Here is a 69726-nt window from a genome sequence, read left to right as displayed (position 1 = left end):
GAGTGAGTGTGTTTGTGTGTGTGTATGTCCTGGTCTCTGTGTTTGTGTGACCTGCAGATGTTCAGTATATTTTTCTTTTAATTCTCCTCTCCATGGACAGCAAGAGACACAAAAAATATGAGAGGAACAGAGAATGAGAAAGTCATAATTGGTGAGACTGAGAGGCAGGGGTGGAACAAGTGGAAAAAGGCAGTGAGACTGATCTGGGGACATCAGGACACAGCTGTGGATAATCCTGTTGCTTGTGAATTATTTTATCTGTCTGAACTGTACACGTCTTTCCCTGTCTTCTTCTATGTCTCTTAATACCTGAGTGCTTTTTTATGCCCCCGGTTACCCCTGGCTCTCCTCTTCCTTCTGTCTCCTTCTTCCCTATCAATGTTCTCCTCTAGTCTCTGAGCTCAAGGAGCAGAGTTAGGTCCCATGTGTTTGACATTCACCAAGTTGCCGTCTATCTCCACCATCACTGTGATGCTGTACCTTCTTTGTCCCCTATGTGGTTGAGGCCATAATTACCCATTATGTGAGTGAATATGTCCACATCTGGCTGATATTTTCACTTTTGTTTAAAATTAGGGAGTCAGCATCTTGCTTGCAAAGCTCAACAACAACATCATCAGCAGCAACCACCATAGATACTGACCTAGAGGATGGGGCAGCTGAGCCACTCGACATCCTTGAAGGTGGGGTGAATGCAGTGATTTACCTAAGTCTCAAAGCCAAGGCTTCGAGGCTCAGCCTCTCCACATACTCCTTTGATCCAAGGGAAACAAGCAAGAAAGCACATCCAGTTTGCTTCTGATCTTGGAGAGGTTCCACTATGAACTTTCCTGAGTCAGTACCTTGCTCCTGCTGACACTGAGCCTTAGTCCTCGTTATAGGATGCATTGATGGGGAGGCATAGGGGACTTTTCACAGAGCAATGCACAGAATCATCACTTTTGGAGGAAGGTATTATTGTCCTTCCCATTTATAGAGGGAGGTATCAAAGTAAAGAGAAGTTGAGAGTCCACACAAAATTCACACAGTGTGTTAGAACTATATTGTCCCAAATGATAGTCCCTTTCTATATATAACCATTAAATACTTGAAACATGGTGTGGCCAACCAAATTTCTAATTATTTAAATTTTATTTTATTTATTTTTAAAATTTTTTTATTGGTGCACTCTATTCATACATCATAATGGGATAAAAAAAATAACTTTTTGCGCCGGTCCCTGCGTCCCGAGCGGCTGGCCCGCGCCACCACCGCCCACGGCCCCACTCGCTTCCAACGGGGGGCTCTGCTGGGGTTAGTTTGGGTCCGAATCAGCTCCTCCATCGACCCAGAAGAAAGGAGAGCCCGAGCCGCTGGTTGGCGGGAGGGCCGGGGCCTGGGGCAGGGAGGAAGGTGCCTGTGAGTGTTGGGGTGCCGCGGTCACCGCGCGGGCCACCGAGTAGGTGGCCAGACAAGCACAAACCTCTCAGGAGTCCTACCCTGACAAGGCAAGAGAACACACTGAAGATGGAAAGCATTCAGATGGAGGCCTGTATAACAAGGGACCCTCCTACTCGAGTTATTCTGGCTACATAATGATGCCAAATATGAACAATGACCCATACATGTCAAATGGATCCCTTTCTCCACCCATCCCAAGAACATCCAACAAAGTGTCCGTGGTGCAGCCATCCCATGCGGTCCACCCACTCACGCCCCTCATCACCTACAGCGATGAGCACTTTTCTCCAGGATCACACCCATCACACATCCCCTCAGATGTCAACTCCAAACAAGGCATGTCCAGATATCCTCCAGCTCCTGATATTCCTACCTTTTACCCACTATCTCCAGGTGGTGTTGGACAGATTACTTCACCTCTTGGCTGGTTTTCCCATCATATGATTCCTGGTCCTCCTGGTTCCCATACAACTGGCATCCCTCATCCAGCTATTGTAATGCCTCAGGTCAAACAGGAGCATCCCCACACAGACAGTGAGCTAATGCACGTGAAGCCTCAGCATGAACAGAGAAAGGAGCAGGAGCCCAAAAGACTTCACATTAAGAAGCCTCTGAATGCTTTTATGTTATACATGAAAGAAATGAGAGCAAATGTCATAGCCGAGTGTACTCTGAAGGAAAGTGTGGCTATCAACCAGATCCTAGGCAGAAGGTGGCACGCCCTCTCCCAGGAAGAGCAGGCTAAATATTATGAATTAGCACGGAAAGAGAGACAGCTACATATGGAGTTTTACCCAGGCTGGTCTGCAAGAGACAATTACGGTAAGAAGAAGAAGAGGAAGAGAGAGAAGCTGCAGGAATCTACATCAGGTACAGGTCCAAGAATGACAGCTGTCTACATCTGAAACATGGTGGAAAACGAAGCTCCTTCCCCACTTGCAAAGCCAAGGCAGTGACCCCAGGGCCTCTTCTGGAGATGGAAGCTTGTTGAAAACCTAGCCTGTCTCCCCAGCTTGCCCAGGCGAGCCCACAGGAGTGCTGACACCAACTCTATGCTGAGGTCACCGCTAGAGACGCTGCTTCACAGAGACACTCACTGCTAGCCACCTTCTGTCTAATGCAATAGCCAACTTCCAAAAGAAAGCATAAAAAAGTTTTTTTTTTATAAAGGAAATGTAAAAGCACATGCAAATGCTTGTGAACCCATCAGCTGAGCAGCTTTTCTCTCTGCGTCTCTTGCCTCCACACCTGTAACCTTCTGGCAAGGACAGTAACTTGGCTGTGTTTGCCTGCCACGTGCAACTGGAGCCAGCAGCCAGCGCGTCCGTCAATGTCCCAGTGGAGGAATTTGTGAAAGTTCTGAACCTCTTTGTTTCTGTCTTCGTTTTTCTTTTTCTTCCTTTCTCCCCAAGCTTTTATTTAACAGTGCAAAAGGATCAATCTCATGTTTGCTTCTTTTTTTAAACTTGAATTTTTTTAAATTTACACTTTGTAGTTTTAATTTTCGTGTATATTTTGCTAGCTATGAGCTTTTAAATAAAAATTCAAAGGTCTGGAAAAGTTTGAAATGGAAAGAAGCCTTTTTCTGAGAAAGCCTGTCCAGTTAGCAGCTTCTCTGTGAATTGCCCATGACAGTGACCTCTCTGTCCTTGTAAGGTGTTTGATAGAGTTAAATAAACTTAATAGCCAAAAAAAATAAATAACTTTTGTAGACATACATGTACACATCGCCCAATTAGCCCCTACCTGATCCCCACCCTGTTCCCTCCCTCTCCCTCCTTCCCATGCTTGGCTTAGTGGTTGACATCTAGTATTATAGCAATTTATCCAAAATTAACAATGATAATCTGTTACCGACTAGCTCAGTTCTGTGGGGGGCAAGTCCACTAGCGGTCGGGGGGCCTCAGAAAGATGGGTCAAAAGGCAGGCGGCGTTCTGCAGATCCTTATCTGCAGCGGTTTCTTTCCCTCTATGAATTCCTCAAGTTTTTTAGTTACGACGTTTTGGAAAAGAAACCTGAAGTGGACAAAGGCTTCTTGAGCCAATGACACTTTATTATGAAAAACCCAAGAAATTTATACACTTCACCAGTAAAGTTAAGAGAAAGGGGGGCGGGTGTCTCTCAGCTGGCTGTTGGCCTTTGAAGAATTAACTTCTGTTTCTCTCCAAGGACTTGCAGATAAGCAGCTCCAGGTGGCAGCCTCCCAGGATAGTCGAGGCTTGGGAGCTTCTCAGGGGAATCTTCTTTTAACCCTTCCTGGAACTTTCCATCTTTTGGGCTCAGTTCATATAACAAGTGTGGGGAGATTTGGTAATTCAGGTATCTTCTAAATCTGAAAGCTTAAGTATACTCACAACACAGTTTGGCAGACAAAATACCACAAACAGCACCACAAGGTTTTTAGTTCTAATTGTCAGATGTATTTTCTTAACTGCTGAGCACTCTTTTTTAAACAACAAGCCTATTAAAAGTCTACTTATCTTTAATAATTTACTTCCCTGTCACAAACTCTCTGCAACCTGCTTTTAACCTTCTAATTTCTTTCTTTTCCAGTTGGGACTTTCTTATGATAAGCTCTTTTTCATGCAAAAATGCTTTTCTTACTCTTACGGTATTTCCTTTTCTTCATACATATATATATATTTAGAATGTCTGTCCTTTATTTTGTCATATTCATTTCTAACTATGCGGCCATTTTTTCTGTCTCCTGGAGTGCTCACACTGAGGTAAAAGTTAACAGTCTTTTTCTTTGGGTCTATTGTATTTGGGCAGCTAAGTTGTTTCTTTAAGGTCACACACAAGGTTTTTCTCTGTCTCTTGGCAGGATTTGCCAGAGTTAACGATGAAGGTTGGAGGCCATTTGTGGTTGCTGCAGCTGGGGTGCTTATCACAGTACCCGAATTCTGGCCAGTTTCTCATTATTGTTGAGCAGAGCCAAGGACGCTTGGACAGATTATTAGAGTGTTCATCTTCACTGACTCAGTTTTATAAATCACATCACTGGAGCAATTCATATAGAAAGTTAAAAGGAATAAGAGTGAAGGGTATCTATAAGTTGGGGGGCTTTGGCCAGAGACGATACCTGCCTCTCGGGGCTTTCTTGCCGATTACTATGTGGAGTGGGGGTTCTCAACACATAGATGCCGAGGCAGCAGGATGTCTTGGCATTTCTCCCATTTTTGATTTTAAAAGAAAGGCATAGGTTTCACGTTGAATGGTAGAGATAGAATGACAGATTAGGCGAAAGACAATTGGAAATATGAGAAGTATGAAGAATAAAATTGCTCCAATGACTGCAAAGCCAATTATATTATTTGTCCAATTGAAAGGATTAAGTTCTTTTAAGCCTGTTAATAAAGAATCAGTCAAAGTTTTAATATTTTCAACATCCAAATGCGCTTTGCTCATAATAGTGATGTCAGACTGTAAAAGCTGCAAATTATGTGTAATATCTGTATCCTTCCAAATACCTAACAGATGATTTCTAGTATTATTCCAATCAAGTGAAGAATTGTATGGCATAGGGGTAACACAAATATACTTAAAACTGGCATGGCAGCGTGTGGACAATAAGATTTTTATATTCTGTATTTCCTGTCCCAGCCCCAGAACAGCTTGTTTTAAGGCATCTACTTTTGTTTACAATTTTATGTCAATAATCTTTTGCTGTGCTAATGCTAGAGAGACATTCTTACTTAAGTCATTTATATAAGTAGCAGTTTGTACTTCCTGGACTAAGGCCGCAGTAAAAAGTGCAATTCTTTAAGTATTTGTAAAACTGGATTTTCAAACCAAGGATCATCCTTTAAATCTACTGGTAACATTACATATTGTGGTCTTTTAAGAATCATAATCACAGAGTATTGCTTATTTAAGTCTGATGTTAAACAATTTGTAAATATACAATTTTTGCATGAAATATGATAAGATCTTCCAAATTTATTTATAGCTAAATTTTCAGGTTTACCAGCTAAAATTCCCATAGGATATTGTATGCATGTTTTAACTCCAATTGGAGCAGAATTAGTTTCTTTAGGCTTATTTAAAAGAATCATATTTGAGGCCGCAAAGAGACGAAACAATTCAGGTTGAATGCCTATTTCATTGTAAAAGGGAGAGTGAATTATAAACACCGGTGCCACCCAGCCTGGAGTGAACCATCTTTGCAGTGGCTCCCCTAGAGTTTGTGGCTGATAATTATTGAATTTTTTAGAATTATTCCTTAAGTACTGAGTATAATCATAAGATGAACTTGACACTGAGAAATCTAGAATTTGGTATTGTGACTCACTGGGTATGAATACGGCGGCCTTATCAAAGATACATTGAAGCCATTTTGGTCTGGTATTAAAAGTATTCCAGAACTGATCTGGGTCTTTGTACGTCTGCGCACAGTTGGGCAAGTGCGATTTCCTTTTCAAATATGTATCATTAAAATTATGATATCCTAGCGTCATCATTTCCAGTTCCCAAATTAGACGCTTTGTCCGTTTTTTATCAGCATAATCAGGAGCATCAGTCAAAAATGTTCTATAAGGGAAGGCACCCTGCAGGCGACCTTCCTGACATGGTGACACAAATTGGAGTAGTATCAGACATTCCTTCATAATTTATTGTTTCTGATACCAGTGGAATGGAATTATCCTCTGTGCCTCCTAAGATATAACTATTATTAGTTGTAACCTTTATAATATCACTGTCTCCCCATCCCACAGGATGTAGGATAGGAGGGTCAGGTACATAGGTCCAATAACTGACTCCCTCTGCATTAGGTACCTGTAAAGAAATAATTGCTAGCATTGCTAAAAACATATTTTCCACTGTAACAACCTTCCCTGCCGAAATTACGGCTTTTTTTGCTCTCTTAGTGAGAGTCTGAAGTTGATTTCAGGTGGGGGTACTTGCCTCCCTTGTAGCTCTTGCCTGTGTAGAGGAAGTGTTTAAGCGCTTAAACGCCAGCATCATCCCCTTCATCCTCATTTTTTGTCTCTTCCTTTTTTGTGTTTTTCGCCTGGAAAGGCTTGATGAGTCGGTCTGGGATTCAGATGGGTGATTCTGCATTCTGTGGAAAAAACACACGCACATCCTTCTCCCCGAGGTTATTAGGCCTTTTTCAGGCCCCATTGAGGTCTTTTAAAGTATTTGTGGCTGTTTAGCCAAAGACATTTTTTCCCAATGTCTCTGCATGGGAGTGTGATTTTGGTCATTGCTGTTTAAATGATTTAATACAAATAAAGCATGATGTAGAGCCTGATGAGGTGAAAAATAATGATTTTTCTTTTGCCTTAACAATTGATTCTTTAGGATTTGATGAGTTGTTTTTATAATTGCTTGCCCTTGAGGATTATAAGGTATTTCTGTCACATGCTCAATTTCCCAGTTGTCACAAAATTTTTTGAAACCAGTTGATGTATATGCTGGAGCATTATCAGTTTTAATTTTCTTAGGAGTTCCCAAATAGGAAAAGCAGGCAATCAAATGTTGTATGATATCTTTAACAGCTTCTCCACTCCTAGCTGTAGCATAGAGAGCATGTGAATAAGTGTCCATAGTTATATGTACATATGCCAATATTCCAAAATCAGGTACATGGGTTACGTCCATCTGCCAAACCATTCGAGGCTTTAAGCCCCTTGGGTTGACTCCCATTTTTTGTATCTTATGAGTAAGTGGACATTGTTCACAGACTTTAACAATTTGTCTAGCCTGTTCTCTGGTAATACGAAACATTCTTTTTAGAGCTAAAGCATTTTGATGATGCAATGCATGGCTTCGTTGTGCCTGCTCTATGACATTATTTATTGAGATTTCCCTGGTAAGCAAATTAGCCATAGCGTTTCCATGAGCTAATGGCCCAGGTAAATTAGAATGTCCAGCAATATGTGATATAAAGATTTTATTTTTACGCCCTTGAATGATTTTTTGTAATTGTTCCAATAAGGTAATAATTTTTGAATGTCCAGACAATAGAGCTGTTTCTATAGCAGGAAATATTGAAACCACATATTTTGAATCTGTATACAAATTAATCTTTTGTTTCCAATGTGTTAAAGCCAATATCACAGCATAAATTTCTGCTTGCTGAGCAGAAAACTTTGCACTATAATGAATTATGGGTGGGTGGTCTGGTGTATAGACCACAGACCTTTCATTTGAAGATCCATCAGTAAATATAGTAACAGCCTCATTTAAAGGTTTCACAGATACAGTGTTTGGAAAAATAAATTGTATTTCTTTGGCAAATTTTATTAAAGGGTGTTTTGGTAAATTGAATTTAATTTCTGAAGGCCATACTTAGTCAAATGCTGAAGCAAATGCTTAAGAATTTTTTTTTACTATTTCTTTTTTTTTGAATGAGCCAGCAAAATGTCATCCATATAATGAATTATACAAGCATTTGAGAATTTTGTTCTAGTTTTTAGGATTGCCTTATATATAAACTTTTGGTACAAGGTTGGAGAATTTTTCATTCCTTGTGGCAGGACTTTACACTGAAATTATTTCATGGGCTAAACATTATTTAAAAGAGGGAAGAATAAAAACAAATCTTTGATCAACTTTGAAGAAATACAATTTTTTAATTTAATTATAGTAATATTTTTAAATTTTGGAGTATAATGCCTTAATGAGTCTAAGAAGTTTAGTAACATTTTTTGGATTAATTAACATTTTTTATTATTTATTTATTTAGTGTTTAAGGAATTTTTATTAAAGCAAGAATTTTATAATCCAAATTATGTTATTAATTTTATTACTTGGAACAAAACTGATATTTTGAGCAATTTTCAGTAAAGTTACAAAATTAAAGAAAGAAATGCTTTAAATTTTTGTATTTTGCTTTAAAATATTTTTTCCAGGGTCTATAAGACATTAATTTGTTTTTATATTTCACTATTTTTATGGGTTTTTGTTATTTTTGGTATTAGGTCAGGTATGGGGAAAGATTAGCAATTAAGTGATATATATATATTTTTTTATTGGAAACATATATCATGAGAGGAATTACTTTTGTTGCTGCTACACCCAGAGTTTAACCCTACAGTATTTTTTGGAATAAGGCCCACATTTGCAAGATTTATTTTATGAAGATTATTAATAACTGATAATTGTTGAGAATGAGGAGCTGGTAAATCTATAGCAGCACTCCTTTGCCTGGACACAGTGAGTGTTGGTATGTTTGACAAAGTTGCAGGAGAGGACTATATTTCTTTAAACTCCTGTTTTAGAAAATTATTTTTCATCTTAGTTATGGCTGAGAGAACACTTGTCTATTAATTTTTTTTTTGTTGTTGTTGTTTTTTTTTTGTTTTGCTCTTTTTATTCATTTTTTATTTATAATAGAATCTTGCAGTTTTTAATTAAAAGAACTATATACTTCGGTGGGTCTTTGTAAAATTTTTGTAGATGGCTTTCCTGTTTTTATTTCAGTTATTTTGCCAATTCATAACAGCAGCTTTTCAAATCCAATACGGCTGCCACAGTTGTACATTTCTGACCTGAGTTTTTATGTTTAATTAAACTCCAATTTTAGTAAAATAATTTATTTTGTCTTTTTATTGAGGCAAGTTTGCCATTGCAAATATTGTTGTCCTGTAAGGATCTGTTGCTGTACAGAAATCACAAAGGATCCAGTTCTCTGCTCAAGAGTGTAAGAATTTAGTGCAGTAATTAGAAATAAGCCCATAAAGCATGCATGTCAAAGTTAGACCCTCCCCAATGAGTTTGCTGCAGCAGATTAGGGTTAAAAGCGACAGGAAAGATGAAAGCTAGTCCCAAGATTTAGAAAAGACCAAAGTTTTGGCAGGACTGGATCCACTCTTTGTTTAAAAGATTGTATGGTTATTTTTTATATTTTTTATTTTTGTCACAGGGGTAAAAATTGGAAGTGAGTGCTGGCGCCAGGGCACTCATCCCAATTTCATTTCCTGGGCTTTCTGATGTAAATATAGCTTTCTGATTTTTAGCATGATCCAGATTTTTCTCTGACAATTTGTATACATGAAGCAATTTTTAGTTTCAGTTTCCTATATCAAAAATTGTGCCGTCAATTTGTTGAATGGTAATTTTAATTAAAGACTAAATGACCCACTACTAGGGGGAGGTGTTTCCCCTTTTGCCAACAGGCTTTCATAATAGATATGTATATTCCATATTTCTTTTTCTAGAGTTCCTTCCTCTGGAAGGCAAGGAATGTATGTTATTGATAGTTTATAGCAATTTCGCAGTTCTTTTGATGACATCTTTATCTTATATTGCTTTAAAAGATGATACACTAATTTTGTAAAAGGATTTTTATTTATTTGATTTCCCATACTGTTTTCTGTTTGTATGGCCTCTTTCATAGCTCCCAGAAAGCCTGGGTCAGGCAGAGATTTGTTAGGCAAGGGAGGAGCTGAGGCAACTACAGGATAAATCTTTTCAATGGATTTATTTTCATGATCTCCGTTAGCCTCTTTTTCATTTGTCTCCCATGCCAGTTTGTGTAAGTCACAATCATCAGAATTTGTAAGTTTTCTCTGTTTATTTTCTGAAGATTTATCTGAGCTACATACTTGCTCATTCTGAGAGAGCTTTGTTAACGGCTCAGATTCATTTATGCCATTCTCTGAAGGTGTCTCTTCTGTAAGACACTCCAATTCTGATTTTTCACTCAGGATGTCTCTAATTTGAGACCACAAACTAAAAGCTTGTACAGGCACTCCATTAGGGCCCTTTTGTTCATAATGTTTTCTTATATCTCTTCCCACCTCTTTCCAGTCCCGTAAAGAAAGGCTGCCTTCCTCAGGGAACCAAGAGCTCACAGTTAAAATAAAATCATAAAATTCCGTGAGATTTTTCTTTGAAACTTTGAGTCCTCGAGACTCAAGCATATGACTAAGCACTGACACAAAGAATTCCTTATTTCTAGATTGTGAATGCCCCATAATTTTTCAACTTAGTAGTAATTGCTCGTACTTAACCGATGTCCTTTATCGGCGAGTCTGCAGCACTCTGACGAGAGCCTATCCTTTTGCCTGAAATTTTTTAAAGAAATAAAGAGGAGAGATAGCTTACCTTTCTGGGTCCGACCTGTTTAGATTCCACCTTGGGTGCCAGCTGTTACCGACTAGCTCAGTTCTGTGGGGGGCAAGTCCACTAGCGGTCGGGGGGCCTCAGAAAGATGGGTCAAAAGGCAGGCGGCGTTCTGCAGATCCTTATCTGCAGCGGTTTCTTTCCCTCTATGAATTCCTCAAGTTTTTTAGTTACGACGTTTTGGAAAAGAAACCTGAAGTGGACAAAGGCTTCTTGAGCCAATGACACTTTATTATGAAAAACCCAAGAAATTTATACACTTCACCAGTAAAGTTAAGAGAAAGGGGGGCGGGTGTCTCTCAGCTGGCTGTTGGCCTTTGAAGAATTAACTTCTGTTTCTCTCCAAGGACTTGCAGATAAGCAGCTCCAGGTGGCAGCCTCCCAGGATAGTCGAGGCTTGGGAGCTTCTCAGGGGAATCTTCTTTTAACCCTTCCTGGAACTTTCCATCTTTTGGGCTCAGTTCATATAACAAGTGTGGGGAGATTTGGTAATTCAGGTATCTTCTAAATCTGAAAGCTTAAGTATACTCACAACACAGTTTGGCAGACAAAATACCACAAACAGCACCACAAGGTTTTTAGTTCTAATTGTCAGATGTATTTTCTTAACTGCTGAGCACTCTTTTTTAAACAACAAGCCTATTAAAAGTCTACTTATCTTTAATAATTTACTTCCCTGTCACAAACTCTCTGCAACCTGCTTTTAACCTTCTAATTTCTTTCTTTTCCAGTTGGGACTTTCTTATGATAAGCTCTTTTTCATGCAAAAATGCTTTTCTTACTCTTACGGTATTTCCTTTTCTTCATACATATATATATATTTAGAATGTCTGTCCTTTATTTTGTCATATTCATTTCTAACTATGCGGCCATTTTTTCTGTCTCCTGGAGTGCTCACACTGAGGTAAAAGTTAACAGTCTTTTTCTTTGGGTCTATTGTATTTGGGCAGCTAAGTTGTTTCTTTAAGGTCACACACAAGGTTTTTCTCTGTCTCTTGGCAGGATTTGCCAGAGTTAACGATGAAGGTTGGAGGCCATTTGTGGTTGCTGCAGCTGGGGTGCTTATCACAGTACCCGAATTCTGGCCAGTTTCTCATTATTGTTGAGCAGAGCCAAGGACGCTTGGACAGATTATTAGAGTGTTCATCTTCACTGACTCAGTTTTATAAATCACATCACTGGAGCAATTCATATAGAAAGTTAAAAGGAATAAGAGTGAAGGGTATCTATAAGTTGGGGGGCTTTGGCCAGAGACGATACCTGCCTCTCGGGGCTTTCTTGCCGATTACTATGTGGAGTGGGGGTTCTCAACACATAGATGCCGAGGCAGCAGGATGTCTTGGCAATAATCTCACATAACAGTTTCATTTGTCTGATACCAAGCTTTTGATGACTTAAAGATAACATTTCAATATTTCTTTTTGCTTTCTTTCTTACCAGAGAATATTTTTTCTTTTTTTTAGGTGAAACTATCATACATTTATTTATTTATTTTTCAGAAAAAATCTGTCCTAATATGGAATATGGACTCTAAATACCCAAAACGATCTCGAAAAAGAACAAAGCTACAAGATGTATATTTTATGATTTCAAACCATATAAAGCTACAATAATTGAAACAGTGTAGTACTGTTATAAAGGAAGATATATAAACCATTGGAGTTAAATTAAAGCCTAGAGATACATTCTTCCATATATTGTCAAGTTATTTTTGACAAGGTTTCCACGAACATTTGGTAGAGGAAATAATAATCTTTTAACTAAATATTGTTGAAAAATAATAATTACATGAAAAAAAATTGGACCCTTACCTAACACCATATACAAACATTAACTCAAAATAGATAAAAGACCTAAATATAAATCTTAAGACTATAAACTTTTAGAAGAAAATCTGGGTCATAAAACCTCACTACATTGAAATTGGCAGTGATTTATTGGATATGATTTAAATGGCACAGGAAACATAAGGGTAAACAAACTCCCTAAAAAAATAGCAAAAAGATATTGTATATCCAAAGACAATGTAAACAGAGTTCAAAGTTACTGATAGAATGGGATAAAATATTTCCAAATGCTATATCTGAAGGTATATTAATATTCCAACTAGAAATCCTAAAAATTAGCAACAATAAAAGCAAACAATACATTTTAGAAATAGGCAAAAGACTAACATAAATAATGAATCTCCAAAGATAACCAGTCTTAGTTGTCTGTTGGATGGAAAATCTTGTTTCTCTGGTTCTGGTGTGTGTTACCTATTTCTTCTTTGTAGTTAATCTCTTTGAGTATTTTCTCTAGCACTGGTTTTGAAGACATAAATTCCTTCAGTTTCTGTTTGTCATGGAAGCTTCTTATTTCCTCATCTAATTTGATAGAAAGTTTTGCTGGGTAGGAAATTTTTGGCTGGAAGTTGTTTTCTTTCAGAGTTTGGAATATGTTACTCCAAGCCCTTCTGGCTCTCATGACTTGGTTTGGGAAGTCTGGAGTGATTCTAATTGGTTTGCTTCTGAATGTCACTTGGCCCTTTGTTTTTGTTGCCTTTAAGATTCTCTGCTTGGCTTCCACATTGGTCATTTTGACAATTATGTGGCGTGGGGATCCTCTTCTCTGATCCTGTCTAAAGGGAGTTCTATAAGTTTCCTGGACCTGTGTATCAAACTCTTGCTCCATGTTTAGAAAATTTTCTGCTATTACTTCCTTGAAGAGATTATTGATCCCTTTGGTTTCACCTTCCTTTCCCTCCTTTATTCCAATTATTCTTAGGTTAGCTCTCTTAAAATGGGCCCATATTTCTTCAATGTCAGATTCCTGCTGTCGATTTTTTTTTCTAAATTAGAAACTATGTGTTCATTTTTTGAATGATCATCTTCTAGGAGCGAGATTCTATTCTCCATGTGGTCTAATCGGTTGTTTGTACTTTGAATTGAGGCCTTTACTTCATTAATTGTATCCTTTATCTCTCTTTGGCTCTCTCTGAATTCTTTTCAAAACACCTCTATTATTTCTACAGTTATTTTCCTGATTTGATCTTCTAGAAATCTCTGAATTTCTGTTTTATCAGGTTTTGAAGTTGTGGGGTTGTGGGCATTCATTGCTCCATTGTTATTCCTCTTCCCCAAGATTTCGGGAGTTTGTGCCTTCTCTGGGTTCTTCCCTTGGGTCACTACGACTTCACTTAAGGTGCTCTGGATCTCGAGTCTGTGGTATCTCAGTCACCACTACTCCTTTACTGTGTTGTATTGCAAAGTCTCAGACCCAGGGAGTCAATAGAGTCTGCTTTAGGCCATGGTGGGTGCCAGGTTGGTCGTTCTCCTGTGGGGATTTGTGACTATGGTGTCATATTTCTGCCACTGCCACTTCTCCACTGGGTCAAGTCCCTGGGAGTGCAGTACTGGGATTTCTCCCCTAGGGGGCACAATTTGATTCACGGTTGTTAAGTGCGCTGATGGAGCTGTAGTGGACTTGGTGAATTTGCTGCTGCTGCCGCCAGTGGCAATATGGTACCACTGCCATGCCCTCGGCCGTGAGGCTGGCATATTTCTTCTCTGGTTTTGAGCTCCACTCTGAGTCCCTGCAGGGTGTGTTGAGCCCAGCCCCTGGGAGCTTTAGACACTCCCTGCGCCAAAAAATCTGCCGTATTCCACCCGGTTGATCCGCAGCGGCTCACCTCGGCTCGCTGTCTCCTGTTCCTCTCTGGAGCCTGGTGGGCTGTTGAGTGTGTTGGTCTGGTGCTGTCTGGTGAATTCGCCGCTGCCGCCGGCAATAATGTGCTTCTGCCACGTCCTCGGGCGTGAGGCCGGCATATCTCCTCTGTGGCTTTGAGCTCCGTTCTGAGTAACCCTCCTCTCTGCAGCCTGGTGCTGCAAGGGAAGATGGTGCCCGCACCGTTCTGTGCCATGGCTCCGGCTGCAGCACTGCGGTCTGGTTTCTTTCTGGTGTCTCATTTTTCAGCCCTCTTTTTCTCTGTCCCTTGTATTTATATTTTTTGTTTCTCTGCTGAAGGTGTTTTCTGGCTATGAAAGGCATTGATTTTGTGGTAATAGAGATTAGTTGTTAGCGGGGCTCGTAAGCCCTGCTTTTCTCAGTTGCCATCTTCCTGGAAGTCAGCATTGGAAATCTTTTAGGTATGTTTTGAAAATTAAAAAAAGTTTCCGTAATTAGCTAATGATACAGTGATTATTCAGAAGGTACTATTTAATCTCCAGGTGTTTTCATAGTTTCTCTTGCTCTTTATTTCTAATTCTGCTTTATGATCTGGTTATAATGCAAGGAGTTAGCTGTATTTAAATTTGTTAATAATTGATTTATGGAATAAAATATTATCTATTTTGGAGAAAGTTCCATGAGCTGCTGAAAAGAATGTGTATTCTACTGTTGTTGGATGGAATATTTTGCAGTTGTCTAACAAGTACATTTGATCAGTAGTGTAAGTTTAACTATAATGTTTTTTTTCAGATTATTTTTGGTCTGGATGACTTATCTAACTGTGAGAGTTGGGTATTGAAGTCATCCAGCATTATTGTTGGGGCCTCTGTCTCTTTAATTTGAGTAGTGTTCATTTTCTGAAATTGAGTGTACCAATGTTTGTTATACCTTATTGAATCATTCTACCAGTCTGTAGTAACTTTCTTTGTTCTCACTAATTTTGGTTTGAAGTCTGCTTTGTGAGATCTGAATATATTACCTCTACTTGATTTCTGACTCTATTTGCATGGAATATCATTTTCATCCTTTCTATTTCAATATGTGCATTCCTTTTTTGGTGTGTGTATGGGAGGATTGAACCAGGGGACATTTTACCTCTGGAGCTTCACTCCAATCCTATATTTTATATTTTGAGACAAAATATCACTAGTTGCTGCAGTCCATGTTAAATTGCTGAGGCTGTTTCCAACCTGCAATCTTTCTATTTCAGCCTCTCAAGTACTGGGATTACAGTCATGTGACACTATGCCCAACATGTATATGTCTTTGCTGGTGAGCTGTGTTAATTGGAGGAGGTATCAAACTGTTGAGATTTTAAAAAATTTTTTAATTTTTTGGTGGTACTGGGGTTCCTGGAAACCCTTCTCTTAAGCCAGTGAGGCTGGCTTCGAACCAGTGTGATCTTCCTGTCTCCACCTCCCAAGCGCGGGGATTACAAGCGTGCACCACCACACCCAGTGAGTTTTGTTTTTAAAATCCAACCTTAAGTCTTAATTTTAAATGGGAGAATAAATATCATTTACATTTAGGGTTTTATTAAAAGTATTGGCTGTCCAATTCCTGCCATTTTATTGATTTTCAAATTATGATTATCTCCTAATTGTCACTTGATTATTAACTCTTCTAGTGAGATTTAGTTTTCAGCTCTTGAAGTACATAATTCAAAACACTCCTGGCCTTTTGAATTTCTGCTGAAATATTTTCAGTTCTGATAGGTATAAATGTGAATCACTTAATGAATCCTTGTAGTGGCCCTGCTGATCATCCCTGTATCATCCAGTCTTAGTGTTTGTTCTGTTGAAGTGAGCACTCTATTTTAATATTTCTAGTGGGTTTCTAGCAGTCAACATGCAGGACAGTTCTAATTTTTATCTACCTTGTAAGTCTCTGTCTTTTATTTGATATAGTTAACACTATTCACATTTAATGTATTATTGACATATTTGGATTAGTATCTATTGTACTTGTAGGTATTTTCTATTGATTGCATTTTGAATGGTCTCCATTTTTCTGCCTTCTTCAGTATTTTTTCCCTTTTCTTACTCTTGAGGACTATATTAAAAAAGTGGTGATAGTGGGAATTCTTATCTTTTCCTGCTTTTAAAGGGAATTCCCACAGATGGTTGATTTCAAAGGGGTTGGAATTAATATCGAGTCAAGATCACCCTCCACACTTTCCATAGATTTGGATTCTAGGTCTCTACCTGCCTCTCTTGGTAGCATATGCATCTGAGACCAAACTCAATGTAGAAGTCTCAGTTCTACACAGCTAGGGCTGGGCTAGTCTGACTTCTCCCTTTTCCTTACAATTGGGATGTCTGTGGTATTCCTGGCAATCCTACTCATTGGGTTTAGAGTTAAGGGTAAGATTCTCCCCACACTTTCCACTGAGCTGAGCCTGAGTCTGTCTGAGCTTCTGATATGATCAACAGCAAATCCCACTCCCACCTTCTCTGGGTTCTTCTCCAGTTTACCACAACTTCACTTACTGTGCTCTGGTTCTCTGGGGGTGTGTGGCAATCTTTGCCGCCACCACTCCTTCCCTGAGTTGTATTGCAAAATCTCACCCCCAGAGAGTTTGTTGCAGCTGTGCTAGACTCTGAGAGCGCCGGGCTGGGTGCTTTCCTTCAGGGAAATGCGACTAGGGTGTAGTAATTTCTGCCACCCCTACTCCTGCAGTGCATTGAACCACTAGATCTCTGACCTAGAGAGTTTATCAAAGCTGGTTGAGTCCCTGAGGGTGCAATACTGGGATTTTTCCTGTAGGGTCTGCAATTTCACTTATGATTGTAGTGGTTCTGGGCTGTAGCTTTTGCTGGAGCTTACCTGGGTATGGTGAACTCACTGCTGCTGATGGCAATATGGTGTCACTGCCACTGCCACGCCTTCAGCCATGAGGCTGGTGTATCTTCTCTCTGGAGACCTTGATGGGCTTCGCTGTTGAAAATTTTAGCTCGTCTTTGCACTGAAAGAACTGCTGGATTACATCTGAATGGACTGCAACTGGTTCCTTTAGCTCCTTTGCTTTTCTTTTCTGGAGTCTGGTTCTGTGAGGCAAGATGGTGTCAGTGCGGTGGCCACTGCGGTGGCGGGGTGATTTCTTTTTCACTTCTCTGGTTGTTCTAGACTTCTTTATTTTCTGTCTCTTGTACTGGTAGCTTTTATTCCTCTATTGATAGTATTTTCTGACTTTGTAAGGCATTATTTTTGATGCTGGAGATTGAGTGTCAGCAGTACTTGTAGAAGCTGCTTTACTCAGTCACCATCTTCCCCTCCCCCATCAGGGTTTTTAATTCTCTTCCTTTTCATAACATCTCGAGAGTTGAGAAGATGCATGGCCTGGGGTGCCTGGCGTCTGAGCAAACTGCTCCTCGTAGCCGGGTACTGGAGGGGATGGAGTGCTCACATAAATATCTTTAATACAGTTGAACTATGTGATAAATTTAATACTGATGCTCCACTGGCGGCACTTCTTAGTTTTCTTGAGTGTTAAATTTTTTTCTCCTAAGGCTGGGCGTGGTGGCGCATGCTTGTAATCCCCGCCACTTGGGAGGCGGAGACAGGAGGATCGCGCTGGTTCAGAGCCAGCCTCGCTGGCTTAGGAGACCCTGTTTCCAGAAAAAAACAACAACAAATATAGCCGGGCGTGGTGGCGCACGCTTGTAATCCCCGCGCTTGGGAGGCGGAGACAGGAGGATCGAGCAGGTTCGAAGCCAGCCGTGCGCTGGCTTAGGAGACCCTGTTTCCAAAATGAAAATGTAAATAGGTCTGGGAGTGTAGTCCCGAGGTAGAAGGGCTTCCAGGAACTCCAGTACCACAAAAAAAAAAAAAAAAAAAAAAAAAAATATATATATATATATATATATATATATATATATATATATATATATATATATATATATATTATTAGGTCTGGGAGTATAGCCTGGAGATAGAAGGGCTTCCAGGAACCCCAGTACCACAAAAATTTTTTTTCTCCTAAAATCCAGGCATAGTTGTGTATGCTTGTAATCCCAGTACTTGGGAGGCTGAGACAGGAGGATCATGCAGGTTTGAAGCCTACCTTGGCTACTTAATGAGGCTCTCAGCAACTTACTGTGACCCTGTTTCCAAAACAAAATATAAAATAGGCTGGGAATGTTGCCCAGAGGTAGAAGGCCCCTGGGTTCCATCCCCAGTACCACACACACACAAAAATTATCCTTATTCTGTAGTATCTGTTTTAATTATAATGTGTCTTGGAGAGGTTCTTTTTTGATCTCGTCCATTTGAAGTTGTGAATTCTTCCTGTACCTGGATGTTCACTTAATTTCCAATGTTTGGAAACAATTCTGCTATTATTTCACTAGAAATATTATCAGTTCCGCTAGGCTGTATCTCATTTTTCTCTTTGATTCCAATGGTTCTTCAATTTTGTCACATAATGTCCCAGTGTTTGTATATTCAGATAATGGTTTGTTACTTTTTTCCTTTATTGCTGACTGAGGGTTCAACTTTACATACCTTGTCTGTAAGGTCTGAAATTCTGTCTTCTATGTGGTGTAATTTATTGGTAAGATTTTCAACTGATTTTTTTTGTGTGTGGTACTGGGGTTCCTGGAAACCCTTCTACCTCTGGGCTATACTCCCAGACCTATTTTATACTTTTTATTTGGAAACAGGGTCTCTTAAGCTAGCACGACTGACTTAGAACCTGTGCAATCCTCCTGTCTCTGCCCAAGCGCGGGGATTACAAGCGTGCGCCACCATGCCCAGTTTCTTTCAACTGATTTTGAAGTTTGATTTATTGTCTTTCTTTACCAGGATTTCTGTCTAGTTCTTTTTTGTAATCTCTATTTCGTTATTGATATGCTTTTTACATCCTGTCTTTCTCTCTTAATTCATTCGCTAGGTATCCTTCAATTCATTGATCATTTTAACAATTAAAAATTTGAATTTTTGTCTGGGATTTTTATTATTTATTATTTATTTTTATGTAGATTATATTGAAAATTGCATACATTCAGACTATGCTTGGTGCCCTCTTCCACCTCCCACTTCCCCTCCCCCTCCCAACAATGAGTGTCCAGGTTAACCATGCTACCTTCATACCTTTATACATATCCAGATATAGCTTTTTCATTAATCAACCTCAACCTTCTTCATTATTAATAATGGTTATGGCATATGTTGATACATGATTTGCTTTTCAATAATGTATGTTTCTTGGAGTACTCTCTTCTTTCAAAGAGGTTGTAGGAAAAAAATAACATGGTATTGGCACAAAAACAGGCAAACAGACCAGTGGAACAGAATAGAAGATACAAAAACAAACCCACACACCTATAGTCAATTAGTCTTTGATAAAGGGGCCAAACTCATATGCTAGAGAAAACAAAGCCTTTTCAACAAATGGTGCTGAGAGAACGGGCTATCCATTTGTAGAAAGATGGAACTAAATCCTTACCTCTCACTGTGCACAAAAATCAACTCAAAATGAATCAAAGACTTAGAAATTAGACCACAGACCAAGAAGTTATTAGAGGAGGGCATAAGGCAACACTCCAACATATAGGCACAGGCAATAACTTTCTCAACAAGACCTCCAAACCACAGGAAATTAAAGCAAGAATTAACAAGTAGGATGGCATCAAACTAAAAAGTTTCTTCTTATCAAAGGAAACCATCAAGTACCTAAAAAGAAAGCCTACAGAAAGGTAGAAGATTGTTACCAGCCACCACTCTGTTAGAGGGCTAATATCCAGGATATACAAAGAGCTCAAAAGACTCTATACTAACAAAACAAATAACCCAATCAAAAAATGTGCAATTGAATTGAATAGACACTTCACAAAAGAAGAGATACAAATGGCCAATAGATACATTAAAAGATGTTCAACATCATTAGCCATTAGGGAAATTACACTGAGATTCCCTCTAACCCCAATCAGAGTGGCAAGCATAAAGAAATCAAATAACAACAAATGCTGGTGAGGATGTGGGGAAAGATGAACTCTTTTACACTGTTGGTGGGAGTGCAGAGTAGTTCAGCCAATATGGAGATCACTGTGGAGATTCCTTAGAAAACTGGGAATGGATCCATCATATGATCCAACTATACCACTTCTGGGTATCTTTCCAAAGGGGTTGAAATCAGAGAACTACAGTAACACATGCATACCCATGTTCATATAGCCAAATATGGAAACAACCTAGGTGTCCATCAACAGATGAATGGATTGTAAAATTATGGGAAATACACACAATGGAATTCTACTCAGCTAAAAAGAAGAACAAAATCATGTCATTTACAATAAGATGGAAAGACCTGGAGAACATTATGTTAAATGAGATCAGCCAAGCACTGAAAGAGAAGGGACTTATGTTTTCTCTAATATGCCCAAACTAGGGAGTATTAGGAATACCAATGGGACCCCAGGTAATGGAGGGGAAACCTCAGCAAAGCTGAAATGGAAGGGTAGGAGCCTCAGCTACTTAGCAATGCCCTTTGCAACTCAGTGAGATCCTGTTACATCCACGCCCACCCCCCCCCCACACACACCCACACACACACCCCAAATCGGGGCTGGGAGTGTATCCCTGAGTTAGAATGCCCCCTGGCTTCCATACCCAGTATTGGAAAGAAAGAAAGAAAGAAAGAAAGAAGGAAAGAAAGAAAGAAAGAAAGAAAGAAGGAAAGAAAGAAAGAAAGAAAGAAAGAAAGAAAAAAAGAAAGAAAAAATCTGACAAGCCACAAAATGTGGATAGCACTGTGAATCAGTTAATATCATCCAGTTAATGCAATTGCTATCATATATGTTTTTGTTTCTTTTTGCAGTACTTTCCCCCAGGTTTTCAATTTTAGAATCTTCCAACTGTGAGAAAGTTTGTGTGGCACCATTATTGTGTTGTTTGTATGTTCTACCTCTGACCCAAGCTGGTCAAACTTGTTAGGGGAGTCCAATTGCTGAGCTCTGCCCTCCTTCCAAGGACACATCTGGCAGGGGTGTGCTGTCTATTTCATTTGAATTTACTCTCAGAATAGCTTTGTTATTTTGTCAGGGATGGTAGCATACATCTGGCAGGGCTGCTGGCCAGCTCTTTCATCTGTAGACTGCTCTAGGTTGCATCATACCTCTTGTTCCAAAAGTCTTAGTCCATGTGCTAGTAGAAGGTATGTGGAATGGCTTAGCCTATTATCTATCCCTTCTGGTCTTGGGGAGGTGACATGAGGGCCACTGCCTACTTCCTGATCCTGATGTGTCCCAGTTTCTCCCAGTAACCCATACTCTTTACCCCCAAGGTCAGATCATGAATTTAAAATAAAATTGCACTTTGTTCTCTCCAATCTGAAGACTGAATTTTAAGCCCCGAGTTTATCCCTAGTCTGTGTTATTGTTTCACTTTTAGTCCCAGATTGACCTATGGCATGGACACTAACTGATTCAATGGAAAGTACGACTAACAGGGCAGTTTACCCTTGGGTATTCAAGAAGCAAGTATACCAAAAATAGTGAAAAAATGAGGAAAAATAAAGAGTAAAATATGAAAAAACAGTTGAAAACTTTTTCTACTCTGCCACTCAAGACATTCTAACAAAGAGTCTCTTCCAGCATTCACTGCTACCCCACTTTAACCACTGTTAGGGTTTGGATTTGGATAACCCCAACAGCCTCATATATTGGCAATAAGCAAGGTTCAGAGGTGAGGCATGGCTGGAGGAGGTGGTCACTGTTACGGTGAAATATGTTATGGTGTGGGAATGTTATGGTTTTGGGGAAACTGTCCCTGAGAACCCCTGTTAGGGTTCCGGACCATTTTCCCTCAAAACACACAAAACCCAAAAAAACCGAAAAACAGAAAAACCACAGGTTCTTGTCCTGAGCTAAGGATAAGTATACATAGCTCAGACACTTGCTGAAGATTTAAAGAAGTTTATTAAAAAGATAGAAACACAGAAGATAGTTACAGCCCCATGCTAGAATGGCATGGGGGTGATTCAAATGAATGCCCCACACAAGATACAGCACGGTGGACCGGCCTTTTTATACCCATGACCTCCATCTTGTTTACGTAATTCTGACATAGTAAATGTCCCTGTAAGGTTACTCCCCCAGCAAGGTATGGCAAGGTGTCTCCTTTCAGGAAGGTCGACCCTCCTCCCATCCTAGCTAGCTTATCTAATCATGTAGATTTGTCTTTAGATGGAGAAAGGCCTAGTTCCCCTCTCTTATTGACTGACTAATTATGTTTAGCTAAGTCAATCTAAGTTCAATAGCTCTTTGCTTCCTGACCAAAGCCAAGCCTTTCTCTCTCCAGGTCTGCCATTTTAACACAATTATTTCTGAAATATATCTATTAATAATCAGAGCTTTCTCAAATCTTCCTAGGCCATTCCCAATACTGGTACAGTCACTGGGGCCGTGGCCTTGAGGACAGAGTCTGTCCCTGGCTGCTCTCTGTGCTATCTATCTATCTATCTATCATCTATCTATCATTCATCTATCTATCTATCTATCATCTATCTATCTATCATCTATCTATCATCTATCATTCATCATCTATCATCATCATCTATCATCTATCATTCATCATCTATCTATCATCATCATCTATCATCTATCATTCATCATCTATCTATCTAGCAACCATCTATCTATCATCTATCTATCATCATCTATCTCTGTCTTCTATCTCTATCATCTATCATATCTATCATCTCTCTACCTACCTACATACCTACCTACCTATTCATCACCTATCTGTGTCTCTCTGTCTTTCTTCCTCCCTCCTCCTCACTGCCATGAGTTGAGCTTCGCTTTCTTCACCATACCCTGTCTCCAAGTTTCTGTCCTGGAACTGGCCAAGCATACACATACCTCTGAAACTGTGGGTTCAAATAAGCCTTTTATCCTAAGTTGTTCTCGTCAGATATTTTGGTTACAGCAATGGAAAACTAACAAAAAGAATCACATCTTCTGGGGAGTGCTGGAGCTTTTCTTTCTTTCTCTCTTTCTTCCTATCTTTTTTAGTTTGGTTTGAAATTTTATTTATTTTCCTTTTTTAGTTTATATCCAAATTAATTTTATTTTAATTTTTCCTATTTATTTTATTGGTGCAATGAAGTTATACATCTTAATGGGGTACAAGATGGTAGAGGCATACACGCACATGTGCACATCACTCATTTAGCCTTTCCCCAACCACCCTATTCCCTCTCCCTCCTTTTCATGTTTGGCATAGTGATTGACTTTTATGTGTTTGTGATTGTACGCTTCCATCTGAGTGTATTTCTGCTCATATATCATGAATTTGTTAGCCAGCATATGCTTTTCTTAAACTTGGTTGCAGAATATCTTTCAGATTTTTGGAGCAGAGCTTCCCTGTCTCCACTGAGGCACAGCATGTTCAACACTGCCAATGTCGATGGCTTTATTCTCTTCATATTCTAGAAACTATATTTTTGGCTTTCACCTTGTTGCTAGCTCATTGAGTTGCCAACTGGCAATTCTGCACCTCTTTCTACCTAAGTTATCCACTGCAGAAGTGTTGTTTTAAGCAATTAATCTATTTTTATTAAAAATTTTGTATTGGTGCACTGTAGTCATACATATTTTTTTTTGGTGGTACTGGGGTTCCTGGAAGCCCTTCTACCTCTGGGCTACACTCTCAGACCTATTTTATATTTTTAAAACAGGGTCTCTTATGCCAGCGTGGCTGGCTTCGAACTTGCGCCATCCTCCTGTCTCCGCCTCCCAAGCGCGGGGAATTACAAGCGTGCGCCATCACGCCCAGCTGTAGTCATACATCTTAATGGATTATAAGATATCAGAGGCATACATGCACAGATCACTCATTTATTCCTTACCTAATTCCCACCCCATTCCCTTCCCCCACCCTCCTCATGTTTGGCTTAGTATTTGACTGTGATATGTTTATGAATGTATGTCATGTACATCAGGGAATTTTCCTCTTCTTGCCTACTATTCCCCTCAGTTAGGTCACCTTATTTGCTTGTCTATGGTTTCTCCTTTCTCATCTATATATATTCCTCCTATGACTCCTTTTCTCCCCAGTTTCCACATATTAGGGAGAGAATACGATTTTTTACTTTTTGTGACTGAAGAATCTCACTTAGCATAATGTTCTCCAGTTCCATCCATTTATCTGCAAATGACATAATTTTGTTCTTCGTTATGACTGAGTAAATTCCATTGTGTACATATCCCATAGTTTTGTAATCCATTCACCTGTTATTGGTGCATAATTCATTCTCACTTATCTGCTTTGATATCATGGGTTTTTCTGATGTACCATTTTTACTTTCTCAGAGTATCCTGTAAGCAACATATAGTTAGGTATTTCTTGTATCCTTTCAATCACTCTTCATTTTAATTAGAGTCTTTATTTAAATTTAAAGTAATAGTCAAGCCAGGCGTGGTGGCGCATGCTTGTAATCCCAGCATTGGGGAGGCTGAGACTGGAGGATTGCGGTTCTCAGACAGCCTCAGCTACTTAGTGAGGCCCTCTGCAACTCAGTGAGGCCCTGTTTCAAAATAAAGAATAAAAAACGGACAGGGGGTGTGGCTCAGAGGTCAAATGCCTCTGTGTTCCATCCCCAGACCTGCAAAAAAAAAAAAAAGTAATAGTCATATGATGTGAGACTTTAATCAATAAATAAAAGTTTAAAAACCACAAAAATCTACTTATTTAACAAATAAAAGTAATAAAAAATCAATTATATCTAACTACCTATTTGGCATCCGGTTTTCTCATTTTATTATAGCTCTTTTCCTTTTCTATCACACTGTTACAGTCTTCCTTGTGGTATAATGACTTTCTCTAGTAGTGTGTTCTAATTCTTTGATTTTTTTGCTAATTACAGATTATTGGTTTGTGAATAAAAAATAATTTTTTGTTGGTTCTGTGTTTTAAACCTAGGTCATCACACAGGTTAGGCAAGCTCTCTGCCATTTTGCTACATCTTCATTCTGAGAAGCATTTTTTGTCTATAATAAACTTTTTTTAAATGAGATCAACTTAACATGATTATAAAGATAGGAAAATTAAGAGAGAAACTATGCTAATAAAATCTATTAGACTTGCACTCCGTTTTTCCTCGCAGTTTGATTTTCAGTGTCCCCTTTTATATATATCTATACTGTGTCTCTCAACATATCAGTGTAGTAATTATTTTAAAATTAGTTTTTTTCGTTTAATCTTCATGCTAAAGGTTTGAATGATATACATACACATCATGTTTACAACATTAGAAAATTCTGACCTCTGCTGGCTGTCCTGTGGTGATTGCTGGAGACCCTGCAGTGTGGGATGAATTGCTGACTCTAGGTCCTACCTGAGTGTCCCTAGGGACTGACTGCTAATCCAGATTTCTGTTGTGTCCAACTGTTGCCTCAGCCCCACCTCCACAGAGATGGATTGCCAGCTCACAGAGCCTGTGAGTTGGTTTGTTGCCATGCAGGGCCTGGCAGCTGTACAGGCTTCTGCTGGGACAGTTTGTAAACTTATGACATTGCTGAGCTCTGTTGTAACTGCAGGAAGGGTCTGTAGTTTCTTGGTCCAGCTGAGTTCTGTTGCAGCCACCACAGTAATTCACTGGGCAGTTTGTTTGGGATGTCTGGAAGCTCACTGTCTTGAGGTATCCAAGCATGGAGAGAAGAATGCAATTGCCTTTGGTGTTGGGTGTCTGTAATCACTGGCTTGGTAAGATTTAGCTTCTTTGCTGGACCTGGTCTCTGAGAACCACTGACAGCTCCTGTAGGAGGGGGGTCACTAAGATAGTTTCCACCTCTACTCTGGGATCACTAGATGAGAAGGATGGGCCTTTTTCTAGTCCTCTGCTCTCTGTGCTGTATCCAAATGACCACATTTCTAACATCTTTCTTCTGTTGAATTTTAGTGATTTTCTTTTCTTTCTTTCCTCTTTTTTTTTTGGTGGTACTGAGGGTGGAACCCAGAGGCTTTCTACCTCTGGGCTATACTTCCAGACCTTTTTTTTTTTCCAATAATAAATCTCTTTTATTTAATCCCTTCAAAAGTCTTACATACACCATTAAGCAGTCACGTTCACAGACTTAATATTTTTTTGAGTTCAGCAGCAGTCTTTGGAATAAGAGGAGACAAAGGACTGCAGAATTTCTGCTGCAATCACCAGAATAAGATGGATTCTTGCTCCATTCGATGGTCCAGGTCTTCACCAAGGTGTCTTAAACACTGAATTAAAACCATAAACAGAAAACTGTCACTTCCCTCTGTATTACATATGCATAGAAGAATGCACTAGGACACACGAATCCACTTGTATTAAAAAGCACTACTTTTTCTGAGCAAAAAAAAAGAAAGCAGTGATTTTCGAACTTCGTACACATACACCCATTTTTATATATTTTATAAAAATGTATTTTTATTTTATTTCTGTATTTGCCTATCTCTTTAATTATATAGTTGTATTGGTGCGCTGGAGTATCAGATCGTAATGTAATTCACAGTCATAGTGACGTACATGCATAGAGCACTTGGTGAAGGAACACTAATTTAAAAAATCACCTTCTTAGGATGCCAACGCAGTTTTCTAGTAGCAGTGTTTGAAAAAAACCTCGTTCTCTGTATTCCCATCAGCAATAAGTATTGATGTTATTTAAAGTTTCATTCATTTGGTTAAAGTGATAATGCATTTTAATTATAATTTTTTTATTAATTTATTTTTTAAATTGGTGCATTGTAGTCATATATCAATCACATTGGAGTACAAGACTTGAGAGGATATACAAGCACACATCATCCAATTAGCCCTCCTCCAGCCCCCATCCCATTCCCTCCCCCTCCCTCCATCCCATGCTTCTTTGGTGATTTACTTTGATACATTTGTTTATGTACCTCCTGCGTTTTAAAGAGGCTCCGTCCTCCAGTATTACATACCCTCTGATTGGTCACATTAGTTGCTTCACTATAGGGCCCTTTCTATAGCTCAACCTCTTCCTGTTGCCCTTTTCCTCCTAGTTATTGCTGATTAAGAGAAGCGTCTGATTTATATTTTCTGCGATATTTCTCTGTGCATGCTGCGTTGCAAGTACCGATCCCACTCTTGATGGTCCCAGTAGTGGCCTGGCTACTCAGTGGACTGATCCAGACCTCGCTGGCTCAAGCAGCGGTCTTGCCTCATGGGAGGCCCCAGTTCTGGTCTCGCTGGCCCCTGCACCGGTCTAACCCCTAAGCTGGCTTTGGTCCCGGCCTTGGAGGCCGCAGGAGTGAACTTGCCTCATGCCAGGCTCCAATGCTGGCATTGGCCCCTACACCGGCCTAACCCCTTGGCAGGATTCCAATCCCGGCCTCGTTGGCCCCAGCAGGCTCCAATGCTGGCATTGGCCCCAGCACCGGCCTAACCCCTCGGCAGGTTCCGTTCCCGGGTTAGGAGGCCCCAGCACTGGCCATGTCTCACGGCAGCCTCCGATGCTGGCCTCGCCTCACAGCAGGCTCCGATGCCGGCCTCGCTGGCCCCAGCACTGGTCTAGCCCTTCGGCAGGTTGTTATCCTGGCCTCGGAGGCCCCAGTACCGGCCTTGCCTCACGGCAGGCTCCGATGCCGGCCTCACTGGCCCCAGCACCAGCCTAACCCCTCGGCAGGCTCTTATCCTGACCTCAGAGGTCCCAGTACCGGTCTTGCCTCAAGGCAGGCTCCAATCCCGGCCTCAGAGGCCTCAGCACCGGCCTTGCCTCACGGCAGGCTCCAATGCCGGCCTCGCTGGCCCCAGCATCGGCCTCACCCCTTGGCAGGCTCCAATCCCGGGCTTGGAGGCCCCAGTACCGGCCTTGCCTCATGGCAGGCTCCGGTGCCGGCCTCGCTGGCCCCAGCACTGGCCTAACCCCTCGGCTGGCTCCGATACTGGCCTCGGAGGTCCCAGCACCGGCCATGCCTCACGGCAGGCTGCGATGCCGGCCTCACTGGCCCCAGCACCAGCCTAACCCCTCGGCAGGCTCCAATCCCGGCCTCGGAGGCCCCAGCACTGGTCATGCCTCACGGCAGGCTCCGATGCCGGCCTCGCTGGCCCCAGCACCGGCCTAACCCCTCGGCAGGCTCTTATCCTGGCCTCGGAGGCCCCAGTACCGGCCTTGCCTCAAGGCAGGCTCTGATGCCGGCCTCGCTGGCCCCAGCACCGGCCTAACCCCTCGGCAGGCTCTTATCCCGGCCTCGGATGCCCCAGTACCGGCCTTGCCTCAAGGCAGGCTGATGCCGGCCTTGGAGGCCCCAGCACCGGCCTTGCCTTACGGCAGGCTCCGATGCCGGCCTCGCTGGCCCCAGCACCGGCCTAACCCCTCGGCAGGCTCTTATCCCGGCCTCGGAGGCCCCAGCACCGGTATTGCCTCAAGGCAGTCTCCGATGCCGGCCTCGCTGGCCCCAACACCGGCCTAACCCCTCGGCAGGCTCCGATCCCGGCCTTGGAGGCCCCAGCACTGGTCATGCCTCATGGCAGGCTCCGATGCTGGCCTCGCTGGCCCCAGCACTGGCCTAACCCCTCAGCAGGCTCTTATCCTGGCCTCGGAGGCTCCAGTACTGGCCTTGCCTCAGGGCAGGCTCCAATCCTGTCCTCGGAGGCCCCAGCACCGGCCTTGCCTCACGGCAGGCTCCGATGCCAGCCTCGCTGGCCCCAGCACCGGCCTAACCCCTCGGCAGGCTCTTATCCCGGCCTCGGAGGCCCCAGCACCGGTCTTGCCTCAAGGCAGTCTCCGATGCCGGCCTCGCTGGCCCCAACACCGGCCTAACCCCTCGGCAGGCTCCGATCCCGGCCTTGGAGGCCCCAGCACTGGTCATGCCTCATGGCAGGCTCCGATGCTGGCCTCGCTGGCCCCAGCACTGGCCTAACCCCTCGGCAGGCTTTTATCCTGGTCTCGGAGGCTCCAGTACTGGCCTTGCCTCAGGGCAGGCTCCAATCCCATCCTCAGAGGCCCCAGCACCGGCCTTGCCTCACGGCAGGCTCCGATGCCGGCCTCGCTGGCCCCAGCACCGGCCTAACCCCTCGGCAGGCTCTTATCCCGGCCTCGGAGGCCCCAGCACCGGCCTTGCCTCACGGCAGGCTCTTATCCTGACCTCGGAGGCCCCAGTACTGGCCTTGCCTCATGGCAGGCTCTGATGACAGCCTCGCTGGCCCCAGCACCGGCCTAACCCCTCAGCAGGCTCCGGTCCCGTCCTCGGGGGCCCCAGCACTGGCCTTGCCTCACGGCAGGCTCCGATGCCGGCCTCGCTGACCCCAGCACCGGCCTAACCCCTCAGCAAGTTCTGGACCCGACCTCGGAGGCCCTAGCACAAGCGTTGCCTCATGGCAGGCTCCAATGCCGGCCTCGCTGGCCCCAGCATCGGTCTAACCCCTCTGCAGGTTCCAATCCCGGCCATGGAGGCTTCAGTAGTGGCCTTGCCTCACAGCAAGCTCCGATGTCGGCCACTGGCCCCGGCGCCCGCCTAACCCCTCAGCAGGTTCCGATCACTGTCTCTGTGGTTATTATTTCAAAGGTTCCAGGTGTAATGTATCAGATCTCTGCCTCCCCTGAGTATTGGCCACTGGCATTGCCACTGCCTCCACCATTTCAAATCCTTCCCAGGCTCTTTTTTCACTCTGAATGTTGTCCAGTGTTCCTAAGCATGCGTGATGGTAGCATTCGACATTTGGTGTAATTTCTCCAAAAAAATAAAGTTGGTAAGATCTGGTTTCTGTTTCTCCTGAATACAAGTCTCCACCACCATCGTGGAGAACTCTTTCAACACCGCATTTCTCCTTGGTCTCCGCTAAACTCTCTCCTTACATGTGATGTCTGAGATTCTTAACAATATAGAGAAATAGCAGTCCTCTTTCACGGCGAATTTTTCCATAAGTTCCAGTGCATTTAGATAAGTTTTGTCTGCATCTCCAGTGTCCTGCATCCATAACGGCTTTCTTACCTCCTCTCCGATATTTTTATCTTTTTCTGTTCTGGGCCAGGTTTCTCCAGGGGTCTGGCGTGCTACTCGCAGTTCGGCCTGGGGCCCAGAGTCCCGCGACACGGGCCCCATCTGGCGTGCCCCACGCGCGACCCCTGCCCAGAACCCAGCGTCTTACTGGGCCTGGTTTCTCCAGGGGTCTGGCGTGCTACGCGCAGTTCGGCCCGGGTCCCAGGGTCCTGCGACCCTGGCCCGGCTGGTGTGCGCCCGCGCGACCCCCGCCCAGAACCCAGCGTCTTAATGGGCCCGGTTTCTCCAGGGGCCTGGCGTGCTACGCGCAGTTTGGCTTGGGGCCCAGAGTCCCGCGACCCGGGCCCCAGCTGGCGTGTCCCGCGCGCGACCCCTGCCCAGAACCCAGCGTCTTTCTGGGCCCTGTTTCTCCAGGGGTCTGGCGTGCTACTCGCAGTTCGGCCTGGGGCCCAGAGTCCCGCGACCTGGGCCCCATCTGGCGTGCCCTGCACGCGACCCCTGCCCAGAACCCAGCATCTTACTGGGCCTGGTTTCTCCAGGGGTCTCTTCCAGACCTTTTTAAAAATATTTTAAAATATCTAGATGGCACCCTAGTTCTAGGTTTGCTGAGTGAATTGTTGACATGTTAATAAGTCAGCACTAAAGGGAGATCCAAGCCTGGGGATATCCCAAGTCCATATCTGGTATGTTGTTTAGTATGAGCTGGGGGAGTTTCTAAAACAGAGAGTCCATCCTACAAGCATCTCCCTGGAATCAGGGTAGACCTAGATGCCTCATCCACAGTCTCCAGTTTCTGGCTGGTTCTGCAGTCTCAGCTCTGGACAAAATAACCATAAAGAAAGCAACCCCAGTCTCCTATGCCATATTTGTGCCAACCCAAACTGGAAAATTGTGTTACACCCTGGGATCACATCCTGCCTAAACCAAAACAGCATTGGGTGAGACCAAGAACCATACTGCTCTGGGTTTCCTACTGCTTGTATCATTGCTCCACAGTTAGTGAGATGTTGCTTCCTCTTCTGCTGCCAAGGCTGAAAGAAGGGTGGTAGAGACTGTCAGCCATATATATATATATATATATATATATATATATATATATATATATATATTATATATATATATATATAATCACGGGGCCTGCTGTGTGGAACTGGGGATCAAACCCAGTTGTATTCTTCCTCTGAGACTCACCTCAGGCCTATTCATTTTGAAACCGGGTCTTTCTAGGTTGCTGAGGGTCTCACTAAATTGCTGAGACTGGCCTTGAATCTGTGATCCTCCTGTATCAATGTCCCAAGAACTAGGATTAAAGGCATGAGCCACCATGCTCTGATACTCATCTAATACATATATTTCCAGTAGCTCTGTCTATAGATATTGGTCTGGAGGAGGTAGAGGTTAAAGGTCTCTGCCCCCATGGTATTTTACCATGCTGGGCCTAGTATTGGGCCTCCAGTCTAAGGCTTCTACTTACTTTCCTCCCCTTCTCTTAGAGGAAAACATTTTTCTCCATGCTGTACTGTTTGGTGATAGGAGAGGGATAATGCAGGGAAAATTTTCTTCCTGCATTCTTTTAATTCATCTTTTCATTATACTCTAATCAGACACCATGGCCTCTAGATACCTGTCTTCCTTAGCCATTGTGAAGTTTCACCCATGAATAGAGGCTTAAATTGTTGTGTCTGAGGGAGAGGAACACTGGAGAATGTGAATCAGCTGCCATCTTCTTCCACTTCTGAACATTTTATTCTAACATTTTATTTTATTTTATTTTATTTTATTTATTTTTTTAAATTTTTTATTGGTGCACTCGGCTCGCTGTCCAGGCTCTTCCACAGCAGCTCACCTCGGCTTGCTGTCCGCCGCTCCTCTTTGGAGCCTGGTGGGCTGTTGAGTGCGTTGGTCTGTAGCCGTAGCCGTCTGGTGAGCTCGCCGCTGCTGCCGGCAGTAAGGTGCTGCTGCTGCGTCCTCGGCCGTGAGGCTGGCGTATCTCCTCTGTGGCTCTGAGCTCTGTTATGAGACCCCCTCCTCTCTGGGGCTGGTGATTTTTTTGTTTCTCTGGTGATGGTGTTTTCTGGCTATGAAAGGCGCTGATTTTGTGGTAATAGAGATTGGTTGTTAGCGGGGCTCTTAAGCCCCGCTTTTCTCGGTCGCCATCTTCCCAGAAGTCCTCTATTCTAACATTTTAAATATAAGGCAGTTCACATTGTAAAATACTTGGCATGCTGAAAAGAATTTGGAATAAATAACTTTGGAACAAAAGTCCTTCTAAATTATAAACTATTTTACATAAAATATGATTAGTAAACAGCAAAGTGGCTTTTCAGGTGGCAAAGTGTTTGCCACTTTGCTAGTCACTGCAAGAGACCTATACTTTTTTTTTATGATCAAATAGAACAGCATTCCCTTATCCCCTATGAGAAGTCATGAAATGGCCACCTTGGTAACAGAAAAATGTTGATTTTCAGCAGCCTTGTCCACCTGTGAAATAGAGGTTGCAGAGAAAGTAGGGTGACACTGGGGCTGCATTTGCCACAGGGAGAGTGGGACAGTGTGGTTTCCAATCTGACGCTTGCTTTTTGAGATGAATGTCTCTTAGAGACCGTGCCAGGCTTATGCTCATCATCTAGGCTAAACATCAATATTCCCATTCTCCTCCTCCCTGCAGACACCTGTCAAAATTGCATTTCCCCTCTCATTATGAAATTAGACAGCCAGTTTATAGTTTGGATATTGGCTTGGTTGTTCCTCAAAGGCCCATGTGTACATGGCTGGTCCCCAGGTAGCACTGCTGGGAGATGGTGGAACCTTTGTGATGGGGCCTTGTGGGAGGTACTTAGGTCATTGTGGGCATGCCCTTGCAGGCCACCGAGGGACCCCACCTGCCCTTTGACTTTCTCTCTGCTTCCTTGCTCCAGATGAGACCTTTGTGCTCCTATGCACACTTCCACTGTGGCTGCTGCCATCTGTACCCTCGACAGAACTGAGCCACTGTGGGACCCATGACTTTGAACCTTTTATCTTTATAAGTTACTTGTCTCACTGGGATCGGAGCCCACCAAGGGGTGAGGCTGATGCCAGGGCCAGTGAGGCTGGGATTGTAGCCTGCTGTGAGGCAAAGCAGGTGCTTGGGCCTCTGAGGCCAGAATCAGAACCTGCTGAGGGGTTAGGCCAGGGTTGGGACCAGCAAGGCCAGGATCAGAGCCTGCTGTGAGGCAAGGCCGGTGCTGGGGACTCCAAGGCCAGGATTGGAGCATGCTGAGGGGTGAGGCTGGTGCTGAGGCCAGCTTGGCTGGGATTGGGGTCTGCTGTGAAGCAAGGCCGGTACTGGGGCCTCTGAGTCCAGAATCGCAGCCTCCTGAGGGGTGAGGCCGGTGCCGGAGCCAGTGAGGCCAGAATTGGGGCCTGCTATGAGGTAAGGCTGGTGCTGGGGCCTCCGAGGCCAGGATTGGAATCTGCCGAGTGGTAAGGCTGGTGCCAGAGCCAGCTAGGCCAGGATCAGAGCATGCCATGAGGCAAAGCTGGTGTGAGGGTCCCTGAGGCCTGGATTGGAGTCTGCTGAGGGGTGAGGCTGGTGCCGGTGCCAGCGAGGCTGGGATCGGAGCCTGCCATGAAGCAATGCTGGTGCTGGGGCCTCTGAGGCTGGGAACGGAGCCTGCAGAGGTGTTAGACCGGTGCTGGGGCCAGCAAGACCAGAATTGGGGCCTGCCGTGTAGCAAGGCCAGTTCTGGGGCATCCAAGGCAGAGATCAGAGCCTGCCGAGAGGTGAGGCTGGTGCTGGGGCCAGCGAGGCCAGGATCAAAGCCTGCTGTGAGTCAAGGATGATGTTGGGACCTCTGAGGCTGGGATCGGAGCCTGCCGAGGGGTGAGGCTGGAGTCAGGACCAGCAAGGCTGGGATCAGGGCCTGCCGTGAAGCAAGGCCAGTGCTGGAGCCAGCAAGGCCAAGATCAGAGTCTGCTGGGGGGCCAGGCTGGCGCCAGGGCCTTCAGGAATAGGATCAGAACTTGCAATGTGGCATACACAAAGAAACATCACAGAAAATAGAAAATCAGATGTTTTCCCTAATATGCAAAAACTAGGAAGAAATGGATAATGGGAGAGATCTAGTTGATGAAAGGGCCCCATGGAAGAGCAATTAAGGTGACCAATCAGAGGGGATGGGATGGGGGAAGATGGACTCTCTTTAAAACACATGATGTATGTAAACAAATGTATCAAAGTTAATCATCAAATCAAGCATGGGATCGAGGGAGGGGAGGGAATGGGACGGGGATGGGATAAGGGCTAATTGGATGATGTGTGCTTGTATATCCTCACAAGTCTTGTATTCCATTGTTATATTTGACTACAATGCACCAATAAAAATATAAAAAAATAAAATAAGCATTTAGTGAAGAAAAAATAAGTTGCTTGTCTCTTTTAGGATTTAGTAACATAAAGCTAATACACCTAGTAATTTTCTTTGCTCAACTGGATATGAGTTAAGTGATTATTATTCTTATAGCAGAAACCAAAATAACTCAAGTGTAGTAATAGTGGTATAAGAAAGGGAGAAACATGGAGAAAAAGCTCAGGAAGACTGTGTTGGTGTCAGAGTTATAGAGAAAGAGACCCAAATATTCATATTCACAGAAAGAAAATAGAGGGATGAAAACAATACAGGTAATAATTGTGTGTATATGTGCTGCTGTGTTACAACTTCAAGGACACACACACACACACACACACACACACACACACACACACACACGGAGAAAGAGAGAACACATGAACATGGAGGATTCAAAGAGAGATAGGAACTGAATATATAATTCCCAGAAGATGAGAACTGTTACATATCTTACAATCTTCTTTCATTGTACAAAATATAGGAATACTATATCAGCTAGTTCATGCCAAGTTTTATTGTGATAACAAGCAACTGGAGAGCCTCTATTGTTTACAACAGTAAATGTGTATTTCTTGCTTATATTGGTGTTTATGGAAAGTTGACATAAGACATAATTCATTAAAACAATTTTTAAACATAGGCTGAAGAATTAGGTCCTATGAAAGACTTTGCTAATCCTATAGCAGAGAAAAAGCTGGTTAGTGGCACTAAGTTATCAGTGCATTTTTCACTCTGAAATCCTAAGGTCAACTGTAAAGGCCATCTGAGAGTAAATGGAGACTATAACAGGCTGGATGGAAGACAAACTACATAAGGAACTTTCTCCAGTAGAGAGTGAGCAGAGGATATCATGAGGCTTCCACAGATTCATTCTTTTCAGGAGTGGAGGCCAGGTCAAAAGATTCTTGGGAGATCTATATCTCTTTGCTCCCAGTATAGCGGGGCAAGAAGCAGACCTGGAACACAGGAGGTATTTTGGCCAGCCCATTCACCTGTGGTGTGAGGTCGATGTCCTTTGGGTCCTTGGGGCAGCCCAAGGAGAAGCTCTGCAGCATTGTGGTCAAGAAGAGGAAGAGCTCAGAACGGGCCAGGCTCTCACCCAGACACATGCGTTTTCCTGGGGGAGCAAGGGGGAGTGTATCATTGTGGGAGGGCCTTGGGCAGCACCCAGTTGCCCCACCCACTCCTCCTGAACATTTCTCATGAAGCACTTCTGCTTATATTCTTGCCCTCAATGTAAAAGACACGAACATGTGTTTCCCTCTCTGTTCCACCTCATCTCAGCCTGACTGGTACCATCTCCTCTGTCTTTCTTGTACCCTTATCTTTATTTCTCTTGTACTGTCTGTGGTTCTTGGCTTAACATTGGGAAGTGTTCAGGGAAGGTTTCAGGGAGCCCCGACAACAGTTTTCTGACCACAGACCCCTAACAAGCCCCACTTGCTATGTTACAACTTCAAGGACATGTCCTAATTGCAAGCCCAGGTGCATTACAATAAAACCCCATCATGTCCTTAAGGGCCCCAGACAAAGAAAGACCAAGGGGACATGCACTGTAGGCTCTTGGCAAAAGGGCTGTAAAGAGAGTGCCTCTCTTTGCTTCAGTACAGGTGGGCGGGGGAGCAGTCTTGCAATTACATCCAGAACCTGATACTCTTGCACTAATGCAAATGCTTTCTTTTTTTCTTGGAAATTCTTTTCCAACCCATGATCTATGCCAAATTATTGTCTTTATCTGTATTTCTGTGGCTAATATATTCCAAGTCAATTTAGGAGAAAAACAAGAAGGCATTTGAAGGATCCTAATATACCCTGTGGGGAGCAGCAAGAGGGAGGCTGAAGGGGACTAAGACCTCTGAGCTCTCCTCGAGACTGACATTCAATTAGGTAGGCTGGGTACCTCTACTGGATTTTAGAATAGTTGCTATTTTTAAAGGAAGTAGATGGGACCTTCTTTGCCTATTAGAGTGTGGGGATACTCTGATGTGCTTTGTGATTTTTTTTCCTTGGCTCTGCACATGCCAGGAAAGAGTCCTCATTATTCCCAGTCCTTACACAGCTGTGAGAAGTCCAGACCTGCTGTTGGCTGGGATGTGCAAATTCATTTTTTGGGTTTAAGCTGCTGAAATTCTTAGGTTGTATATTACTCTATGACCTGTCGTGCCTGACAATGGCCACGACTTCCTACAGGGCCCCTACTCTGCCTAGTTCTCTCTTATTTTAGTTTTACAGAGGAATGTATGATGCAACACTAAGATTTTTTTTTAACAGTTTAAAGGAGTTTGATAGTTTGATCATCTTAACAAGAGCTGAAAATAGCATTGAAAACAACACCAAATCTTGGTTAAAATGTAAGAATAACCTTGAAAATTGGCGAGAGAGAAAGAGAAAAAGAGAGAGAGGAAGAAAGAGAGAGAGAGAAAGAGAGAGAAAGATAAGCAGACAGACAGACACAGGACCTTTTTCTGATTTGAAGAATGTGTGATACAATAGTCATAAAATATCTGAACCATGGTTGGCATAATCTTAATAGAGGGAATGAACAATGTTCTTAAAGATAGAACAAGACGGTTAGATGGTTTATCATAATTCTGGAAGCACTAGCTTATGATATTGGGGGAAATATGACATATGGACTTAATGTGTGAAAAGATTAAGTCAAAATATTAATTGCAGATGCTAAGACTGACTGTCTAGAAAATCCAAGAGAATTCTGAAAAAATGAGTGATCAAAGTACTATCAGGAAATTTTCTGGTTATAGTAGGAATACACAAAAATCAATGGCTTTCTGTTATACTAATTAAAACAATTTAACATACCATGTTGAGAGAGAGTTTATAAACAGTAGCAATTAACTCCTACCATACTTTTCGGCAATAAGTTTAGTAAGAAATATGCAAAACTTAAGTTTAAAAAAAGCACAGAACACCAAGTGACATAAGAATTGACTGAATGGCCACTTGTTCAAAATATCTTTTTCATCTGGGTTACATGAAATTTGTGAAGATCCCAAATTCCAATGGTGCTCCAACTGATCTATAAATTTAGTTTAATCCCAACAACATTACAGTGGGTTTTGGGGGTTACCTTCATAAACTGATAATATAATATCATTGGAAAAAGAAAATTATGTTAGAAGAGCCATAAGACTATCTTAAAAATCAGAGTGATGGAGGAAGACTAACTCTACATAAAATACAAAAAGCATATTTTAAGTTATGTTAATTTATATAGTATGGTATAGCTACAAAAGACAAATAAAGCAGTGGATGAATGTAAATAGAAACCAATATAAATGACTGAGAAATAGCTTCAGATGGATTTAGAATTTTAATATTTGATAAATTTCAAGTCAGAGCCGCCTAAAAGTTGAATTATTGGCTAAGTAATTAAAAAAGGACCTTTCCATGATTCAACATGAGAATTCCTTAAAGTTTGTGTGCTAAGTTTCTTCTGATCCTCACTCTGGTCCTTGGTGCAGAATTAAACAACTGGTGAAAAAAACATAACTCTATGTAACTCAAAATATGACTTGGTATTTTTTGTCTCTTCCATTCCCTTTCTTATATCTGTCTTTTGATTTACCCATATATCAGTTATTTTTGCGTGTATATGCACATTTAATTAAAAATTTGAGACCTGGTGTGGTGGCACACACCTATAATATCAGTACCTGGAAGATTGAGACAGGAGGATTGTAGGTTTAAGGCTATCCTCAACAACTTAATGAGACCCTGTTTCAAAATAAAAAAAAATAGAATAAGACTTGAGGTAGAGCTCAGAGGTAGAATGCTTCTGGGTTAAATCCCTAATATACCTCACCTACCCCAAATTTGGAAGGGCATGCACTGTAATACTAACACATATCTTTTTGTTCATGAATTACAGATGGTTTTTTGCTCCTACATGATTATGTCTTATTTGCATAAAAATTAGAAAAATAAGGTCTTCTCCCACTCTGCAGGCTCTCTATTAGGGTACTTGAGAGTTTCCTTTGCTATACAGAGGCTCTTCAGTTTAATGCAAAAAAAATTGTTATTACTTTAACAGAAAAAAAATTTATTTCCCAATTCTTGGCACATAATAGGTGCTCAAGAACACATGCTTTTGTTATTTCTGTGTGCAAATATGCATGCTTTTGTTCTTCACTTTTATGTCTATCACTGTCTTGGTCTCTTATCTTCTCTGCATCATGCCTTCCCTTTTTCTTCTCCTCACAATATCTTTGTCTCTGTTTATGTGTCGCTTTCTCTTTCCATCAGAGTACAACTCTTTTTAACATAGTATTAAATGTGTACAAAGGTAGAAAATCACACAGAAGAGTCCCACAGGTGGAAAGGGCACAGCTTACCCATGGAGAATGAGATGAAGGCTTTCCGCTTCCTAAAGTTGCCTTTGGAGTCCAGAAAGTGTCCAGGGTAGAAGATGTCTGGCTTCTCAAAGTGGCGTGGGTCATGGAGGACAGAACTCATGACAGGATACACAGTAGTGTCCTAAGGAGACATTAACACCAAGGCACTAACACCAAATAGCCACCAGCAAGGTGTGGCTGAATCAGTTATAGTCATCCATATTTGATACTGAGCTTTACTCACTGTATGACTATACAATTGGTAGCTAAATAAGGAAATAATTATTCCTGTTTTTGCTAATACTCTACTGATCACTCTGAATTCTCTTCCCCAACGCTTTGGATTTCTCTAGGTGCCATCAACTACAAGATCACATCTGACTCAGCAAAGACCTCCAAGAACTAAATTCCAGCAATAGGGCCATAATCTAATGAGTTGGTGTCCGCAGGGTGATTTGGTAATCTGAATATCATCCCTAAATACTTCCAACTCAGAAATTCATGTATGGAATGAGTTGGACCTATATGTATTGACCTGAAGAGATACAACTGTTAAATTATAAAAGGAAAACCACACAGACACATAAATAAAGTTGCAAAATGTTTGACATGGATATAAAGACAGGCACAGAAGGTGACATGTCACACTGTACACACAGATGGCAAAGTAATAGTGTGAAGTGACTTTCCTGTGCTTGTATATGATCATATGTTGCACATGATCATATGAACTTAAAGAGTAGAAGCAGAAACATCAAACTATAAATACTCTCGTGAAAAAGTAAGTTAATGAAGATAAGGAAATAGTAGATAAAAGACAGTTCCATCATAGGGCAAGTTTCTTTGCATATATGGTACGTTTTTCAGGAGAAGAAAACTAATATCTAATAAAAGTAAAAAAATAAGGAGTAGAGAGGATTGGGTAAGGGCTAAATGAGTGATGTGTGCATGTATGCCTCTACCATCTTGTACCCCATTAAGATGTATGACAACAATGCACCAATAAAACAAAGAAAGAGTAGAGAGGAGAGGACTTCTCTATATTTTCAAAATTCCCCTCACTCCATAAAGACCTGGAAATAAAAATCATCTTTACACTGAGTGACCAGAGACCTGAACTATGATAAGACCCCAGGCAGTTGGCACCCTCTTCCAAGATTCTGTGGCGGTGAGGTCTCACCTTGGGGAGATAATACCCCCGGAAATGAGTGTCCTGGATGACAGAGTGTGGGATACCAATTGGGTTGAGGTCACTGTATCTCTGAATCTCATGGATGACAGCATCTGTATAGGGCATTTTTGCTCGATCTTCAAGGGCTGGAAGACGATGTTGGCCGATGACCCTATCAATTTCAGAGTGGACTTTTTCTGTGATGAAGAGGGTGTGAAGGAGCTAGGTCAATGAAAACCTGTAACAACAGGCTCAAAGAAAGCACCCAAAGTGACCAGCAGGCTGCAGGAGGAGGCTTAAGAACTCTTTGCTAAGCCATTGGGCTATCAGTCCTCAATGGAAGCACATGCACAAAGGCTCCTTCTAAATCACTTTTATTTATTTTTTATATATTTTATTTTTTGGTGGTACTGGGGTTTCTGGAAGCCCTTCTACCTCCGGGCTACACTCCCAGATCCCTTTTTTTATTTGGAAACAGGGTCTCTTAAGCCAGCGCGGCTGGCTTCGAACCTGCCCGATCCTCCTGTCTCCACCTCCCAAGCGCGGGGATTACAAGCGTGCGCCACCACGCCTGGCTAAACCACTTTTAAATTAACCTATTTTGTAAACTTTAAAGTACCTTGTCAACTTCAAAGAGTGTTTTTGGTAGTTAACCTTTATTATAAGTGATAAATATCTGTTGGGTGGATTTTTTTTTTTAAAACAATTCTGATTGATCAGAAGTTGTCTGTTCTCAACCAACTACCTTCCACCAGCTGCCTCCTCCCCAGGGCCCACACCTCTATGTCCCGCTCACCCAGGACATCGGGATTCTTAAGCAGCAGCAAGAGCGCATAGCGGAGGGTGGTGCTGGAGGTCTCTGTGCCAGCAAAGAACAGTGACAGCACAGTGTGGACCAGATTCTTGTAGTTGAACTCACTGTCAGGAATGCAACGCTCCTGTGGGTGACCGCAAACAGTGCTTACTGTTTCTCCTTGCAAAGATATCAGTATTCTGGGTTTTGTTTTCTACTCTCCCATTCCCAGGTTACTCTACCTTTGCCTTATTTCCTCTAGTCAAGGTCAGTTGAGAAGAGATAGGGAAAGCTGTGGAGCCACAATTTCTGGGTTCAGATTCAGGCTTTCCATTTCCTAGCAGTGGTTTTGGGCAAGGACTTAACCACTCTTGTGTGAATCCATCATCTGGGATTGTTTAAATTTTAAGACTAAGGGCTCCATACGTAGTAGTGTCGTGCTACCCTCTCTTTTCTTAGATGCATTTTTTTTCTTTTTTTTTTTTTTTTTTTTTTTAAATTTATTTTTTTTATTTTATTGGTGCACTGTATTCATACATCATAGTGGGATACAAACTTTTGTAGACATACATGCACACATCGCCCAGTCAGCCCCCACCCGATCCCCACCCCATTCCCTCCCCATCCCTCCTTCCCATGCTTGGCTTAGTGGTTGACATCTAGTATTATAGCAATTTATCCAAAAAAATGATAATCTCACATAACAGTTTCATTTGTCTGATGCCAAGCTTTTGATGATTTAAAGATAACATTTCAATATTACTTTTTGCTTTCTTTCTTACCAGAGCATATTTTTTTCTGTTTTTTTGGTGAAACTATCATATATTTATATATTCATTTTTCAGAAAAAAATCTATCCTAATATGGAATATGAATTCTAGATACCCAAAACGATCTTGAAAAGGAACAAAGCTAGCAGATATATATATTTTCTGATTTCAAACCATATAAAGCTACAATAATTGAAACAGTGTAGTACTGTTCTAAAGGCAGATATATAAACCATTGGAGTTAAATACAAGCCTAGAGCTAAATTCTTCCCTATATTGTCAAGTTATTTTTGACAAGGTTTCCACGAACATTTGGTGGTGGAAATAATAATCTTTTAACTAAATATTGTTGAAAAATAATAATTACATGGAAAAGAATAAAATTGGACCCTTACCTAATCCCATATACAAGTATTAACTCAAAATAGATAAAAGACCTAAATATAAATCTTAAGACTATAAACTTTTAGAAGAAAATCTGGGTCATAAAACCTCACAACATTGAAATTGGCAGTGATTTCTTGGATATGATTTCAATGGCACAGGAAACAGAAGAATATACAAACTCCCTAAAAAATAAAAAAAAATATTGTATATCCAAAGACAATGTAAACAGAGTTAAAAGTTACTAATAGAATTGGATAAAATATTTCCAAATGCTATATCTGAAGGTATATTAATATTCTAACTAGAAATCCTAAAAATTAACAACAATAAAGGCAAACAATACAATTTAGAGATAGGTAAAAGACTAACATAAATAATGAATCTCCACAGATAACCAATCTTAGTTGTCTGTTGGATGGAAACTCTTGTTTCTCTGGTTCTGGTGAGTGTTACCTATTTCTTCTTTGTAGTTAATCTCTTTGAGTATTTTCTCTAGCGCTGGTTTTGAAGACATAAATTCCTTCAGTTTCTGTTTTTCATGGAAGCTTCTTATTTCTCCATCTAATTTGATAGAAAGTTTTGCTGGATAGGAAATTTTTGGCTGGAAGTTGTTTTCTTTCAGAGTTTGGAATATGTTACTCCAAGCCCTTCTGGCTCTCATGACTTGGTTTGGGAAGTCTGGAGTGATTCTAATTGGTTTGCCTCTGAATGTCACTTGGCCCTTTGTTTTTGTTGCCTTTAAGATTCTCTGCTTGGCTTCCACATTGGTCATTTTGACAATTATGTGGCGTGGGGATCCTCTTCTCTGATCCTGTCTAAAGGGAGTTCTATAAGTTTCCTGGACCTGTGTATCAACCTCTTGCTTTACGTTTGGAAAATTTTCTGCTATTACTTCCTTGAAGAGATTGTTGATCCCTTTGGTATCACTTTCTTTTCCCTCCTCTATTCCAATTATTCTTAGGTTAGCTCTCTTAAGATGGGCCCATATTTCTTCAATGTCAGATTCCTGCTGTCGGATATTTTTTCCGAGATTAGAAACCATGCGTTCATTTTTGGATTGCTCATCTTCTAAGAGCGAGATTCTGTTCTCCATGTGGTCTAATCGGTTGTTTGTGCTTTGAATTGAGGCCTTTACTTCATTAATTGCATCCTTTATCTCTTTTTGGCTCTCTCTGAGTTCTTTTCGAAGCACCTCTATTATTTCTACAGTTATTTTCCTGATTTGATCTTCTAGAAATCTCTGATTTTCTGTTTTATCAGGTTCTGATGTTGTGGGGTTGTGGGCGGCATTCATTGCTCCAGTATTATTCCTCTTTCCCATGATTTTGGATGTTTGTGCCTTCTCTGGGTTCTTCCCTTGGGTCACTATAACTTCACTTAAGGTGTTCTGGATCTCGAGTCAGTAGTATCTCAGACCTCACTACTCCTTTACTGGGTTTTATCACAGAGTCTCTGACCCAGGGAGTCAATAGAGGCTGCTTTAAACTATGGGGGGTGCCAGGTTGCACGTTCTCCTATGGTGTGGTATCTCTGCCACCACCACTCCCTCACTGGGTACAGTGAGTACCTCAGTGAGGTACAGTACTGGGATTTCTCCTCTGTGGCCCACAATTTGACTCACTGTTCTTGAGTACGCAGATGTAGCTGTGCTGGATTCGGCGAATTCACTGCTGCTTCCGCCGCCGGTGGCAATATGGCGCCGCGGCCACGCCCTCGGCCATGAGGCTGGCGTATTTTTTCTTCTCTGGTTTTTATTTCCACTCTGAATCCCTGCAGCGTGGGCTGAGCTCAGCCACTGGGAGCTTTAAATCCTCTCTGCACCGAAAGATCCCGCCTGGCTGTTCCGCAGCGGCTCACCTCGGCTTGCTGTAGCCGTCCGATGAGTTCGCCGCTGCCGCCGGCAGTATGGCGCTGCTGCCGCGTCCTCGGGCGCGTGTGTCTCCTCTGTGGCCCTGAGCTCTGTTCTCAGTCAGCTTTCTCTCTGGAGCCTGGTGGTTTTTTTGTTTTTCTGTTGATGGTGTTTTCTGGCTATGAAAGGCGCTGGTTTTGTGGTAATGGAAATTGGTTGTTAGCAGGGCTCTTAAGCCCCGCTTTTCTCGGTCGCCATCTTCCCGGAAGTCCATTTTTTTTCTTGATTGGCACTTGCATCCATCTATCTTGGGAGGATAGTGGAAATATTTAACAACTGTTGAGGCATTTGCCAGACCAGTCAGATCAGACTAGGGCTGGGACTAGTAAGAACACATCAGGAGAGCCTGTGGCCAAATGACAGGAAGGGGAGGGAAAATCGCCCCAGGGCCAGATGGTAAGTCCGCAGTATCTACATCTTAACAGAAATTCTTGGCAAGGCAGGGCAAGAAATGGGGTGGGAGATGAAGGCTGGGCAAGTGGCTCTCTTACCAATCTGTAAAGGAGTATTCAATACCACACACACACACACACACACACACACACACACACACACACACACACCCCTCAGTACCCAAATATGCTACCTCAGTGTTAGTACTGTGCCCAGCACTCATTCCCATCACCCTCATCCAGGCTGGCCCTTGCCTTGTCCATACGGAGCAGGAAGGAGTCAATGAAGTCTTGGGGGGCACTGGGGTCCAACCTTTCCCTGTGCCTCTCGATGTTCTCAGAGATAAAATCTTTCAGTTCTTGAATGTTGCTCCATATGCGAGTATGGGGGCCAGGAAGGTGTTTCAGGATGCTGGAGAGAAGTTCAAAAACCTAGAGGGAAGCAGTAAAGACCCCAGAACACGTTCTACTCTGGTGTACAGCTGGGGGCCAGAATCGTACCCTGGGAACCTCATGGATGTACAACCCACAATGCAGCAACCTCATATCAAGGGCAACCTGTGGACTAGAGAAGTGTGATTCTCAGCTGAGTACACACACACACACACACACACACACACACACACACACACACCCCAGTGCAAATGTATAGCTGCTGACTGCTCTGCTCTCCTCTCCTTTACATCATTAAAGACTCATCTCTCGCAGGCCATGGTGGTGCACGCTTGTAATCCCCGCGCTTGAGAGGCGGAGACAGGAGGATAGCGCATGTTCCATGCCAGCCGTGCTGACTTAAGAGACCCTGTTTCAAAAAAAAAAAAAATAGGTCTGGGAGTGTAGCCCGGAGGTAGAAGGCCCCTGGGTTCCATCCCCAGTACCACACACACACACCAAAAAAAAAAAAAAGAAAGAAAATCCATGTAGTAATGGCTTAGTGTTGGAGATAAGAAGAATAACTATTCAGTTTCATATATACATAGTTATATACAGAAATGTATACATAACACACACACATTAAAAAAAGACTCATCTCTCACTATTCATCATTTTTTTTGGGTGGTACTGGGGTTCCTGGAAACCCTTCTACCTCCGGGCTACACTCCCAGACCTATTTTTAAATTTTTATTTGGAAACAGGGTCTCCTAAGTCAGCATGCTGGCTTCGAACCTGCGCGATGCACCACCACGCCCGGCACTATTCGTCATTTTTGAAAGCCTACTTACTACCCCAACCTGTAGAGTGTAGATGGTGAGATGTGTGCGTGACTCATGGTCTATGTACCTCAGAGCCCAGGTACATGCAGATGGGGTGAGGGAGGGGAGGGGAGCACAAATACATGTTTGCCTGTAACTAGGACTTGAAAAGCTCCTCAGGGCAGAGCTTCTGGTTGTGCAACAGTGAACAAACCTTAATAGTGGTTTTCTTTTACAAAGGCACCAGGAATGCCAGCAACAACCTGTGGGAGACCTGTTCATCTCGGAATTAGGGAGAAACTAAAATAAGCTCCCCCCTTTAGAAATCTGACCTCACCATGCCTTCTTGCTCCTGAGTTCCAGACAGGGAGCTCCTGGGACCCTCCCACCCACCTTCCCAGCCCATGGTGCAAACTTTGATCTCACCTGGCTGTAGAAAGAGCCGAGGATGCTGAAGGTTTCACTGAATAAATTTAGCAGATGTAGAAGTTTGGGGTCTTGGTAATTGAAGCGCTCCCCAAAGATGATGGAGCAGATGATGTTGGCTGTGACAGACTGGAAAAGGAGGGTTGGATCCAGATAGGCTCCTGGTGATGAAGGGCCATAATGGAGCTCTGTATGTCCCCCACATTGTCCTTGTGGGTGGCTTGGACCTGGCTAGTGCTATCTTCACCTGTGGGTTGGTCTCTCTTTCTTGGCTAGCCTGCCTTTCACTGGGCATTTGCATCTAAGCTTTTCTTTCTTTGCATATACCTTTCTGTGTCTCCTCTTCTAAGGTGTTTGCATTGGTCTGACTTTCTTTCCACATTCCTATCTGTCTCTGGTCTTGTCTCTTTCTCTGAGACTCTGTCCAGTCCTTTTTGTAGTATTGTCCATTTCCTTTTCTACCTCTGTCTGTGTTTGTATCCTCTTCTCCTTCTCCACCCTGATAGGTAGTGTCTCCCCTGACTCCATTTCCTGTATCTTTCTTTCTGTCTGTCTTTGTTCCTCTCCCCTTCTTTCACTTTTTGTGTTCCTCATTTTTTTCTCTTTTTCTGCCTCTGTCTCCCTCTCTTTTTTTCTCCCTGAATGTATCTCTGTATGTATCTCAGTCTCTGGGTCTCTATCAGAGTCATGGTCTCCCTCTCCATATCTGCATTTTAGGGACCTCTGCTCTGCCCCCGGAACTCACCCTGGGATTTCTGCAGATCCTCCACCAAGCTCTGAGCTTCCTCTTTGATTTGCTCCTCAATGCTCTTCCTCCCCATTCCAAAGTCCTTCAAGGTGGTGAGACAGAACCGCTGGAGGACTTTCCAAGGCTTTCCATTGGCGAAGGTCACACCTGATAGGTGGAGCATGAAGAGAAGGTTGGGAGGACTCTTGGGATTCCCTCCTGCTCCCCCATTCCCCACTAAGCCTGTCACTCACCAGTTCCCTGGAAGATAGAGTCAATGATGGTGATGGTTCCTCGGCCAGAAAAAGCCTCACTTTGGTCCACCAGAGCCTCCTGCATTGCCTCATATCCACACAGCACGATGGTGGGCCGGGGCCCAAGGTAGACGGTGAAGACATCCCCATATTTCTCCCGCATCTGTGGAGGCAGATTCTAGATCCCACTGTCTAACCCAGGAGGAGGGTCTCCTGCGTTCACACTCAGATCCCCCCTTCTCGTGTGGCCTGAGCCTCGCTGGCTGCTGCCCATCAGGGAAGAACTGGAATTGAACTTGGTGGCCACATTCAAGCCTCTCACACATGTCCTTCCCCAAGCATTCTTTCCTTTCCTGATAACCTCCCCAGCTTTGAACTGTATGAATTGTGCTCACTCCACACATCCCATCTCCAGGACCTCTCCTTCCCCCATGCCTGCCCAGAGTTTCAAGTCTATCAGAATTCCTCCCTAGAGTCTACCTTCCTTCCATGTGTACTCATAGGAAGTCTAGAAGCTTCTCCAGTGGGCATACTGTTCAGGTTGTGGGCTCTTTTCATACTCCACTCACCACCTGCTTTCAGCCAGAGAAAAGTATTGACACCTTTTCCTGCTACCCCTTGTTCTCCTCCGATCTCTCCCCCTGGAAGAACTTGAAAAAGCCCTTGGGGTCTATCTGCAACATGTTCCCCAGGAAGGGCAGAGACCAGGATCTGGGAAGGAGGCAGCCCTTGGAGGCATGGAAGCCCCAGATCCTAAGTAGCAAGAGACTGGTGAGAATGATGGAGAGCAAGAAACTGTACAGGGTCCTGGTCTCCTCTCTCCCAGCCATTCATTCTTCTGTCCCTCTTGAAAAGCAGGCTCTCTTCGTTCTTTCCCCCCACCACCACCGAGGTTGGTAGAAAAAATATGTGCCCTGAATTTACCTTGGCAGAGCTCCTAGTCACTTTCCAGAGGCTACGGGGAGTCTAGAGGCCAGATGTTTAGTGCCTGAGGATTGAGTCCCAGAGCCGGCTTCCCATTGGCCACTGGCTCTCTTGGGATATTATCTTGGGAAAACCCTTGAAATGGCAATGTGTCCCTGAAGGTGGAGGGACGTGTGCAGATTGGTTTAAGAATCGACACTGCAGAGTGATTCTGAACCAGTTTTGTTATAGGGTGGCATTGAAACCTAAGAGAAACACAGGAGCTCGCACGTTGAATGGGGGCTTCTCTGAGTCTTTTGGAGGCAGGAAATTACCAGAAGTTGACATACAGAAAGGGTGACATGGTCTAATGGAAGAGGTTTGGTTACTTTTTGGGTGGTTTTAAAGTATAGCTGATTTATCCATTCCTTCATTTATTTAGTTGTTCACCATAAAATATATTTAATTTTTTTTTACTGGTGCATTACGATTTGGCATAATTGTGAGATTCATACTGCTATGTTCATATGAAACATAATTTGTTCTGCTTACTTCCCCTCCTGCCCCTTTACCTAGGCTCCTTATCTTCCTAGTTTCTTCCATTGCTTCTCTTGTCTCTCTCCAGCTTTCACAAGATTCATTTTCTTTTCTTTTTTTTCTGTCTGGCTTCCAAGTATGAGAGAAACATGGCCCTTGATCTTCTGAATCTGGCTCATCTTGCTTTGCAAAATATTCTCTAGTTTCTGCAACTGACATAGTATAGTTCTTTATGTCTGAGCAAAACTCTTTTGTATATGTACAACATTTTCTTTATCCCTTTTTCTGTTGATGGATATCTAGTCTGATGCCATAATTTGGCTATTGTGTTGCTCTGAACAGGGGTAGTCATGTATCTGTAGCGGTTTTTACTAAATGTTTTGAAAATAAAGGAGTGGTATGGTTGCCTCATATGGTGGCTCCATTCCTAGTGTTTTGGAGAACTGTACTCTATAGTGGCTGTACTAATTTATGCTCCCATCAGTAATATATGTGTTATTTTCTCCCACATTTTCACATCATATATATATATAGTTTGATACTGGAAATCAAATTCAGTGGCATTCTATTTTTGAACTACATCCTCAGCTCTTTTAATTTTTTATTTTGAAACAGAGGGCCTCGCTAAGTTGTAAAGGCGGATCTTCAATCTGTGGTCCTCTTGTCTCAGCCTAAGTACTGAAATTACAGGTATGTGCTACTGTGATCAGCTTATTATTTGTATTCTTGATGATTAGTTAGCTCTTAGGTTAGTTTTCATCAGCATTTCTCTGACTACTAAGCATGTTAAACCTTTTTCATGTATCTTTGGCCATTTATATTTCTTCTTTTGAGAAATGCCTATTTAGTTCAATTACCCATTTATTGATCAGGTTACTCTTTTTTGGTGTTTTTTTTTATATGAGTTCTTTATATACTTTGCATATTCATGTCAGAAGAGTAGTTTGCAAAGATTTCCTCCCATTATTAGCTCTCTCTCATTATGCTCTTGTTTTCTTGGCTATGCAGAAGCTTTTTAATTTGATACCACCCCAATTTTTTAGTTCTTGGTCCTCTGTGTCTATAAACTGTACGGTGACCTTGCAAGCTTATCTGAAATGCCACCTCTCCAATGCTGAGAATATCCCCTATGGAATATTTCCAGTGGAAGGTGTCCAGTGAATTATTACTGGATCAATGAATAAATCTATGAGTGTATCAAAGTAGCTGTCATTTGATGAACACTTATTATACACTAAATGTGTTTTATCCTTACAACAGCCTTATGAGTCACACATTCTTATAGTCGGTATTTCATTTTACAGAAGAAAAACTGAGACTCAAGAAGAGTTGAATCTTAGATGTAAACCCACAATTTCTAACTCCAAAAGGATTTGGGAATATACTGGGAAATGGCAGAGGAACAGAGCACCCTCCACAGCCCTTCCCATCATGACCTGCCTATGCACGTTCTCCCTCCATTATGCAATCAAATTCAGTAGAAGAACACAGATCCTTGACGATCCTTAGAGAGTCCATGAGAGACCTTTAGGGGTATATAAATCCTCAAGATGTTATGCAAAAGTGTGCATGCTTAGTTGGAGAGGAACGGCCACATCTTAATCAAATTCTTATATTAAGGGATTCCCACTTAATATAAGAATATAAGTGTATTTCCAACTTAAGCCATTGAGTGGCTTTAGTCTGGGGGAGCATGGGCTTTGGAGATAAGAGATCTCCAGCCCTCTACCCACTAGACATCACTTTTCCTCTTATCATCTTTGCACCTGTGCATAGGTGACTTCCTCATGCTGAGTTTTCCTCATTTTGTGCTGCTGTGGTATAATGTTGGGCTGAACAGACACTTTAGAAAGAGCAGAGACTTGTTTCTTACAGCGCGTGGGTCTGGGCCGTCCAAGGTCAAGGGGGTCTGCATCTGGCAGGGCCTTTTTTCTGTGTCATCCCATGGCAGAAGGCGGAGGGACAAAAGAAGGTGCACACAAGAGAGAGGATGTGAACTCACTTCCATAGCAAACCCATCTCATGATAATGAGAATCCATTCACGAGGCAGAGCCTCCTAATAACCTTTTGAAAGTCTAACAGTGTTCCACTGGGATTAAGTTTCCAACACACAAACTTGGAGGGATGCATTTGGACCAGGGCATTCTACCTCTAGCTCCTTGAATTCATGTCATTGTCATGTTCAAAATACACTTATTCCATCCCAGTATCACCCAAAGTCTTAAGTCACCCTGGAATCCACTCAAATGTCTAAAATATCACTTATAATCTGAGGCATGAGTCACCCTGATGCCAAGACATCCTGCTGCCTCGGCATCTATGTGTTGAGGACCCCCACTCCACATAGTAAAAATCGGCAAAAAGCCCCGAGAAAGAGGTATCGTCTCTGGCAAAAAATATCCCCCACTTTAGATATCCTTCATAACTATTATTCTCTTGGTATTCTTTTAACTCTCTACACGAATTGCTCTGATGATGTGAGTGTTAAGTTGGGTCCTGCACTCATGTGACTTTGTGTCACATGACCTCTGCAGGGCAAGGGAGGGGCTGAAACCCCCGCGAGAATTGGACATTCCCGCGAGTAAACCCCCATCTCGCGAGATGCATGCCTTTAAAAGGAGAGCCCGCGTCCTCTAGCTTCGGACAGGCGCGCGGGCCCCACGGTGCCTCGCCCTGATCCCCGGGAGAGCCGTGCCATTAAAACTTTACATGCCACGTGTACCGGACCTCTCTCGTGTTTTTCACACTCCGCCGTACTCACTTATTTTTATTTTACTCGCATTTAATTTTTTATTTTACTTATCATTTGGTGCCGAACCGGGAGAACTCTTGGGTCCCTCCCCATTTTTTCTTTTTTTTTCGTTTTTTTCCTTTTTTCTCTTTTTATTTTTACTCTCTTTTTGAGCCCCGGACTCTCCGACCCGCCAGCAGCTGACTGCGAGGTCCCACACCAGTGCTCCGCTTGCAGGCGTTGCTCCCACCACTGCCGCCGCTGCTGCCCCGTGCCTGCGTGGACTACCTCCTGCACGGGCCAGGACCTCTGCCTGCCGCTTGGACCTCCTAAAACCGCCGTTCCCGCCTGCCCACGCCGCCGCCGCTGGAATGGGACCGCGCCACCCGCGGACTGCGCCACGCCGTGCACCTATGTCTTCTCCACGCCTGGCGTTGCTTAGACCCGCCTGCCGGGGCCGCCTGCCTCCTCCATCTAGGCGGCCGCCACTCTGCTAAACAGCCCCCAGCCCGCCAAGTCCAGCCCGCGCTCCAGCTGGTTCCTCCACTCGGACTCGTGCCCTGGTGCCCTTCACCCTGTGCCTGCCCACCCCTGCTGCCTGGGCCTGGCCATTCCGGTAAGCAGCCACATGGAATTACTGGGGGGGGGGGTCGCCAGCTTTGGCCCGCCATCTTGGACACGTGGAATCACTGGGGGGCCGCCATCTTGGCCCCACCATCTTTAACCCCTCCCACCTCATGGCCTCACTGGAGGCCTCACCATCCTTAACCCCTCCCACCTCATGGCCTCACTGGAGGCCTCGCCATCCTTAACCCCTCCCACCTCATGGCCTCACTGGAGGCCTCTCCATCCTTAACCCTTCCCACCTCATGGCCTCACTGGAGGCCTCGCCATCTTTAACCCCTCCCACCTCATGGCCTCACTGGAGGCCTCTCCATCCTTAACCCCTCCCACCTCATGGCCTCACTGGAGGCCTCGCCATCTTTAACCCCTCCCACCTCATGGCCTCACTGGAGGCCTCGCCATCCTTAACCCCTCCCACCTCATAGCCTCACTGGAGGCCTTGCCATCTTTAACCCCTCCCACCTCATGGCCTCACTGGAGGCCTCACAATCTTTAATCCCTCCCACTTTCCACTCCTAACCAATCCTAGGAGTCGGCGGCCATCTTTCCGGCCCGAGCCAGGCAGCTTGGCACTTGCTCTGCCTGCCAACTGCCTGCGCGGGCCAGGACCTCTGCCTGCCGCTTGGACCTCCTAAAGCACCGTTCCAGCTTGGTTCTCCGGTCACCGCCGGGACCTCTGGCCGGTTTGCCCCGCCCGCCCCAGGCTGGCTCATTGGGCGGCGCACAGCCGGCTTCGGTGTCCGCCACAGTCACCCGCGCCAGGCGTAGCTCTACTTGCTGCTGCTGCTCCGTTTCACCCGCCCAAGCCAGGCTCACTGGCGGTGCTCCTCGGGGCCCAGCCTCAGCGACTGCCACGTGCCTGGAAGCCATTTTGTCTCCACGCCGCGGGCCCGGCAAGCCATGCCGCCTGCGCACCCCCACTGATCCTGCCTGCGCCAGCCGCCAGTGCCGTCCACACCAGCCACCGGCATCCATGCGCCCCAGCTCCACCACGCTCCCAGCAGCTTCTCAGCGCTTCTGTCGCAGCCAGCACTGGCTGGCAACACTTCACTCCGGTAAACTGCCTCCTTCCCTTGGTTAGCGGGTTCCGGACTTGGGTCTTCCGGTCCACTGGGACCCAAAAATCCAAGCGCTTGGTGACCCATTGTCCCCCGGTCCACTGGGACCACCCTGCGGATGACCAGGTCATCCTCCGGTTTTGAGAAGGAATGAAGACGTTCTTCCCTATCTCTTAACCTCTGTTTCTGAACGATTGAGCAGGGAAATCGGGGACGCCCATTTCCTGTTCTTCGTTTCCGCCCGCGAACCAATTATGGGGAGTCGAACCTTTATACTAGCAGATGCCCTGAGAGCCTGTCTGCCTTGATACGAGTTGGGAAATAGGTTGCGGTGGCCCAGGAATAGTTAGGAACTTTTATAAGCGGTCTGGTATCCTTCCAAATGCTCTCCCCCATCAGCTTCCATTTATTTTCCCGCCAGCTGCCATTTTGTGATGGCGCGTAGTCACTGCCTGGTGATGTCACAGTCGCCATCTTGGCCTGCGCCAGACTGCAATTTTGCTGGGCGGCCCGCGTGGGCGCGCCCTAGGTGCTGTGGGAAACGCCGGGGCTGGGGCGACACCCTCTGCCCGTGAGGAGTCTGCGTTGCCATTTTTGCCAGACACCAGCCCCGGGACGCGCTCTTTGTGAGTATAGGTCCGTCACAGCTGACAGAACCTTAACATAGCATCTAAGTTTTAATTCCAGAGAGAAACAGGCGGAAATGGAGCATACACTCCGACTTTGCCAAAAAGCAGATCCCTGGTAGCTGCCCTTTGGCTGGCGGTGGCGGCTCAGCCCCCTGGAGCACCACCTACGTGTGGAGGACTGCAACAACAACTACCTCCAGGAGCCTGCCTCAAGTGGGGCAAAGCCACGCCTAACTGCTCGGCATGTGGCCAGGAGGGCCACTGGAACAATGCCCTTGGAAAAGGGTGAGCCCCAGGTGCCTCAACACAGGGGGAGCACCTTTCCAGACCAGGCCCCGCCGCTGGCCCTACTCAGCCTGGCTGAAGACTGATGACTCCTGGATCCCTCAACCTCCATCCTCTGCCAGCTCAGGGTAGCTCTCCAGGTACTGAGTAAACCAGTCTCCTTTTTGGTCGCCTGCTCAATCTCATGATTTGTTTTTTTCTTTAATAGCCCTTGCCTGTTCAAGCCTCCTCAAGCGCACATCACTAAGCTGTCCAGGGTAACCTCCAATTCGCACTGCAGCTATGCACCCACCTGCATCCCCTTCTGGGGGACTGGACTCCCGACTCCTCCCGGCCTGGGGCCCCTGACGACGCCCCTTGACAGCAGGAAGAAGCTAGAGGGTCCAATCGTCATCCATTATCCCTACCATCAAAAGGCCGGAATGTTAAGTTGGGTCCTGCACTCATGTGACTTTGTGTCACATGACCTCTGCAGGGCAAGGGAGGGGCTGAAACCCCCGCGAGAATTGGACATTCCCGCGAGTAAACCCCCATCTCGCGAGATGCATGCCTTTAAAAGGAGAGCCCGCGTCCTCTAGCTTCGGACAGGCGCGCGGGCCCCACGGTGCCTCGCCCTGATCCCCGGGAGAGCCGTGCCATTAAAACTTTACATGCCACGTGTACCGGACCTCTCTCGTGTTTTTCACACTCCGCCGTACTCACTTATTTTTATTTTACTCGCATTTAATTTTTTATTTTACTTATCAGTGAGATCAGAAATTGAGTCCGTGGAAATAAACGTCCTTGGCTTTGCTCAATAGTAATGAAAAAACTGGCCAGAACTCAGATGCTGTAATAAGCATTCCAGCTCAGACCCTCACTTTATCACTAACTCAGGATTAAGCCATTAACTAGCTCAGTTCAAGGTAACCCTGTTTACCCTTGAGACCCTGCCTAGAAACTTTGGGTGTGACTTCAAAGCAATTTGACTGAAGGACAGCTTAATTGCCAAAATACAATAGAGCCAAGGAGAAAGATTGTTGACCTTTACGCCCAGTAGGAGTGTCCCCGAGACAGTGAGAATGCCGCATGGCTAGAAATGAAAGTGACAAAATAAAGGACAGATATTCTAAATATATATGTATGAAGGAAAGGAAATACCGTAAGAGTAAGAAAGCACTTTTTCATGAAGAAGAGCTTATCATAAGAACGTCCCGACTGGGAAAGAAAGGAATTAGAAAGTTAGAAGCAGGTTGCAGAGGGTTTGTGATAAGGAAATGGATTATTAGAGACCAATAGGCCTTTAATAGGCTTTTTGTCTAAAAAAGAGTGTTCAGCAGTCAAGGAAATACATCTGACAACTAAATCCAAGAACTTCACAGTGTTATTTGTGGTGTCTTATTTGCCAAGCTGTGTTGTGAGTTTTTGTAAGCTTTCAGACTTCAGAAGGCAAGGCGGATGAGATCTGAGAGACGCCCATCGCATCTCCCTGGACGCCACATCTCCCCATGCTTGTCATTTGGATATAGATGGAAACTTCAAAAAAGAAAGCAAAAGAAGATTCCATGAGAAGGCGTATTCTCCAAGCCCTGGGCCTTGGGCGTGCCTGTATTGCCTTTGGAATTTACCTTTGGACCTGCCCTGCTGCGATATCGGAGGAGTTAATCTCCTAAATGCTGGACTAGTCATTTACTTTGTTTATATGTAATTTACTATTGTTTTGCTGTGATTGCCCCCCTTCCCTTTCCTTTTTCTCCTATTATTAATCTCACTGGTGAAGGGTATAAATTTCTCTGGGTTCCTGTAATAAATTGTCATTGGCTCAAGAAGCCTTTGTCCACCTCAAATTCTTTCCCAAGCGCCGTACCTAAAAACTTAGGGAATTCATAGAGGGGAAAGAATTGCTGCAGATAGCCTTCTGCAGAACTCCACCTGCCTTTTGCCCCATCTTTCTGAGGATTTGACCGGGAGCTGACAATAACGACCCAACTGAGATTAGTCGGCAACACCCTGAGGCAACTTTCCCTCCAGGTGCAAGACTGTGAAATTGCACAAGATAAGGACTTCCAAAATATAATGGTGAGACAGGCGTAGGAAAGACATATCTGCTCCAAAAGTGGAGAAATAGGCAAGAAGAAAGGGGGAACTTGTCCCAGCGAAGCCAAAACTCAACAGGGACAACAACATATCCTCGTGATATATGGAAAGCAACTAAAATAAAATAATAGGCAGTTGGGGCTTCTGCCATTGTGGTAAAAGTCAATGAGGCGGGAGGGTCCGGAGCCTGTGCTTTCACTGACTTGTTCCTCCACTCATCCATGTATACACACTCACTGAGCACCTCCTGTGTGCTAGGCACTGTGTTCAGCTCTGTGCTCTGGTAAATGTAGCCTTGCCATAGATATCATCCCATTATATGCATGAAAACATATAGTAAGAAGTTGAGTACATTTGGGGGGCCCGGGAGGCCTTTCCAGTGTAAACGATACACATTAGACATTTAAGAATCCCCAACAATGAGACAGGAAGACTACTCTGGAGTCAATCCTACTCAAGGGGCAATGCATGATCCTTAAAAGACCTCAATCACACTGTCTCCTAAACTTTCTACAAGAAAACCGGAAGTAACAAATGAGGATTAGCCATGCCAAAACCCAGATTCTCTGGTAGATGAAGCAATAGATGAAGGAATGGGGGAAACGGGTTGGTCTAAAGAGAAAGGAAAAGAATGGGGGAAAACATTTAAAAGCTATTAAAGAATTACTATTTAAAATAGAGGAAAATGAGTTTTCTTTGAGGCAGAAGTTGAAAAGCACTTTAGATTCAGAGACCATTAATATACAATTGACTTTTTACAAAGACTTCCTCCCTAATAAATTATCATGTGTTATAACACGTCATGAAGATACACATGTGTAATACTAGACAGTGTACTTTACAATTGCTCAGGATTGTTATGTCCATCATCTTAGCAGTCTATTTTACTACTTGTAATATCTTAATATTATTTCCAATCATTTATTCTTAACAGCAATAAAGAATTTATGAATGATATCTGAACTGTAGAGTACTGTAAAGTATTCCTAGCACAATATGTCTCTCTGTGGCCAAATAGCCTACTGTGATCACTCCAGCCATATCTTGGACCATCTTTCATTTACTATGACCCAAGTCACAGCACCAAACTCCTGTGTGTTAGAGGTTAACTCTGTTCAAGTTTTGATATAACTTGGTACTATATATTTGCTTTTTATGTCTTGGCTTCTCTTAATGTTGTAGTGTTTTCAAAACCTTATCTCCTTCACAGACTGATCTGCCAGTAGCAAAAAATTTATATTAGATTCTAAGTAATGATAAACATCTAGGAGCTGAATCCAACTGTGTCATGGTAGAAAGATTATGCACAAAGGCAAGGATAGCAAAGCAATTCCTTTGCAATGAGAAAAAGACAACAAATAACCCTCAATGTCCTCATCAAAAGAAGACCACATAGCCGGGAGTGGTGGCGCACGCTTGTAATCCCCATGCTTGGGAGGCGGAGACAGGAAGATTGCACAGGTTCGAAGCCAGCCGTGCTGGCTTAAGAGACCCTGTTTCCAAATAAAAAAGTACAAAATAGGTCTGGGAGTGTAGCCCGGAGGTAGAAGGGCTTCCAGGAACTCCAGTACCACCAAAAACAAACAAACAAACACAAGCAAAAAAAACACATAAAATTCCACTTTCCTCACAATTCTTTTGGCCAAAAATAGGAGTTTCAATGTCACTGAAATAATACCCAAAAGAATAGAATCTTACTACATAGGCTTTTAATTTGGCTAGAATTTTTTTTTTTGGTAGTACTGGGGTTCCTGGAAGCCCTTCTACCTCCAGTATACACTCCCATGGGCTACACTCCCAGACCTATTTTTTAACATTTTTTATGTGGAAACAGAGTCTCTTAAGCCAGCGAGGCTGGCTCCGAACCAGCGCGATCCTCCTGTCTCTGCCTCCCAAGCGTGGGGATTACAAGCGTGCGCCACCATGCCCAGCATAGAAAATTTAAATTATTACTGTGAAATTGTTACTGAAATCCAGACAGCTTTGATTTAAAAATGGTATTGTTTGTAATAAAAGGGGAGATGGTAAAACACCCTTCTATGCATGTCTCCTTTTTTTTTTTTTTTTTTTTTGGTGCTGGAGATGGAACCCAGGGAAATTCTACCTCTGAGCTACACCTCCAACCTGACTTTTTATTCCTTATTTTGAAACAGGGTCTCACTGAGTTGCAAAAGGCCTCACTAGTAGCTGAGGCTACTTTAGTAATCCTGTGTCAGCCTCCCAAATGCTGGGATTACAAGCATGCACCATCATGCCCAGCCCTGCATGTCTACTTTCTGTTTCCAAAAACCTAGCCCAAGTTAAGGAAATAATGACAGCAAGTCCTGACACATATCATCTTGAAGGATAGGCACACTGGGAACTGGGACATGTTAGGGTTGTCTGCAGTAAACAACTTTCCTGCACGTGCACCAGGACAGCTGCTCCTTGGGATGATGGTCATAAAAGCCTAATAAGCACACCAATGCTAGTGGTGTTACTGCATCTGCAGCACGATTCCTCTCTGAGTGGGCACAGGTGTGGAAAGATATGTGTGACTCATCCAGCCAGACAACACAGGACAAAGCACCACAAGGAAAAGAAGGCGCTGCTTGGTGAAGCAACCTGTGGGATGGAGGTGCTATTTGCGGTCTGCTGCCACTGAACTCAGTCATGATGGTGGGTAAATTTTCCCCAACACACCATATGCCTCCAATGCTGTCTCTTAGAACATTCTTTGGTCTGTCTGCAACCTAACCCACTGTTCTGGTACAACTGGGTTATGGGTGTGACAAAATCCAAATGTCGAAATTGTTACAGGGTATAGTTTATCTTTTATCATCTCCTTCTGACCAGCTGAATTTTTTCATGTATAAGAAATTAATATTAATAATATCTGCATCTGGACAAAATCTCCTCAAAACCTCTTCCAGATACCACAAGTACCTGGGAGAATGGCCTCAGGCTTCCTGAGTCACAAACTGAGGCCTTCAGAAAATATTCCAGGGCGTAGACCGGCAGCCCCCAGGCCTCCTAGCATAAAGGTTGGAATTGATACAGCCATTAACATCTGTGTTTAAATCAGACTTCAGCCTCACAGACATGTCTGAGGAAACCGTGCTCATTGTTTCTGGGTTTCCCCACTGCAGGTATCCAGCATTCACATCCAGATCTTTCTATCTGAGCCAATTACCCCTTGTTTCTTGCCTGTTTCACATGCTATGGATGCATGTGCTGGAGGTTTGATTCCTAACACCATTTTGAAAAGGGATAGAGCATTGAAAAGGTGTGTGAAGTAATTAGGTTAAAGGTGCCCTAATCTCAGTAGGGTCTCTCAGAGTGAGCTGGTTCTTTTAAAATTTTTATTGGTACAGTGTAGTCATACATTTTACTAGGGTACATGCACAAATCACTTATTTATCCCTTCCCCAATTCCCTCCCCTCCCTCCTTCTCATGTTGGGTTTACTGATTGACTTTGATATGTTCACAAATGAACCTTATGTTCATAGGGAATTTCCCGCTTCCCCCTCTCATCCCCCTCCCATCCCCCTCAGTTAGGTTGCCTTATTTGCTCATCTCTTATTTCTCCTTCTTCATCAGCTAGTTCTTGAAAGAGTAGGTATTTATGAAGCAAGTCCACCCAACATGCTTGGCTTCTCCTGCACATAGCAGGTTCCCTTTCTGGTCCTCCACCATATAGCGATGCAGCTAAATGGATCCTCACCAGAGGCTGAATAGATGGAGCTGCCTGATCTTGGACTGTCAACCTTTCAATCCACGAGCTAAACAAACCTCTTTAATTTATAAAGTACTTTGTTGTAGCAACAGGAAGCACACTGAGATACTCTATCTTGCCTGCCCAACTGGACCACTGCTGCTCCCCTAGGCTTCAGTCAAGCAGCCCCCTGACATACTGCCATAATTCCACCCCCCCCCAGCTGTCACGCTGTCTCATTCACCTGGGCCTGCTCCTTCCTCACCCCCAACACCCTCAGAAGTGGCTTCCTCTCCATAAGCATCCTCATTCCATTCAGTCTTGGAAGCTCTTTTCAAGTCTGACTTCTTAGCACCCATTTCTGAATTCAAGAGCATAGCCTGAAGTTTACCTTCTAAATCTACCACTGTTTGTAGCATACAGGGGAAGTGGGTTTGAATAATTCTTTAATTGCAGCAACCACAGGTAGAGGGGCAACCACAGAGCAGTGCTGGCAGCAATTTCCTGGCGATTCTATGTCTAACCTCTAGTAGCCTCCTTCACTCATTATTTCAAGACTGTTGTTACTGTAGTGACTAGATGTAACACCTTTGTGTTATTATGGCAGGATGTTAATTTGATCTTTCTGACAAATGAGAAGCACAGATTTAAAAAGCTTGTGAATATCCCGGACTATTTTCATAAGAAACAGTAATAGTCTTAAAATGGAAAAGGATTTCAGAGATCAACTAGTGTTCAATCCTTCCCCATTGGAAAAAAAAATGCCTTCAATATCCTTCCTAACAAGTCTCAATTTTTTTTTTACTATCTAACAAGATGGCCCACAAGATTCTTCCCAAAAAATACATTTTAGGCAGGTAAGAGTTTCATGGTCAATTTAACTTGTTTCAGGGTTTCTAAAGTATTGTGATTATCATTTACCTCATGAGCTCCCATGAAAAAAGGAGGAAAAAGACACCAGAAGATGATGAGGCAGAAAATTCTGTTGGTGGAGGACTGGTTGGTGCCCGCTTAGCCTCCTGGCACTTGGGAAACTTCCTCAAAGAGGTAGTCAGTAAATTGTGTGAAGATGTCTTTGTCCAGATTTTAAATAAACTGAGTTTATACCCAGTTTACCAAATCTTGTCACTGTTCTTGCTATATAAAATTATGAGCTCCACTCAGTGATGAAACAACTCAAACAATATCTTATCTAATCATGAGACTCTAGCTTTTCTGTAGAACTCATCTTTAAAAAAAATCCATAATTTGAGAGTTTGTGACCCAGTTACATTGTGTCTATCAGGTGAAGTGCGTAACATGTAACTTATAACCAAAGACCACACATGATTTGACTAGACTGTCTATATATATGCATATATTATACAGTCTCTATATGTATTTAGCATAAATATAAATTAAAGCCATTTATATATTCTCTAATCAGATAATTTTAATTTAAGGGCCATATTTGTGTATGTATCTTATACTTTCAAATAGTTTTCTTTAAGAGACAATGGTGCCTGACATGGTGGTGCACACCTGTAATTCCAGTACTTGGGAGGCTGAGACAGGAGAATTGCTTGTTCAGGGACAGCCTCAGCAATGTAATGGGACTTCCAGCAACCTAGAAAGACTCTGTTTCAAAGCAATAATTTAATAAGGGTTGGAGGTAGGATTCAATCCTGGGTTCAATCTCCAGTACCACAAACAAACAATGGCATAGTGCCTGAGAGTGCAGCTCAGTTGTAGAGCACTAGCATGTTCAAGGCCCTGGGTTTGATACCAAGAACCTCCAAGAAACCCCTATATGCAGTAAATATATAGGCCATTGATAAGAAATCTCATTCACTAAAAGCAAGGGGATAACAAGTCCAAGATTCCAGAGTGTGGTCTCTGTGGTAGGGGTAGTTGGAAGTTGTTCTTGGTGATTCATTTTTCCCATTGGCAAGGAGATTGTGGATGCTAATTGGTTATCAGTAAGTAAGTAGATAGTTAAACATGAAATCATGCATCAAAGCAGAGACATAGAACCTGATAAACAATGTGGAGTGTCAGCATCCGCTGTGGCGCATTATGTTTATTACTATTAATAGTCATTCTTTTATTGGTGCATTGTAATTATATGTCACTGTGAGGTTCAAATAGTAAAAATAAACATGCACACAGGTCTTAGCTTGCTACACCCCTTCCCCATAAAGAACAGTGAGATTGGTAGTGATACCTTCATGCATGGGCACAGCATAATCTGAACCTTTCTTTTATAAGTTCTTCCTTTTCCCCTCCCCGCCTCCCACTATGCCCTTTCACTATTCTCCTGGTCTCTCTCCTTAGTTATCCAAAGTACTTTTTGTTTCCTAAATTTTTCTCTCTAGCTTCCACATGAGAGAAAACATCAATTCTTGACTTTCTGAGACTAGCTGATTCTTTAGTTCTCCAGCCAGTATCCTAGAAATGACATAATTTTGTTTTTCTTTGTAGAGAATAAAATTCCGTTATGTATATTTCCACACATTTTCACCATCCCTACCTCTGCTGACAGACAGCTAGGATGATTCCATAATTTGGTTATTGTGAGTAGTGTTACAAACTCTCCTCTGCTCTCCCTTTCCTTTGCCCCGGCACAGAGTCAGGCCAGCCTTTGCTGTCTCTTGTTGGCAGAAGCAAAATCTATTTTACTGGTGCTCCTGCCCTTTTCCTCTCTTTGGAGGACAGGCAGGCCCCAAGGCAGAGGATGTCAGAGAGAGTGGAATTGCACACTGGTGGCTCACACCCTCACACATCTGCACACCTCTTGTTTCACTGGAACAATGCCCCATGCAATTCAAAGCAAGGAAGGATAGTTCTAACAATCTGACCACCATCCATCATGACTCGGCCTCACATTCTTTCCTTACCAAGTGATCCCCAAGTCTCAATCAGAGACCAGCCTCTCTTGGGGCCCTATTCATCTGTGACTCACCTGCAGGAAGAAACTGAGTAGGCCTCCTCTGTCTATGTGCAGAAGGTTCCCCAAGAAGGGCAGAGGACGGGGGCCTGGTGGGAGATGTCCATGGGCCTTTGGACAACCTGTGACCAGGAGAAGCAAGAGGCCTGAGATAAGAGCAAGAAGTAGAAGGATGCTGAGCTCCATGGTCCTCTTCTGATCACCTTCTACTTCACTGCAGCTTCTATTTGTGCCTTTTATCTTGAGCCTGCCTCCCAACCAATTACGCATCTTCATCCACTCCCCGCCTCCCTCTCATTGTGCAGGAGAGTGAACTTAGAAGACAGCTGCAGAGCACCCATACTTCCCTCTTGGGCAGCCTGTTCTCCTGCCAATTATTCCTTCACTCTCCCTAAATGTTAGGGAGATACTTTTCAACTGTTACCAAGGTTCACAGGAGTGTGTGTTTGTGATGTTGGCGGTGATACTGTGAAAGTGATACCAAGGAGCATTGGATGGTGTGATGGCATGCATTTGTGTGTGTTTATTTTAGTGGGCATGTGTGAGCATATACTTGGCTACTTAGAATTATCTCTTTATGCTGGCATGCATTTTTCCAGGCCCACTTGCAATGGTGTGTGCTTTCATGCTTTTGTATGTGAAGGATGTTCTCTGTTAAGGTACAGGTGTGTGTTTGGGTGTTTGGGTCTGGGTGTGCTGATGTTTCTCTCCTTATACGTAGGGGGGCTTGTAAGTATTTATTTTCCTGCATATATGAAGCTGTGTTTTCATTCAGTTATGGAGGTGCTGGTGATGTCTGTTCATGTCCGTGGTCTGTGTGTGCTGGTTGTGTTTGTGCTTGTGTATCTATGTATCTCCTAGTCCTTGTCTTTTTTTTTTTTTTTTTTTTTTTTTTTAGTACTGTGGATTGAACCCAGGGGGGCTTTCTACCTCCGAGCTACACCCTTGGCCCTATTTTTTTTGGTGGTACTGGGGTTCCTGGAAGCCCTTCTACCTCCGGGCTACACTCCCAGACCTATTTTTACATTTTTATTTGGAAACAGGGTCTCCTAAGCCAGCGCCCGCGGCTGGCTTCGAACCTGCGCGATCCTGTCTCTGCCTCCCAAGCGCAGGGATTACAAGAGTGCGCCACCAACGCCCGGCTCCTTAGCCCTATTTTTATTCATTTTGAAAAAGGGTTTCATTGAGTTGCAAAGGGCCTCACTAAGTATCTGAGGCTGTTCTTGAACTGCGATTCTCCTATCTCAGGCTCCCAAATGCTGAGGTTACAAATGTGTGTCACCATGCCCTGCTTAGTCCTTGCCTTTGTAAGGACTGTGGATGTTCAGTGTCATTCTCTCACCTGTGCCCCCTTCAGTGTCCATTCTATGATGGCCACAGATAGTAGTGATGGGAGGATAAGAAGGAGGAGCAAGAGATCAGACCCTGAGGAGTATATCAGGTTGAGAAAGAAAGGGAGACAAAGACCTGGCAGGTGGAGCAGTTTGTCCTGTTGGTCTCTGATCACTGACTATATCTGGGTGGTTCCCTCCCTGCCGCTGGCCATCTACATGATACAGCAAATTCTCTCTCTCTTGAGATTGCTCTCTGACTCAGTGTCTCTGTTTCTCCCTCAAGATCCTAAGCTCAGGCATGCAGAAACTGTGTTTTAGTCTGTTTTCTGCTGGAACAGAATATGTGAGACTGAGCAATGGGTAATGAAGAGAAATTTGTTTTGATTCTGGAGGCTAACATGGCAGAAGGACAAGGGGCTTGCCTAAGACAGGAAGAAAGAAGTGTGTGTGTGTGTGTGTGTGTGTGTGTGCGCGCGCGCGCACGCGCACACACACACACACACACACACACACACTTGTGCATGTGACCACTCCCACAGTGTTGATGTTAATGCATTCCTTATGGTGCAGCCCTCATAACCTCATCACCACTTGAATGTCTCTCCTCTTAATACTGTTACAATGGCAATTAAATGTCAGCATGAATTTTGGAGGGGACCATAGCACTTCAACATCTTGTCCTCCAAAACTCCTGGTCTTTCTCACAAACAGAATATATTCACTCCATCCTAATAACTCCAAAGTTTTAACTGGTTCTAGCAGTCCAAAGTTTCTTCCTTCTCACATATGGTAAGAATCAAGACATGATTTATTTGGAGATAAATTACCTACTGTGGTGAACCTGTGAATGAAAAAAATTACTTTTTTCCAAAATGTGGAGTTCCCTTTCTTATCCAGTTTCACTTTCTGACATTTTGGTTATCTGTGGCCAACTGCAGTCTCCAAATATTAAATGGAAAATTCCTGAATTAAACAAGTCATACATATTAAATTGTGCACCATTTTGAGTAGTATGCTGAAATTCTCACTACCTCCGTTCATCCCACCCAGGACATGCATTGTCCCTTTGTCTAATGCCTTTGCAATGGATGTTTTACCTGCCCATTGTCACTCAGCAGCCATTTCGATCATCAGATTAAGTGTTGCTCTAGCTCAGTCCTTGGGATCACATCACCCTTAGTTTACTAAAAATGGTCTCAAAGCACAAGAGTAGGGATATTGACCATTCAGATATACTAAGAAAAGTCATAATGTATGTGAACAGCTTAATAAGGAAAAGAAAAAGAGTGATATATTTAAGGTGCTAAGATCTATGATAATGATGATCTTGAAGCCATGAAACAGTGGTGAAGGAAAAATAAATTCATGCCAGATATTCTATCTCACTTCAAAATGCAAAGGTCAATCACTATAGTAAGAAATATACTTAGTGAATATGGAAAGGTATCAAGTTTTTAGGTGGAAAACAAGAACAGAAAACATGTTCTGATAGAATGCAGTGTGTTGCACCAGAAAGCACTGATCCTACATGGAGAGTTCATTGATGGAAATCCTGAAACCAGTGACAAAAGCCATTTGTTTCAAGGAGCAGATGTATATCCATCAGCATTCTTGCAGTCATAGTCTAAAGATCTGACCATATATCTTAGAGTAAAGAAGGTTTATTTTCTTACAGTTTCAGACCCATGGCTGAGTGCATACTATGGTAGTATGAGGTACCTGTTACTTTTTGGCAGTTCAGAGAGGTCAATTTGTACATTTTCTAAGGGGCCTGCTCCCACAGCCTATATTTTGGGAGGAAGTTTAGCCTCTTGTTTAGGATTGTTTTTGCTGCAGGTCACATATCACTGTATTAATAATAATAATAATAATAATAATAATAATTATTATTATTATTTTGCTAGAGCTGCCAGGTGGCGTACCAGCTGAGAAGCTTCTCAAGGCTTTCTCGCTGGATGTGGGTGGATTCATTACTCCCCTACAATAGTTGACTCGAGCCTGTAAGGGATGGTTGTGTAATTATCAGGCAGTAGCATTCACTTTCCTAGGTGTCAGTTGCCTTTTCCCTTTTTAGCCACTCTTGCTCCTCGGGATCATAGGAAGAGACATGGTAAGATACCCAAGGGAGGAGTAAGGGTGTCATCAAGTGGATGGACATGACAAGAAGCTTTTGGGAAATCCTTTTTTGCTTCACCATCAGCTTTGGAGTTTCCTTGCACCTTGCAGATAATCCCCTTTTGATGCCCCTAACAACACCTGATAGCTATTTTGCTGTTGCCAAATTCCCTTGAGCAGTTTTAGGACTTCCTGAGGGTTCTTTAAATCCTTTCCCCTAAAATTTACCAGTATGTTTTCCTTGTGGAGAGATACATGGATATGCAGGGTTAAGAAGCCATACTCATATTTTTTATTCTTCCATGTGCTTGTTTATTATGCAACTTAAAAATAAGTTTAAGCCAGGCGTGGTGGCGCACGTTTGTAATCCCCGCGCTTGGGAGGCTGAGACCAAAGGATTTCACAGGTTCGAAGCCAGCCTCAGCTACTTAGTGAGGCTCTCAGCAACTTAGTGAGACCCTGTTTCCAAATAAAATATAAAATGGGTCTGGGAGTATAGCCCGGAAGTAGAAAGCCTCTGGGTTCCACCCCCAGTACCAACAACAACAACAAAAAAGAAAAAAATCTTAAAAAAATAATGTTTGGGTTGTTTTATAAGATAATGTTGTAAGGAATTCTAGAAATGTTCACAATAGAAGATCCTTCTCACCTCCCACCCCCTCATTTAGGTTGTTTTGTTTGCTCCTCTATAGGATTTCCTGTTTCATCAGAGTTCCTCCTATAATCCATTTCTCCTTAGCTTTCACATATTAGGGAAAGCATCTGCTTTCTTATTTTTTGTGACTGACTAATCTCACTTAGCATAATGTCCTCCAGTTCCATCCATTTCCCTGAAAATGATGTAATTGAGCTTTTTTTGATGGCCGAGTAAAATTAATTTGTGTACATGTCCCACAGTTTTGTAATCCATTCATCTGTTGATGGACATCTTGGCTGGTTCCATAGTTTGGCTATGGTGAATTGTGCAGCTATGAACATAGATACACATGCATTCGTTTGGTAGTTTGGTTTCCTTTCTTTTGGGTAGACACCCAGAATTGGTATTGCTGAATCAAAGAGTAGATTTTTTCCCATTCTTCTGAGGATTCTCCATACTGTTTTCAAAAGTTGTTGCACCAAATTGCAATCCCACCAACAATGTTTTAGAGTTCCCACTTCTCCACATCCTCGCCAGCATCTGTTGTTGTTTGTGATTTCAATGATTGCCATTCTAATTGGAGTTAGGTGAAATCTCAGGGTAGTTTTGATTTGCATCTCTCTGATTGCCAGTGATGTTGAGCATTTTTTCATGCATTTATTGGCCATTTGACTCTCTTCTTTCGTGAAGTGTCTATTTAGTTTGCTTGCCCATTTTGTTATTGGATGCTTTGTTTTCTTAGTGTTGAGTTTCCTGAGTTCTCTGTATATTCTAGATATTAGACCTCTATCGAAGGTGTAGGTGGCAAAAATCTTCTCCCATTCTGTTGGCTTTCAGTTGAGGTTCTTGACAGTTTCCTTTGTTGAACAGAAGCTCTTCAGTTTCATGCAATCCCACGTATTGATTCTCCTTTTAATTTGTTGTGCCTTTGGGGTCTTGTTGAGAAAGTGTTTATCTGTGCCTATGTGTTGCAGTGTTGGACCTATGCCCTCTTCAAGGAGCTTCAAGGTCTCTGTTTTGATTTCCAAGTCTTTGATCCATCTTGAATTGACTCTTATGCAGGGTGAGAGTGTGGGATTAATTTCCAATTTTCTGCATATGGTTAACCAGTTTTGCCAACACCATTTGTGGAAGAGGCTATCTTTTTTCCAGTGTATGTTTTTGGCCCCTTTGTCAAAAATCAATTGGCTGAAAGTGTGTGGACTTGTTTCTGGGTCTTCTATTCTTTTTTTTAATTAATTTTTTTATTGGTGCACTGTATTCATACATCATAATGGTATAAAGAAAATACTTTTGTAGACATACATGTACACATCACCCAGTTAGCCCCTACCCGATCCCCACCTCGTTCCCTCCCCATCCCTCCTTCCCATTCTAGGCTTAGTGGTTGACATCTAGTTTTATAGCAATTTATCCAATATTAACAATGATAATCTCACATAATAGTTTCCTTTGTCTGATACCAAGCTTTTGATGACTTAAAGATAACATTTCAATATTTCTTTTTTCTTTCTTTCTTACCAGAGAATATTTTTTTCTTTTTTTTAGGTGAAACTATCATATATTTATATATTTATTTTTAAGAAAAAAAAATCTATCCTAATATGGAATATGGACTCTAGATACCCAAAACGATCTCGAAAAAGAACAAAGCTAGAAGATGTATATTTTCTGATTTCAAACCATATAAAGCTACAATAATTGAAACAGTGTAGTACTGTTCTAAAGGCAGATATATAAACCATTGGAGTTAAATAAAAGCCTAGAGATAAATTCTTCCATATATTGTCAAGTTATTTTTGACAAGGTTTCCACAGACATTTGGTGGAGGAAATAATAATCTTTTAACTAAACATTGTTGAAAAATAATAATTACATGAAAAAGAATAAAATCGGACCCTTACCTAACACCATATACAAATATTAACTCAAAATAGATAAAAGACCTAAATATAAATCTTAAGACTATAAACTTTTAGAAGACAATCTGGGTCATAAAACCTCACAACATTGAAATTGGCAGTGATTTCTTGGATATGATTTCAATGGCACAGGAAACAGAAGGGTAAACAAACTCCCTAAAAAATAAAAAATTTTGTATATCCAAAGACAATGTAAACAGAGTTAAAAGTTACTAATAGAATGGGATAAAATATTTCCAAATGCTATATCTGAAGGTATATTAATATTCCAAATAGAAATCCTAAAAATTAGCAACAATAAAAACAAACAATACAATTTAGAGATAGGTAAAAGACTAACATAAATAACGAATCTCCAAAGATAGCCAATCTTAGTTGTCTGTTGCATGGAAAATCTTGTTTCTCTGGTTCTAGTGTGTGTGACCTATTTCTTCTTTGTAGTTAATCTCTTTGAGTATTTTCTCTAGCGCTGGTTTTGAAGACATAAATTCTTCAGTTTCTGTGTGTCATGGAAGCTTCTTATTTTTCCATCTAATTTGATAGAAAGTTTTGCTGGGTAGGAAATTTTTGGCTAGAAGTTGTTTTCTTTCAGAGGTTGGAATATGTTACTCCAAGCCCTTCTGGCTCTCATGACTTGGTTTGGGAAGTCTGGAGTGATTCTAATTGGTTTGCCTCTGAATGTCACTTGGCCCTTTGTTTTTGTTGCCTTTAAGATTCTCTGCTTGGCTTCACATTGGTCATTTTGACAATTATGTGGCGTGGGGATCCTCTTCTCTGATCCTGTCTAAAGGGAGTTCTATAAATTTCCTGGGGGCGACTGAGAAAAGCGGGGCTTAAGAGCCCTGCTAACAACAAATCTCCATTACCACAAAATCAGCGCCTTTCAAAGCCAGAAAACAACATCACCAGAGAAACAACAACAACAAAAAAATCACCAGGCTCCAGAGAGAAAGCGGACTGAGAACAGAGCCACAGAGGAGATCCTCATGCCCGAGGACGCGGCTTCACGCCTGAGGATGCGGCAGCAGCGTCATACTGCCGGAGGCACCGGCGAATTCACGGGATGGCCACAGCAAGCTGAGGGGAGCCGCTGCGGAACAGCCAGGCGGGATTTCTCGGCGCAGAGGGCATCTAAAGCTCCCAGTGGCTGAGCTCAGCACACGCTGCAGGGATTCAGAGTGGAAATCAAAACCAAGAAAAAAACGCCAGCCCCATAGCCGAGGGCGTAGCAGCGGCGCCATATTGCCACCGGCGGCAGCATCCCTGAATTCACCAAATTCAGTACAGCTACATCTGCGTACTCAAGAACAGTGAGTCAAATTGCGGGC

General features: G+C 43.0%; 2 protein-coding genes across 2 annotated transcripts; one reads left to right on the top strand and one right to left on the bottom strand.

Annotated features, from left to right (window-relative positions):
* Positions 1-1778: 1778 nt before the first annotated feature.
* On the top strand, positions 1779-2345 carry LOC308268084 (lymphoid enhancer-binding factor 1-like; the record flags this gene model as incomplete). The annotated part of the gene is made up of 1 exon (XM_080703131.1): positions 1779-2345. One exon carries the CDS (start codon positions 1779-1781, stop codon positions 2343-2345), a length of 567 nt encoding a protein of 188 aa, XP_080559257.1.
* Positions 2346-17510: 15165 nt separating this feature from the next.
* LOC308268473 (cytochrome P450 2B11-like) lies at positions 17511-62576 on the bottom strand (the record flags this gene model as incomplete). Its single annotated transcript, XM_080703597.1, has 10 exons — positions 17511-17651; positions 35508-35668; positions 38904-39045; positions 40084-40271; positions 40871-41012; positions 44581-44757; positions 45945-46105; positions 46690-46839; positions 46926-47088; positions 62406-62576. The coding sequence occupies 10 exons, from the start codon at positions 62574-62576 to the stop codon at positions 17511-17513; spliced, it is 1596 nt and encodes a 531-aa protein (XP_080559723.1).
* Positions 62577-69726: the final 7150 nt, after the last annotated feature.

This window comes from Muscardinus avellanarius (genome assembly GCF_963383645.1).
Source record: "Muscardinus avellanarius genome assembly, chromosome: 10".
NCBI classification, from domain to species: domain Eukaryota; kingdom Metazoa; phylum Chordata; class Mammalia; order Rodentia; family Gliridae; genus Muscardinus; species Muscardinus avellanarius.
The sequence above is the reverse complement of the archived record's forward strand: the minus strand, read 5'-3'. Positions and strand labels throughout refer to the sequence as shown.